Here is a 71,694-nt window from a genome sequence, read left to right as displayed (position 1 = left end):
TAACTGACAGCTGATGTGACTTGAACACCGCTGAGATCTGGGAGATAACTGAACACACACTCCCAATTCCCTCACCTCTGCAGAAACCGTCTCACGCAGTCTTTTCCGCTCCGGGACTGGAAACTGGAGAGTAGTGGTTGGTTCCTCTCCATTTCCACACAAGGAGTATGCAATACCTCTGCAAAATTCAAACAGCAACCATTTCCCATCATGTCAGTAGTTTTAATGTCAGTCACTGTCACTTCTTGCCAGAAAGACGAACAGCCTCTTCAACTGGTTTACATTGTAATGTTAGCCCGCACGTTCCTGCACTGGGCAAACATGCTTCTGATAGTCTCTAAGTGCCTGGGCTTGAGTTGCTGCTTGGCTCCTAATTCCAGCTTCCTGCTAAGGTGCATCCTAGGGGGCAGCGGGTAATAGCTCAGGTGGGCCGGTACCTGCCACCTGCATAGGAGACCTGGATGGAGGTTCTGGATGCCGGTCCGGGCCCTGGTGAAAAAAATTCTTTGAAGTTCTTTCCTCTCCACCCTTCTCCAGCATGGAATGAATTTACTTCTGTTTGTTTTTTATCTCCACTGGAATGCGAGCTCTGTATGAGCTGGCTCTCCTGGGAGTGCAGTGGCATCTGACACGTAACACCCATCCGGTCAACATCTGCTAAAGCATGCAAGGGAGGTTTCCTGTGTGGTGTTGGTCTCCCTGGAGCTTGCATAGATGACAAAGCAGACTCAGTCTACCGAGGCCCTGAGAAGACAGTAGATAGGCCCGCAGCACAGTGCAACAGTGTCGTCTCTGCATTTTCACATCAGTGGACTGTGTTGGTGTTCACACAGCAAGCTCTAGTGCGAGGCGCTGAAGGTATGCCTCTGCTGGATGTGTGTAAAGTTCAGGTGGCACAGCTTCCTGGTCTCTCTTCCATGTGTAGGATTGGGGGATCCCAACTGATGACCTGCTCAGCCCCCAACTGCCCCCAAAAGGTCCTCCCACTTAATCAACACGGGCAGAGGCAGTTTTGACCTTCTTAGTAGTTCGCAACATGGATTAACACGAGTCCTTGGGGGACACGCTCAGATCATGGCAGACACACTGCGAGCATGTATGTACAAATATGGCAACTGACAACCACGTTAATTAGTCTCCTACAGTCTTAACAGGGGTGTCCGAGTAGATTTTCATCCCTGAGGCTCTCTTCCTGGTATGCAGCCTTCCAGATCAGACGCATTCCACTCTGCCACGTGTCCTTGGGATCTGAGGGCGCAGCACATGAGCCCCAGGTCTATTTCACAACCGTCTATCTCGTACCTCGTAGTTCAGTGTATTTAGCTTGTTTCCTCCTAAGTGTGGCTTCCAGATACTGTTTCTTGCTAAAATTCTGCACAGCGATCTATCCTAGCTCAGTAGAAATATTAACTAAGCTGGAAAAAACTTGAAAATCTATTTTTTTAAAGATTTATTTATTTTTTTATTGCAAAGTCAGAAACACAGAGAGGAGGAGAGACAGAGAGGAAGATCTTCTGTCCGATGATTCATTCCCCAAGTGACTGCAACAGCTGGTGCTGTGCCAATCCGAAGCCATGAGCCAGGAACTTCCTCCAGGTCTCCCACATGGGTGCAGGAACCCAAGGCTTTGGACCGTGCTCAACTGCTTTTCCAGGCCACAAGCAGGGAGCTGGATGGGAAACAGGGCTGCCGGGATTAGAACCAGTGCCTAAATGGGATCCTGGTGCGTTCAAGGTGAGGGCTTTAGATGCTAGGCCACTGCGCCGGGCCTGAAAATCTGTTTTTATTGTAATGTTTCTTACTGAACTTTAGATGTGGCTTTAAGATGATTCAGTGAGATGAGAAAAAAGGCAGTTGTTAAACTCAGATTAAAGGAATTTCAAATTTTACAGGCAGTTATTTCTGAGATAGGATTTCGTGGTCTATTCTACAGTGGAACAAGAATGGATCTCCAGAAGGAAAGGAAGAGATGTCACAACTGCTTACCACCCGAACTGTGACTCAGGCTCCCTCACTGCTCCGGCCTGCAGGGTGCCTGGGGAACTCTGGCTACCTTGCCAGGCACCTGCTCTGTCCAGAGCACAGGCCTGCTGTGGCTGACATCCCTCAAGTCCAGTCACTGTCTTCAGCTTGGAGTTCAATCTACTTCATTTCCTGCTGCTTACCTCCTCCCCAGTGCAACTAAGCGTAACTATAGTCCACTAGAAAGTTTGCATTCCTCAAAGTTTACTTCTGGAATGAATGTTCCTTAACCAAAAAAAAATCATCACTGACGCTCCTATCAGCAAAAACATCCTTTCACTTTAATCATGATTGCATTGCCATTATACATTAGGCTTTCTCCTGGGATCAGCTACAGCTTTGCTTTTCAAACTTCTCTGTTCAGTAGAATAGTAGCTCAGCACGCTCACCCTCAGCCAGCACTACCTAAGGGTACTGGTTCGTGTCCTGGGTGCTCCACTTCTGATCAAGCTCCCTCCTTATGGCCTGGGAAAGCAGAGAACGACGGCCCAAATCCTTGGGCTCCTGCACCAGCATGGGAAAACCAGAGGGAACTCCTGGTTTTGGATCAGTTCAGCTTTGGCTGTTGTGGCCCTTTAGGGAGTGAACCAACAGATGTAAGATCTCTTCTCTCTGTGTCTCCTTCTCTCTGTAAATCTGCATTTCAAATAATAAACAAATCTTTAAAAAAGCAACAAAATTTCAACCTGCATACACACCACCTGGGAGTTGCTCCATGGAGATTTTCTGATCTTTCAGGTGTGGAATATGGCCTGAGATCCTATGTTCCCAACCAGCTTACTGCTGACTGCATGGACGACTCGCAGTAAGGAATAAAAAAAACCACTACGAGTTGTCTTGTAAAAGAGTACCATCTTTCTGGGGCCTGTGTGATGGGTCAAAAGGCTAATCCTCCACCCCGTGGTGACAACGTTCCATATGGGAGCTGTTTCTAGTCCCGGCTATACCACTTCCTAGTCAGCTTCCTGCTTGTGGCCTGGGAAAGCAGTAGAGGACAGTCCACAACCTTGGGACCTTGCACCTGCATGGGAAAATAGGAAGAAGCTCCTAGCTTCAGAATGGCTCAGCTCTGCCCTTTGCAGGAATAAACCAGAGCATGGAAGACTTTCTTTCTGTAACTCTGCCTTTCAAATAAAAATAAATATTAGGGACCCGGCATGGTAGCCTAGTGGCTGAAGTCTTTGTCTTGAATGCACCAGGATCCCATATGGGCACCGATTTTAATCCTGGCAGCTCCGTTTCCCATCCAGCTCCCTGCTTGTGGCCTGGGAAAACAGCCGAAGACAGCCCAAAGTTTTGGGACCCTGCACCCGTGTGGGAGACCTGGAGGAAGTTCCTGGCTCCTGGCTTCGGATTGGCGCAGCACCAGCCATTACAGTCACTTGTGGAGTGAATCAATAGGATGGAAGATATTCTCTGTCTCTCGTCCTCTATATATCTGACTTTTCAATACAGTTAAGGCTGGGTCAGGCTGCAGCCAGGAGCCCGACACGGCAGGTCTCCTGTATGCGTGGCATGAACTCAAGTATTTGGGGCACCCTCTGCTGCTTCAAAATAGCAGATGAACTGCATCAGATGTGACATGGTTGGGCACTCTAATATGGCATGCGGGCATTCCAAGCAGTGGCCTAAGTACCCTCTGCCACAACACCCTCCCTAATTCTTTTTTCATGCGTGTTTCATGGTTTTCCTCATTTTTGATTTTGTATTTTGTTACATTTATACTTAAATATTTCATTGGGGGGAATATTAACATAAGTGATGTTGTGTCTTTTTTTTTTTTTAAAGATTTTATTGTTATTGGAAAGCCAGATATACAGAGAGGAGGAGAGACAGAGAGGAAGATCTTCCACCCGATGTTTCACTCCCCAAGTGACCGCAATGGGCCGGTGCGCGCCGATCCGATGCCGGGACCAGGAACCTCTTCCGGGTCTCCCACGCGGGTGCAGGGTCCCAATGCATTGGGCTGTCCTCGACTGCTTTCCCAGGCCACAAGCAGGGAGCTGGATGGGAAGTGGAGCTGCCAGGATTAGAACCGGCGCCCATATGGGATCCCGGGGCTTTCAAGGCGAGGACTTTAGCCACCAGGCCATGCCGCCGGGCCCGATGTTGTGTCTTTAATATCCAGTTCTTCTTGTTCATTGCTGGTGTAAGGGAATTATTTTTTCACAAAACACCTAGTGCGGTCTCTTGAGTAGGAAGAGCTGTCAGTAGTCGCCTACAATTATTTTGAAAATTATTCATCCTTCCCTCCCACACCACTGAGAGAATGGTGATTTGTAACAATGAAGATTTACTATGAACTTTTCATTATAATGTAGACGTTTGCAACAGGAACTCATAAAAAAAAAAAAGAAGAAATTCACTTCCTTTCGGGCAGAGTCTTTCCACATGGGATGAGTTCATTTTAGACAACATGTGTGTAACCATGTGTTAAGAGCTGTAAGGCTACAAACTATGCAACCCACAGCCTGTCAGAGGTGTACCCAGCTTTTCCTGCATTCATGCTGAGCTGAGCTGTGTATGGGAAAAGCTGAGCCAGGCCTGGTACCAGCAGGACGTGCGCGCCCGTCTCCCCCAGACCGACCTTACCTGGGCAACGTCTGATTCTCTCTAGTCAGAGCCCACTGGTTGGTGCTTGGTGGACATAGCTACTGTGAAGATGCCCAGCTTGACTCCCAGATGATCCAGCACTGTCCCACAGCAGGGAACTGGGAACAGGAACAGGGCTCAGGAGTGACCCATCACTTGCAGAGTAACATTTGTTGAACATGAAAAATAGAATAAAAATGCTAAATAAAAGACAATGCGTGTATAGCTTCACGTGGCTCAAAGGGAGACAGAACGGAGGTTGTCTTGCGTTCTTTGTTGGGTAAGAACCAGAGCTGAAAAGTCCGGGAACCGTGACTGGAGAGGTACTCTGCAGAAGCGATGAGTAATTATGTGTTGCTTGTTTGTGACAGTCTCATTCTTAGAAATAAATCTGAGTAGGGCCCGGCGGCGTGGCCTAGCGGCTAAAGTCCTCGCCTTGAAAGCCCCGGGGTCCCATATGGATGCCGGTTCTAATCCCGGCAGCTCCACTTCCCATCCAGCTCCCTGCTTGTGGCCTGGGAAAGCAGTTGAGGACGGCCCAATGCATTGGGACCCTGCACCCGCGTGGGAGACCTGGAGGAGGTTCCTGGTCCCGGCATCGGATTGGCGCGTACCGGCCCGTTGTGGCTCACTTGGGGAGTGAAACATCGGACGGAAGATCTTCCTCTCTGTCTGTCCTCCTCTCTGTATATCCGGCTTTCCAATAATAATGAAATCTTAAAAAAAAAAAAAAAGAAAGAAATCTGAGTGGCCAGATTTTAAATCTTCCCGAACACTTCCACGGGTGGGCAAGGACCCACAGTAACAGTGACATCTGCTCACTGAACAGACAGCATTGCGCGGAGTAAAGGCCCTCAAACAATTCCATTTACTCTTCTGATTAGAGCAAAGGGCAGGAGCATGCAGAGAATGATGCAGGCGGAGGCTGCAGCAGGTGCGTGCCTGCAATGTCAATGCCCAGGCTTGCCAGCCCAGCAAAGCACAGGATCGCTTCCCTAAGAACTGTTTCCTTATACATATTCTTTATTACTCTCCCATTTGTAATATGAAAGGGTCTACCAGATTTAAGGCCTGGCATGCTTTTGAAAAGGTACATGCCAAAACTAGCTGTAAGGCATCTGGGGGAGCAAAACAACTTGATTGCAATAATGATGGCGCCAGGGCAACTGGCATTTTTGGAACAAGGCTCATCCATTACTTGTTCTGATACTCTGTGCCTAAACAAATAACGTGAGCATTTCATTTGAACACTTCAGAACAGTGTATTTTACAGCAACGTCTTTTCATACAGCCAAGTACGTTAACGAAGAATTCAAAATCCGTACGACAAAATGTCAGCGAAAAGTCGGGCTGCAGAGAAGGTTCAGAATGAGGCTTTTTCTTTTTTTAGGATTTATTGATTTTGAATTGGATAGGCAGATTTACAGAGAAGGAGATACAAAGAGACAAAGATTCCATCTGCTGGTTCACTCCCCAAGTGGAGCTGAGTTGACTACACAGCCAGGAGCTTCCTTCAGGTCTCCCACGTGGGTGCAGGGTCCCATGGCTTTGGGCCATGCTCTGCTGCCTTCCCAGGCCACAAGCAGGGTACTGGATGGGAAGTGGAATAGCTGGTATTAAAACAGGCGTCTATATGGGATTCTGGGCATGCAAAGCAAGGATTTAACCACTAGGCTATCCGCTGGGCCTGGATGAGGCGTTTTTAACACTGGGATTGTGGCTAGCCTAGGGGATATGAGAACCCCTTAACATTTCCTTTAACATCCTAAGTGTATGTTCATCTGGATAGAGGGTCTCTCGTTTTAATCTTGACCTAAACAGTTAATCCTTTTTTATAAACATTTGTTAAGACAGGTTAACCAGGGTGTGTGGCAGGGAGAGGGGTTAAAGCATAGCCGGTTAAGCCAACTCCTGTAATGATGGCGTCAGCTCAGCTTCTGATTAGGATTTCCTGCTACATTGCCTGGGAAGACAGGCAGGACCAAGTGTCTGGTGTCCTGGCAGCCATGTGGGAGACCAGGATGGAGTTCCTGGCTCCTAGCTTCAGACTAGCCCAGTTCTGGCTGTTGAGGCCACTTGGGGAGCAAGTCAGCAGGTGTGAGATTATCTCTCCTCCGTCACCCTCCACTCCTTTCAAAGAAGTAATCACCTTAAAAATTGAAAAGAAAAAAGAAAAGATAAACCACATTCCTGAGGTTCATTTAGGACTAACACAATTTATATTTCCAGAAGCACTTCAACTTAATTATTTTCTGGGCCCCATCTATTTCCCAGTGCAAATACGTTGCTTATAGACAGCACTAATGCAATCACCTTTTACAGGTAAGGCAGAGAACGCAAGAGAAAAAGGTGCCTGACAGCGGTAGACATGAAGTTGAGCGGGAACACTGGGCCAGGCAAAGCTGTGAGACGCAGTTCATGGAACATTGGGGCTTCCAGGTGGTCAGAGTGCCAAACAAGGAGCATGTTTGGACAAATATCTGTAAAAACCTTACGGGTCTTACAGTTTTTTTGACATTCATTCAGGCCCTGCTGGGAAACGACGTTGAGATCACAGGATGTTTCCATGCTTTTCTGAATTAATCTCTCATTCATAACTGCTTCATCAATCACTAGCAACAGTTCAAATAAATGACTTCTTGTCTTTCACCGAGATTATGTATTTCTTCATTTAAAAGGTGCTTTTGGAAAAATAAATTTTTTTTGATGTGATGGCTATGATACAAATTAGGATGCCTGCAACATGAAGGAGCAAGAGGTTCTCAAATTCCTGGCTGCAGGAACCCACCTGGGAGGCACCAACCTTGACCTCCAGATGGAACAGTGCATCTACAAAAGGAAAAGCGATGACATCAACATCTGTCTCCAGAGGACCTGGGAGAAGCTCCTGCGGGCTGTGCGGGACATTGCGAGGGCTGTACTCAAGTTCACTGCTGCCACTGGAGCTACGCCATGAGTGGCCACTTCACTCCTGGCACCTTCAATGACCAGATCCAGGCCGCGTTCCTTGAGCAGCAATTCCTGGTGGTGATGGATCCCAGGGCTGAACACCAGCCCCTCACAGAGGTGTCTTACATGAACCTGCCCACCATCGCTGTGCAACATGGACTGTGCTCTGTGCTATGTGGACGTGACACCCCTTGCAACAAGGGAGCCCAGTCTGTGGGTCTGATGTGGCAGATGCTGGCCTGGGAGGTTCTGCACATGCGTAGCCATCTCCTATGAACACCTATGGGAGGTCATGCCTGGTCACTACTACCGCCATCCCGAAGAGACTGAAAAAGAGCAGGCTGCAGCTCCAAAGGCTGTGGACCAAGGACCGCCCCTGCTCCTGAGTTCACGGCTCCCCAGCCTGAGGCTGCAGACTGCTCTGAGGGTGTGGAGGTGCCACCATGCCCATCCAGCAGTTCCCCACTGAAGTCTGAGCACCCAGCTTGCTACTGAAGACTGGTCTGCAATCCCCACGGCTCAGGGGTAGAAACAACCACCGAGTGGTCTTAAGTAATATGCGGTATCTGAAGCAGAAGTGGAGTGAGGTTGATGGAAAATAAACAAGTTTCAGGCCCGGCGGCGTGGCCTAGCGGCTAAGGTCCTCGCCTTCAGCGCCCCGGGGTCCCATATGGACGCCGGTTCTAATCCCGGCAGCTCCACTTCCCATCCAGCTCCCTGCTTGTGGCCTGGGAAAGCAGTCGAGGACGGCCCAAAGCTTTGGGACCCTGCACCCGCGTGGGGGACCCGGAAGAGGTTCCTGGCTCCCGGCATCGGATCGGCGCATACCGGCCCGTTGCGGCTCACTTGGGGAGTGAATCATCGGATGGAAGATCTTCCTCTCTGTCTCTCCTCCTCTCTGTATATCCGGCTTTCCAATAAAAATAAAAAAAAAAAATCTTAAAAAAAAAAAAGATCCGTACACCCTCAATCCTTGTTTAAAAAAAAAAAAAAGGAAATAAACAAGTTTCTAAAGAGGAAAAAAAAAATTAGGGTGCCTGTATCCAGAGCCAGGGTTTGAATCCTGGTTCTGCTCCTAATCCCAGCTTCCTAAATGAACATCCCGGGAGGCAGCAGGCAATGGCTTCAGTTGTTGGGTCCTAGCTGTCACCCATTGGGAATTCATGGGTTGGCTTCCAGGCTCTTGGTTCTGGCATCAGTGGCTGTGGGAATTTGGAGAGTAAATCAGTAGGTGGGAGCTCTCCTTCTCACTTTTTTTTTTTTAAAGATTTATTTATTTTTATTGGAAAGGCAGAGGAGGAGAGACAGAGAGGAAGATCTTCCATCCGATGATTCACTCCCCAACTGAGTGCAACAGCCGGTGCTGCGCCGATCCGAAGCCAGGAGGCAGGAACCTCTTCTGGGTCTCCCATGCGGGTGCAGTGTCCTAAAGCCTTGGGCCGTCCTCGACTGCTTTCCCAGGCCACAAGCAGGGAGCTGGATGGGAAGTGGAGCTGCAGGGATTAGAACCGGCACCCATATGGGATCCCGGTGTGTTCAAGGTGAGGACTTTAGCCGCTAGGTCACTGTGCTGGGCCCTCACTTTCTCTTAAAATTTTTTTAAGTTTATAGTTTGTTCATCACAGATTTATGTGGATATTCTCATTGTGCATCTTCAGACAGAAGTGGGAGGGCCCGGCACAATGGCTCAGAGGCTAAACCTGTGCCTTGTAAGCACTGGGATCCCATATGGGCACCAGTTCATGTCCCGGCTGCTCTACTTCCCGTCCACCTCCCTGCTTATGGCCTGGGAAGGCAGTTGAGGATGGACCAAAGCCTTGGGAACCTACACCTGCACTGGAGACCCAGAAGCTCCTGGCTCTGGATCAGCTCAACTCTAGCTGTTGCAGCCATTTGGGGATGGAAGATCTTTCTGTCTCTCCTTCCTGTAATCTTTTCAAGACAAATTTAAAAAGTTTTTTTAAAAGATACAGCATGGAAGGCTGAATTTGTGGCACAGTGAGTTAACCGGCTACCAGGTGAATTGGCAACCCGTAACAGCACTGGTTTCAAGTCTCAGTGGGAAATTCATTCCTTGTTCATCCAATTGTCATGGCAGAGAACCCAACGGGTTCTTTGTGAAATTTAGTTTTCATACATGATACACAGCAGCCACCTCCTAGTTTTGACTTTGATGTTTTTCCACAGTCTATCTAAAAATATACTGGAAACGGAAAGGTAAATTATTTAGCACAAAACAGTAATAGAAAACATGACACAAGCCACTGTCCAACCAATCATCATGTTTCTTCAACTGAATTCAAAGTGCTGCCATGTTGCCACGAAGGGGAGAGCATCATCACTGGGCCGAGGCTACCTCAGGTCTTAGCAGAGGCTCCTGGAGAGAGAAGCCCATCCATCCACTGGTTGAATCCCCAAATGAGCACAGAAGCTAGGGCAGAGCCAGGCTGAAGCTAGGAGCCAGGAATCTCATCCGGGTCTCCCATATCAGTGGCAGGAAGCCAAGTACTCAGGCCATCTTCCTCTCTCTCCCAAGGGGCACCAGCAAGGAGCAGCTAGGACTCGAACTAGTGCTCCCATACGGGATGTTGGTGCTCTAATTTGTGGCTTAGCCTGTGGCTCCTCATCACCAGCTCTTTTTTCCTTTTCCTGAAAACAAGCTTTATTTGGACGAATAAGCTGTCGAGTGGAACCTGAGATTGTCTCCATAACTGATAGCTTCTTGCAATCTTTCTCCAGTTCTCTAACCACTGGTGTAGAGACATTTGGGGCCTGATAAAGGCATCCAGGCCCAAGATCTGAAGCACAGCCACAGCAGGCACACGCTCGGAAAGCATGTCTCAGGACTAGGGAATCCATTTGAAAGGGGTTACATCACGGCAAAGTTAAGTTTCTGAATGATGTCATTGATTCCTGGGCAGCATGCCCTGATATTCTGAGCATCCAGGAACTTCACATAAATCCAACCACAGAGAATATGACTTTGACGTTTGACCTTCCCCACGGTGCACCTCGAGTCTGAACCGCATCCTTGGTTTTACAGCTGCAATCTCTCACCGTGAGCACACTGCATTTCATTTACCCCTTCTCCAGTGGGTGGACACTTGAGTTCCTTCCACTGGGAGACATTATATAAACATTGCTCATGAACGCTGATGCTCGAGTTTTGGTGCAGATGCGCTTTCCACCCTCTTGGGCTTTCGCCTGTCAACGAGAATATTCTGCCATATGGCAACACTACGGTTAGCTTCAAGGAAGTCTAAAACAACCGCACTACTGCTAGTGACATTCTCATGAGCAACTTCTCGGGGTCTCAATTTTCCCATCTTCACCAACACTTTCATTTTCGCTCAGCCATCTGAGTGAAATGCTACCTCCCTGGTTTGTTCTTTTTCCCTAACAATGGTGCCAAGCATCTTTTCTTACGCTTCCTGGCCATTTGTCCATCTTCAGAGATTCTGTTAAGACTCTTTGCCCATTAAAAAAAGGTTCATTTTTATTGGAAAGTTAAATATACAGAGAGGAGGAGAGAGAGAGAGAGAGGAAGATCTATCCATTGATTAATTCCCCAAGTGGCAGCAATGGCCAGAGTTCAGCCGATCTGAAGCCAGGAGCCAGGAGCTTCTAGGTCTCCCACATGGGTGCAGGGACCCAAGGCTTTGGGCTTTCCCAAGCCACAAGCAGTGAGCTGGAGGGGAAGTGGGGCCGTTGGAATTAGAACTGGCACCCATATGGGATCCCAGCGCGTGCATGGTGAGGACTTTAGCTGTTAGGCTACCATGCTGGGACCTGCCCATTAAAAAAAATATTTTTATTGGAAAGGCAGATATACAAATAGATACAGAAATAAAGATCTTCTGATTGCTGGTTCGGTTCACCCCACAAGTGGCCACAATGGCCGGAGCTGAGCCAATCCAAAGCCAGGAGCCTGGAGCCTCCTCCAGGTCTCCCACATGGATGCAGGGTCCCAAGGCTTTGGGCCATCCTTGACTGCTTTCCCAGGCCACAAGCAGGAAGCTGGATGGGAAGTGGAGCAGCCGGGAACACGAAACAGCGCCCATATGGGATCCTGGTCCGTGCAAGGCGAGGACTTTAGCCACTAGGCTACCATGCTGGGTCCCACTAGGCTACCATGCTGGGTCTCATTGGCCATTTTGAATTTTTTTTAAGTTTCAAGAGTTCTATTCTTCTACATTCTGGCTACCAATCTCTTTTTAGAATCACAATCTGCAAATATTTTCTCACAATCTACAAACTCTTTTGATGTTTCATGATATCCTTTGAAGCACTAAAGTTTTTCCTTTTGTTTGAGTATAACTTGTCTATTGTTGCCTCCTGCTGCTTACCCATTTCATGTCATCCTTCAGGCTACAGAGGACTGCAGAATCTTTTACGCTGGCCCCGCCAAGGAAGCCACAGTCAGTACTTGGAGGTCAGTCAAAACTGTGGCAGGGTTATTTTTTTTTTCATTTAATTTTATTATTGATGATGTTAACCTAGTTGATCAGGGTGGGAAAGGCTGAGGATCGCGGGATAGTGGGTGAGACCCTTGTTTACATATTTTCTTCTTTTTCCTGTATATGGGGGCGAGAGGGATACAAGAGAAACCTCGTCCAGCTTCCCAACTGCCACATCACCCCAGGGATTGGGGAACTGCCGCCTGATGTCATCCTAGGGTCCCCACTGTGGAGCATTTTCTGAGGGTTCTGTACATGTGTTTTGGACAGTTCTGAGATGCTGCTGCTCTCGCCGCTCCACGGATGAGGAAACCTTTCCGCGGTCGACTGGCTGTCATAGTCTGCCTCTGAGTCTCCACTGACCCAGAAATTTGATGTCAAGTTTCGCTGGGGTAGTTGATCCATTTGTTCTGCCCTTTATCCTCAGCAAATCAATGGGTGCTGTGGTCCAGCCCAGCCCTGCCTACCACATGCTCGGCTCTCACAGACCATAGGGGGAGCTGCAGCCGAGTCAGAGTGAGCCCTGACAACCCTCACTGGACCAGGCCCCCAGCTCTGGTTCCTGTGCCTGCCAGCATGTGCAGCGGACTGGTTCGGTCTGCCCCATATCCCATTGAGATCTCACACACATCACTGAGCACTGAAGCTTAACTCAACCTAACCGACTCCACCCTCCAGCCCACACTTATGCCTGTGGGACTTGCAGCCCATCAGAGAGGAACCCACAAGCCCTCCACTGGACTCACTCAACGCTCCAGATCTAGTACTTTCCAGGTGATTTTGCGGTCTAGCTTGACAGGACTTGTCCCCTAGTTCCAGTACTTGCCAGCAGATGTTGAGGCAAAGCCCAACCTGCCTGCCCTTATTCTGGCTCATGCTTGTACCTGCGGATACAATCGGTTACCCGAGCCTGGTTCTCCCCCAACTCAGTTCACAGGTAGGCCAGCAGGTGTTAAAGCCCTGACCCACCTGGTCTGGCTGTAGCTCCAGTTCTCATGCTTGTCAGCGTAAGTGAGGGCCCAGCATTGGAGACTCCACTACTCCCCTACCAGGCTCAACTCCCCAATCCCGGTCTCTCGTGTGTTAGTGGGTAACGTGGTCCAGTCTGGGGTGGCCCATATCACCTTGGCATTTGCAAGCAGCTGTTGTAGCCTGGCCTGCCCCCCAACCCGGTACAGTCAGCCCTCAGTCCTGGCCTTAATATGAACTGGCTGGTGATGCAGCCAGACCCAGCCCGTCTTGCACCCCATCCTGGTTCTCAGATCTTCCAGTGGGTTTTATGAACTAGACCAGAGCAGGCTCATTTTCAAATTGATAATTTTGTATGGTTGAGAAATGATGTTACAGTTATTCAAACAACTCTTGGCAGAAAAAAGGTTCCATACCCCTGGGATCTGAGTGTTTCTTCAAACACTTCTGTGTTTGAAGAGTTTTAGTCTTACCTCATAAAGCATTTAGCTCCATGACCCATTTGAGTTATATGTTAGGGTTACTTTTGTCAGCTATCTGGCTTCCTTGCCATTGTCTGCAAAGGCAGCTGAGATGGACAGCAACTGTATGGAATCAATATCAATCTGAGGGTATTTCTCTTAAACCATCTACACTTGGGCTAATGCATTGCAGGCTAAAACTCTGCATCTTTCAAAGAAAAATACAATTTTTATATATTTGTCCTAAAATGAAACTATATTTTGCCTAAGTTTTTACTGACTCCAATTTATGAAATAAAATTCATTCTCTAATGGTCATTTCATATTATATTTTAGGCAGTAAAAAGTGGGAAGCCACAACAATTTCACCTTATCAGTTACAGCTATTTAGCTCACACCATTGTTCAAACACCAGCATTTTTTTTTTTCAATTTCAAGATCATAAGCTGCAGCTATGGGATCTTATTTTCACAATATTGCACACACACTTACAAACTACTGGACAGAAACTTTTTGGACTAGGACTAAGTCAGTACACACTGTGATCCTTTTAACAGGCAAATGAATTTTTGGATGATCTTTGGTCATTTCTCTGACATATCTATCTGCAATATGTTTATTAAGCAAAAAAAAGCTCAATAAACATACTGTAGATAAGTTGGAGATTTTTCACTTATTGGAGATAAGTGAAAAGCCTTACTAGCTTCAGGAGAAAAGTTCTATATACAAACAGAGAGAAGCTTTTCATGATGAATTGGTAAAAAAAAATGCAAACAGCATGTTAAAATGCTTAACAGAAACTTGACATTTATTGTGCAACTTTATTCCCAACAGAACATGTGGCATTATAGAGGTATATGAGGTAATAAAATCAATACTCCAATTAGAACACCTGAAATAATTGGCTCTAGTAACAAATGTCTCTTATAATTAAAAATATTGAATGTTTAAAAAACTCTTATAACATTTTAGGTTCCTAAAAGAAATGTGCCTAACACTTAAAAAACAACTTACTCTTCTATATAAATTGCTCACAAAAAAATCTTGCTATTCTATATTACACTACACATTTGTAGTTTTATTAACATATCCCCATTGGATATTAATTCTACACAGTACAATCAAATAGAAACTATTAATAAAGAATCAACAAGACTTCAACAGTAAAAATATCAGGACCGATGGATTTGTCACAGTTTCTCCACAAATATTCATCATAGAAAATAGAGTCAAGGCAAGTTGGCCCCAGTGTTCGGCTGCTACATGAAGTTTCAGAGAAGAGAGACACGAAGGCAATGCTCAAAGTGGACACAGTTGTGCTGGGCCAGTAAGCTTCAAAGTTTTATGAACCCCCCCTCTCCCAGCATGCCCTGTTCTCAACAAACAAAAACCAGGGCCCTAATGGTCTTGGTATGCCCTTAAACTTAAACACAGCTAAAGTGATGTTAAAGCCAAAAACCACAAGGGAATCAACAGATCACTGCATTTTCCTAAAAATGTTCACCAACAGCGACATTGTAAAATCCTCCTTACCAAAGCAAATCACCAACTGGGGGGGGGGGGCTACAAAGACAACACAGGTGCAACATGAATGGAGCACTGCCCGATGCCCACGATGACAGAGGCAGCATCGAACCATCAGGACTTCCCAAAGACCACCACTTCACTGAGGTCCAACCTTGGCTTTTGTGTCTCTGCATTTCTGTAGTGGGGAACCCTTCTGCCCCCCAAACATGTGAACAAGCTAGCGACTCATTTACCCACTTCTGAAGTCTTCTCCTAAGTCTTCCTCTCTGGGTGGTCCTCTCCTGATTGAAAAAAAAAAAGTCCTCCGTCTTCATCATAGTCTTAAGCAGGAAGCTGGACATTTCTGAGAGGATGTATGGTTTATACGCTCAAGTATCCTTTACTTCCAGTTATTTTAAATAAGAGAAATACGACCTTTCCTTTGGCGTGCAAATACAGCGCGTACTTCAGAGTGTTCACGGACTCTGAGAACTGTGCTTTTACTACTGGGGAAAGCTGGTCATTCCACTTAGGAAACCCAAAGTGATCTTACTAGTTGAGTACCTACGGCAGCTTCTGTATCAATAAAATATGGACAACAACAGTAACAGCCCAATAGGGTAGTTGTGAAGTTTAGAATGACAGGATATATTAAAACGCGTTAGCAAAGTATCTGGCACATAAAAATTCCACGATGAGGTTTCCTAGCTAGTTGTAGTGACTGCTGTTGTAAGCTGCTTTGGAGGGCAGTTTCCCAACAAGGACAAGATACCTGGCCACCTGTGCTGGTGCTGAATCCTACAAACAGATGTGTCTTTATTATAATCTGAGGAATTCTGATTCAACAAAAACACCATCTGTACATTTGCCAATATGGGTGGCTAACGGGAAAATCAAGCTTTTCATTGTTATTGGTAAATTTAGTGCTGTCAACAGATAAAACTGACCAGGCTAGACATCAGATGAGAGAAGTCAAGTCTTCTCACTCTTTTTCACAATTAAATACATGGTGAAAATTAAAGTAGCCTCAGAAGTGTAAATACTGCAGCTCAAGTTTTGAATCTGACATTTAAAAGGCAAATCCTGACAGGTTTTTATTTTTGCACACTTCATGTTGCCTGATGTCACTTCTTCCATTTATTCTACGAAACAACATGAATAAAGGAGCTGATATCATTGGTTGGCGATACAGAGGGCCATCAGCTGGGTGACATTTTCTTACACTGTTCCAAGTGAGGTGGTTATTTTTATCCAGTACTTACACGACTGAAAGCAGCCATCACTATGTTTACAAAAATATAGCATGATGATACATATTGCTGTTTAGACACATTTACATTAGAGTTCTGACTCCAGCATCCTATTTGACATGTTTTGCCAAGCAGTTCTGGCAAGTATCACCACATTAAACACACACAGCAAGACTTGCACCATATGTGTAAAATCATTTTGTATTACATTCCTAAAAATTTGTATATAAGAATTGTCAAAAATTAAAACAGATCTATATTGTGAAAGGATGTTCAGCGCTGGAGGAGGAAAGTGATACTCATGTTGTTTTTCTTAAAATGAACTTGTCAAAGAATGCAGGTTTGAAAAGTACTAAGAAACTCAGGAGGTAGTCAATGGCTATTCAACTTTCTACAGCTCACACTGAACAACAGAATTCAACTGAAGACAACATTGCTTGTCTACACTCAGTACATTTTTCATCTTTAAAAAAGTTGATTTTCAGAGCCAAAGCAGTCATTACAAGGGGCAGGAAAGTGAATTATGTTCTGAATTTTGGGTAAACACTGGATATAGTAACAGTGACTGAACTTCAAAAAGCCATTCTATCCACATCAGTTACCACTGGCTGATGCCACACCGAGTCAAGTAACAGACCCTAGTGAGATACCTCCTTACAATCCTTAATCTATAAGCAATCTCTTATACCAAGTTCTTTTTTTAAACTAGTGAAGGAATAACCTACGATACAGAACATAAAATCACCCACTTAATTCTATAGTTGTAAATGCGCCGTAAGAGGAGTCTCTTGGGAACTTCATGGAGAATGCCTACCTTGATAAAAAGCTATGCATAAATTTCAAGTTTGCACCAAAATAAACTAAGCTTTTAATGAACCTTTGTGGAGTACCCTCCTAGGCACCCCTAACTTCCACCGTCAGGGGACATGACAGTAGTTTTCTTCTAGCACTCTAATGCTTCTCGGGAAGCGCTACAGCAGCCTAAGTACAGTGGTGCCAACAGGCAACAAGTACTGAGGGTGATGCTGGAGCTGGAGGGATGGAGGAAATATTCAAAAAAGAGGGAAGTTATGTATTTAAGTATTTATAGCTTTTCCTGAAAACTAACATGGAAGTGAAGCCGTGAGTTTGTGAATACTGTATCATCAGAGAGAAGTCGCATTGGTAACTGCCTGTAGATTACCACACCTGCCCTGCAGGGTCCTCACCTGTGTGTCCTCCCTCCCACACCTGTCTATGCCTGGCCTGGTGGACACTGTACAGCAGGCCTAGTCTCTACTGTGAGATTTTAATTTGTAGAACAAAGGACACGCTTGACTACCTCAGTTAGTTCACAGGTGTGGGCTTATGAACTCGCCGAGTCACTGACAGGGCTATGTCTCGTCTTTGTGGTCTGGCAAGCCTTAGCAGAGGACTGGTGTATCCTGAGCTGTTCTCACAGAAACCACTTTAGACCAATGCTAAAATGACTCAAAGTTGGCAAATGACTGAAAGTTTTCTCTCAACAGGAGTTTGCCCAAGTTTCAGAGATGTGGAAAATGAAAACCAGCAACATTCTCAGGTCTGCAAAGCATCGCCTGAAAGGCTGAGGGGCTCGCTGCAGCATCCAGTCTTCTGAGTTGTGAGCCCTAACCCTGCTGCTCACGGGAGTGATGCGGGTGGTGGCAAAAAATAAACAAATCTCTAGTATAAGGCCAGGTGATCACACGGGCACCCTCCATGAACATGGGTGACCTAAAAGCCTCGCAGGTAAAATGAAATGGCAGGATGGCCCCATCCTATGCAGAGGGCTACTATGCGTGAGAGCTGATGTTGTGTTTAAGTGGCTACTAGCACACAGAAGAGGCGGTGCACCAGGCTAATGGAATGTGGCAACTGCACCAGTCAGGGTACTAAGGGCTATGGCACTTGCCTTGGGGTAAGGGGAGTCCAGTTTCCCGAGGCATCAGAACTGGTAAGGCAGTACTTGAGCTCATTGTCTGTGCGGCTTGGTCTCACCACAGGCAGGAGCTGGTCAATGCCTAAGTCCAACATTCTACAATCTGTGCTGCACTGGGAAATGGCTGGTAGAGAAGTCAGCCACCTGGGATGGAAGTACGGTGAACAGACAAGGGTGGGTGGTGCAAACCTGGCATACCCACTTCTTTCATGGCAGTGTCCCCCCACCCACAGAAGACCAGCACTGCATGGGGCTCCAGGATGACACTTAGGTGTGAAAAGAGCAGAACCCAAGATAATGGTAAGGGCTGGAAGTCTGCTTTCTTAAAAGCAGCAGCCATACTGTTGCTACAGAAAAGAGGACAATGAATGCAGCAGTGAGGCTTACTACAGCCCAATGTGCAACAGGAAGACAGGACAGGGAGCCTCCCAGGGCCTTGGGGGGCTCCCTTCAGGCAAAGCTGTCACACAAGTATAAAGACACAGACTTCTTAGATCTCTCCAAACACTTCTAGAATTTTCTTCCTTGGACATCTAGAGACTCATGGTTGCCAAAAGTAGCATCCCATTTATCCCAAGCATTTCTTTTCCAAATTTTGACTAATCGTCCCAAAAGAGGATTGAAATAGTAGTTCTTCTACACTTACTGAATAAAAGTGACAAGTGTACCCTCCTGTAGACATCAAACTCTTCAAGGGCTGAAAGACCTGCTTCTAGCACTCAGTCCACAGTAAACGCAAGGACATGTTTTTTTTTTTTTGCTTGGACTAAAACATGGGCAAAAAAAGCAGCATTCACAAATGGATGCGCCAAACCCTCAGTTATGTTTTGCAGATGACATTAACAGCCTTAAACAAACACTGCTCATGTTTGTTTTCTAAGCAAAAAGCAGCATCTGGACCAGTTCAGTAAAGAAAGTTCTTCTCACCTAAAACACGAGGCTCTCAGAAATCACAACCCTAGCATCTCCTCTACAGCATTTGGTGATCAAGCAACAGGTCCCAAGACACCACTCATTTTCCATATGGAGCTCAACACACCGAACAGCGGAAAGCGTGCGGGGAGGCTTGTGGAATGGGTTCACTTAGCCAAAGTGGTAACTGAGGGAAATGATGCACACTGGGGATGAAATGGTTTCCTCCCTGATCACAGAGGACAGAAACAGAGCACTTTGTGATGATCAATTCAGTGCCTGAAGACCCTGAATGTTCAGAGAAATCACCGACAAGCCCATTGCATAGTTGTTAGACCGCCCTTGCCATGGTGTGTATAGAATTTCAGACATCTGGCCAATTTGGCCAATGTCAACAGTCACACCACTAGTTTGATCACCAAAGAACAAGCTGGTGGGAATTCTCATCATCCACCACATTGCTCTGAGCACCGTGTCCACAAAGCCCAACTGAAGGCTATGAAAATCGCTGGCTCCAGAAAGCTATGAGACAATGTTCAAAATGGTTTTGGACTGCTTGATGTTTCTTGACTGACAATGCAACACTGTTTTCAGTGCAGACTCACTTCACACAGTGCACCTTCCGGATCAGCACAGTGGAATGTCTTCTTTGTAAAGTGACAGAAAAACAGCTAATTACCATCTATGCTGCTGGCCTCTGTTTCTTAACTTCTTTGTCACAGATTTCAATATACAGAGACAGCATATCTTGTCACTGATCCCACACCTTTGCAGATAACTATGAGCTTAAGACTTTGGAAAACATAAAGACATCTTACTAGAACTAAAGTAAGACACTAGGACCTTGGCCCTTAAAATAAATCTACGTCTCTAACCATTTTTCAGGGGGCAGAGGCACTAACTCAGCCCTCCTCCCTCGGGGGCTAGCTCTGCTCTGGAAAGTAGGTACTTCCCAGGGAGATCTGGGGCAGGTGGTAGGAACTCACCCTTTGGCACCTTCACCGTCTAGCTAGCATTCATAAAAAGTCAACTGTAATCTTCTAACATCCCAAAAGTCTGTTCTAGGAGCCACCGTCTTTCCAAATAACCTTAAAATGGATTTCTCCTTGGGAACCGTGACAGTAGGTCAAGAATGTGTCCAGGTTGCAAATGTGCACACAGCAACAGAATGACATGCTTTGGACTCTTGGGTGACAGGAACAGAATGTTCACAACTGGGTCTTTCGAGGACAGGTGGCTCCCGTGGGCAGGTCAAGTCCACTCAGCAATCCCCAGATCCGTCCTGGGAGCTCTTATTGAAGACTTCATCCTGCGAGGCCTGGTGATCCATCCCTTCGTAGAATGAGCCGCCGTTGTGCAGGAAAGTCCCCACGGCCCGCCCCTGCCGGGCGTGACCCACAGCATCGCTGAACACTTTGTTTATCTGCTCCTCCGAAGGCATCCACCAGTCAGGGTTGGAGGTACAATGCATTCTAATGAATTCTGTGGAAATACACATCACAGGAAAAAAAAAGAGAGAGGGAGAGAAAGCTGTTTTTTCTTTTACAGAGATGGCAGGACAGGCTGCTTACACTTTAACAGAAGCTTGGAAGGAGAGCTTTATGAGAAATCCAATGCAATGCCATGATGACGTCAATCATTAGATGCAACTTACTCCAAATTTTCTTCTCATGTACAAAAGCAAAAAAACAAACAAAAAATCACTTAAGTGAGAGGGTGGTTTCTCTTAAAAAAAAAACTCCAACTGTTTTTAAAGAATAAATCTGAGTTGTAAGACAAGAGTGATGCCTGGGTTCAGTGAGGGAAGGCATTTAAAAAGCAGTATCTGTTATCTGCTTACAGTTTTCAGAATGTTAACTACCAACTTAAGCACAGCACATGCCCTTAACATGGGATTCTTGAACAGGCTGCTAACAGGAAGCCTGAGCACAATCGAGAAAGACCCTGTAAGTAAGAAACTACCTAACTGTTGGCCCAGAAAAGGCTTCTCCACTCAAGTTCTCATATGCCAGGCTATTCCTGTTTCCTTTTCTAGTTGTTAATGGCTACACAGGTACACACCAATATTGTGAAAAGTGTGTCTCATCTAAGAATTCTCCACCAGGAAGTAATCAGCATACCTGGGGAAGGAGAGGCTTCAGCTGCCTCTGACACACAGACATCCACCATTTTTTGCCTATGTATTTCCACCCAAGGGCTGGCTGGAGTCCGTGGGTGGGTGGTCCCCAACGGATGAGCTGTAGATTCTGGCCAGGTGCCTGCACTGAATCAGGGCGACAGGGCAGCCAGCAGCATTCTCAGGGCCACATCACCAGCTCCTCGGAAAATACTTCAACCCTCTACTTTGGCCAACTTATTATTAATGTGGAACACGTGGAGTGAGAATTTCCAGAAAGCAATCCCATTCTAAGACCCAAGAACTTGGCTTCTTCTTTGCTAATACCCAAGAGTGCTTCCAGTGGAGTGCTCAGGCTCAGTGAGCCGTCGGAAGTCACCCCATCTCTTGGGACCATGATGTGGAAGCACAAGGGCAAGCCTGGCCAGTTTAGACAGCTCCTGGGCATTTCCAGCACTCAGTTACCAAGTAAATGTCCCACAGGAGAAAGTCTGCCACGTGAGTGCCTGGATCACACTGTCATTTGCACGTCACCTAGCCAAGCAAGGTCTTCTGCGTCTGAATCTCTTATGGCAGCCATGCCCAGAAGCCACCATATCTTTCCCAGCCCCGTGGAATGGGTATGTGGAAGAGGGGATTGGGATTCTGAGCTAACAACATCAATCCACACCCTAGGCCCATCGAAGCAGAGCCTCTGCGGGCATCCCAGGGCATCAGGGTAGCTTTTCCAACAGCCAAGGCCCCACGGGTGAGACTGTTGCGTTATACTTCCTTCTCTCAATTCCGATTCCCAGTGAAACTAATACTAAGTCTTTCCAACTAATGAAACTGTGAGTGAATCCCAGAGCGAAAGCTTGAGCCAGAGGGAGCTGTGGCTGACACTGTGCAGTCTGAGTTTATCTGCTCCACTAACCAGGCGCCTCTCGATTCTTCCTGCCTGCTACCTGGCATGTGGCAGCGCAGCTTAGCAGCCAAGGACTGAGCTGATGAAAGCCATATTAGCCAGGAAAAACTTTTAATGCAGCAACTGAAAAGCTGCATACCTTAGGCACTAAGGAAAATCAACTCTAAATCAAGTTAAGGACCTGGGCCAAGAACTTCTTAGGAAGACAGCTAGATGGGTGCACAGGCTAGAGGTGGAGATAGGATAAAATTTTACCTGTTTTAGGAAAAACAACAAAAAATCCACATCTTCCCTGCCTCTGCGCGCTTCCCTGATGCTCCAGTTTTGCTGGAAGTGGCCCTCACCGGCAACAAAGAAAATCTGAACTTTAAGCGTGAAACATGAGGTGCTATGCAATGCTTATCTACCACTAAGTGAGAACAAGGCTAAAGCAGACGAGGATTTTTCCCCCCTTAAAGAGCTTCTTAATACCGAAGAAATGGGCCACATGAAGCCGACAGGGGCTCAGCGGAAAGAAATCAAAACACAGTAAGGCTGAACACTTGCACGGGGAGCCACAGCCAATGCGGTGAAATGGGAGCACGGATGGCAACACTGACGGGAAGGATGCAGTACCTCGGAGGCATGTGACTTTAACTGGATCCAGAGGGCGTCTCTCAGGACCTGTCTCTCCTGACTGCACTGACCTTTTCCTTTTTCCAAGGCCGCATGAGTACTTAAGCTCATCGGTTGTGAAAACAAATCTGATGAGGTAGCGCAGGAGGCGTCTCCCATCTTTCTTGGAGGAATTTACAGCCTCGTCCCACTGTTTGCTCGTTATGTAGACGGGATAGTTGTTCAACAGCTGCTTGCTTCCCTGGAAAAGCGAGATATTTTCTCATTACCTGTGGAGCCAGCCAGCCAGAAGCCAAAGCAATCTCCATTTCAAAGGCAAACACGCTTTGTAACCAAGTGGCTAGGCTGACAATGAACCCAGCGACTGAAGGGGACTGAAGAGCAGAGTAATTGCTCACACTCACAACAGGCACTTTTCAAATTACATTTGCATTTTCTGTAACAAGAGCCAATAAGCTATAATGAACACCTTTGAAAGAGAAGGCTATTTATAACTCGCATTTTAACAGGTAGGTTAAAGTGTGTCAGGATCCAATGACGGGGAACACCATTTAAATATAACCTGTAACTTTCCTTTTCAATCTATTAAAATATGCAAAAAGGACTTTGAAGAGTGTGATCAAACAGGTCTCTACATCCTGCATCTGCCAGGCAAACACTCCTGAGATGATGTTGCCGGGGGTCTGTTTTAATCAGGGAGCACCCAGGCGGGATGCACCCCAAACCTGATCCCACCACACTTCACGTGCAAGCAGCAATCCAAGGTGAGCCGTCAAAGGGCAAACTGCCCCAACTAGGGGGAGCAATCATTAGTGAGGACGCAGAACAGGTCTCCCGAAATGATGGCTTCTGCAAATGCCACGATGTCAACTCACCATTTTCCCCACTTTTCACCTCCCTAATTTATGTCTACTATAAAAGTCCTGGGCCAAACAGCTGCAGTGGGACTAATTACAGGCATTTCTGTAACATTTATAAGCCATGTTTAGTCAATTGCACCTATACAACCATTACTTTAGTTCTGCTTGCCCATAAAACTCTACAGTCCAGGACAAATTAATTAACCCATGATCTCACTTTTTAATGCACTCCCCTTCCCTAGTAATTAAAGAGGACAAAGTAAAGAAGGGGAAAAAAGCTCCTTCAGTTTTACAACTCTGCAAATTTACTACAGGTTATAAATTTGGCCCTGTTTGGGTACGATAAGGCCTTGCTCCAGCAAGTGCCGCTGGGTTACATGAGCAGTGTGAAGGGCCCAGGCGCCAGCAGGAAGGAGGTTAGGAGAGTCCTGCAGAGGCAATAAGCCTTTCCTGAATTAGCTTGAGGGCGAGTGCATTTCCAAAGTGGGCCAAAGAGGTGTACAGGTTGTGTTTTAAATCCAGATGTGGGCTGGGCTTTACATGGATCTTGGCTCTGTGCTAGCGTAACCCAGATGAAGGACTCAAACTGGTTGGACCCTTGCCTGAAACACCTCTGGTTTGCGATGTGAGCATCAGGAGCATCCTCTGTGCTTTCGGGGGCCTGTCTACAGGTAGCAGGTTGAGACAGACATGTCAGATGTGAGCGAGGCCTAAGGCAGGGCGAGTCAGTGGGGATGAGCTGGGGGTTGGAGAGGAGCTGGCAGCTAAGCTGGTGAGCCAGGAGGCCGAGGATCTGCAAGCTCACTGGCAGTGCCTCAACAAACAAGGAGCAGAGGGTGCGGCCCGGAAGGGAGGCAGGCAGCCAGGAGAGGAATCCTGTTGCTTCCCACACATGCAGGCAGGGCTTCCAAGGGTTCTGTCCAGTCAACCACGTGCTTGGCACACAGGGCAGCCAAGGAGGGCCTGTGGGCGGAACCTGGCACTGGCTGACTCAGCACCACTAGCTGTGTCCAAAGCACTTTTGTTGAGCCCTAATAGGAAGCACTCAGGAGCGTTGCTCCAAGCACTCAGCACCCAGGTCTCCCTTCTCATGCCAGCAGGAGGCACCAGTGCAATCCCAGAGCCAAGCACTGGGCTGGGCCGCAGGCAGGTGTCTGAACTTCAGCTCCTTTCTGCCAAAACAGGGTTAAAAATTGCTAGCTGCTTTCAGTGAGTGCATTTCACTCCACCAGAGGCTCATTTCATCTGCATCTTTAGCCAGTACCCCCCTCCTGAGGCCATGAAGAAGACAGGGCAGGTGTGGAAAGCCGTTGCGTAAGTACTAATGTAGCATAGCCTGAGCCTCTGCTTCCTGTTTCTGGTCTGTCCCTGTGCATATGCTTGTCAGCTGTGGGAAAGGACCCCGCATAACTGCTTTTAAGCTTTTTATTTAGGGGCCAGTGCTGTGCATGGCACAGCACACTAAGCTTCCACCTGCAGCACCAGCCTGCATCCCATATGAACATTGGTTCGGGCCTGGCTGCTCCACTGCTGATCCAGCTCCCTGCAAATGGTCTGTGAAGGCAAAAGCTGGCAGCTCAAATGCTTGGGCCCCTGCACACATGTGAAAGACCCAGAAGAAGTTCCTAGTGCCCAGCCTGGACCGGCCCAGATCTAGCTGTCGTGGTCATTTGTGGAGTGAACCATCATATGGAAGATCTCCCTCTGTCTCCTCTCTATATAAATCTGTCTTTCCAAAAGAAAAAAAAGATCTTGAAACCGTTTAACATTAATTTTTTAAAAAATGATTTCCTTGAGGTGGGTAAGCACACTTGGCAAGCCAGGACTGCTTGCTGTCTCCCAATCCTATTTTTTCTAGATCTTACACTCAAAGGTGCAGGGCTTGGAATCCTGCCCCCCAGTCTAGGGTTCACCCTCTGATGCAATGTTACACCCCTAAAGCCAGACTACTACAAAATGGAAGGAACTTGTAATTACGGAATTGTCAAGGCAAGAAACGAGCTTTCTCCACACCTTAAAAAAATTCACACAAGAATTCAAAAGCTTTCCTAAAATACAGGCGTTCTACATAAAATGTCGGTCCCATAAAATGAAGAAATACCATTTGGAGGTAATTTTCATGAAGAAAAAGGAAAGAAAGAGAAAAATTTACAATCCAAAACACCACTCAGAACGTTTTCTGGCTTATGGATGAGATTTATAATCCTGCTTTAGCAGAGTTAATAGAAATAAAATGTGACAAATAATAAAAATGAGAAAATGCTCATGGGCCTGAGTTGATAATAAAAATAGTAGAGTAATAATGATGACGATGGGTCATAAAAGTTTAAATAGTTCCATCCAGAGGAAATGCAGATTCTCCTTTATTTTCATATTTTTATGGAATTCTGAGCGCATTTTTTTCTTCAGTTAGCCACCAACCAACAGATTATCGCATTCTAATGCAGTGTTGAGTTACTTTGAAGAAATTAAAATAAACTTTTAACTAACGTCTTCCCAGACACACAGCCCAATGGAAGACACAGGTGTACGGTGAGTGGGTGGCTAAGTTCCACATCAGACTTGAGAACAACGTGCTACTTGACCACCGGCAGGAGGGTAGTAACCAGATGTGCTTCCTGGAGGAAGTGGGTTTTTCAGGTATACTTTCGGTATGAGATGTCAAGTTAAGAAATATGGATTTTAATTTGGGGGAAAAGGACCTTGGTGCCAGAAAGTTTGGAAATCCATACCACTGTCTTTTTTTATATCACACATCTCCTATGAATTTCTTGAAGACTCTTTGTGAGTGTTGAAATCATTTTTGCACTAGAATAAACTCATAGTTCAATCCCCTTTCCATGAAACTTCTGAAGTGCCCACCCAGACTAGTCTCACAAGTGTTTACTCATTAGAGACACAAGGACACAAACTGAGCATGTGCGGCCTGCAATATGATCCCCGTTCCCTGACAGGCACTGTGCATGGGATGGGGGGAGGGGACAAGGCTGAGCTCGGAAGGGAGAGCCACAGGCAGGCTTATTTCCAGGGTGGTAAAGATGTGAGCCCTTGACACTTAAGGAAATGCAGCCACGGCTCCATGGCCCAAAAGGCAACGAAGGAAAATGACAGATGGAAAAGCTAGCTTCGATCATCTTGTAAAAATGTGCCCTGTGTACAGAGCTAGGCTGTTCACTCTCCACATAGACCACTTCTACACACGGAGACAACAGTTTCTGGGGGCGCCTATGAGAGCAGAGCGCTCACCAACAGTGGCCCTCTGGAACACTCAGTGCCGCCTGCGCGACCGGAAAGGGTGGTGGCCACCGCCTTGGGCCACTGCTCAGGGTATCGCAATCGAAATCGCTGCTTCTCTCTCATCTGTCCCACATGGAGACCAGAGCGCGACTGGGGTGAGTCAGATACGCATGCCCGCTCTCACAGTACCACAGGCAACACGGCCACAGCACTGTGTCTGCCCAGCAGAGCTGTTTGGGGGCCAGGGGTGTGCAGCCTGGAACTGCACTGATCTTGCCTGGGGCCTACCTCGGTGGGCTGGTCAGCGGGCTGTGGCATCAGCAGTTGGTTGTGGTGCTGCAAAACAGTCTTCAAGTAATCTAGCACGGTTTGGCAGGGCACTGGGGGGAAAGAATCACAAAGCACATGTGAGCTGGACTGCAGCGTGCAAAGCAAACACTGTAAGGTCTAAAAGCATTCTTGATGTTGGCTTCTAAAAAAAAAAATACTTCCTAAAGGAAGTAGAATCTTCTTTCATTTGACATCCGCAGTTATTTCAGTTTATAAACACAGAGCAGATGCTATGGTTTGGGGAGAATGTTCAGGCTCAGCATAATTCAGTGAGAGCTTTCAAGTCAAACTTTCTGCTGGATGAATTTGGGTCACCGATAATGAACGCTCCGCAGAACAAAGACTTTGGGTCTTTTCTGATCCAAGCTGTAGCATTAGTGCCCAATGATGCTTTCTGAAATTAATGTACTAGAAACTATTCTTTCATTGGTTTGTAATCAATAGTTTCATACTTAGTTTTAATGACAGACTCCTTTTTGGTTCTTTCGAAGGCAGGGATTCTACAATTTAATTTCCCTTCCAACATTAACATACCTGGCCACACAGTTTCAGATAAAAGTTGCAATTCTCATTCAGTTATGAACTTCATTAACTCCTACACTCTGTTTTTGGAGACCTGGTCTTAGAGACTTCATTGAATAATTACAATAAAGCTGAATAGATACTAGCCCAATACAGAGCCTGACATTTTTTTGTACTCTTGCATAAATAATGCTGACTTTTTCAGATTTCTAAGAGAGCCCTTTCAGAAGCATTAACTACTTTTTGAAAAGGTCTTGGTAGCTTAGTTAACAACCTAATTTACACAAACTGCTGCCACTCTCTCTCTTAGCTGCGTGCTTTAAGATGTTTTTGTCACATTCATGAAAATAGTAAATATTTAACCCAAGCCCCAACCTTAAAGCATCACTAACTGAGCTTTCTCTCCCCTTTGATTTTCTTACTTTTTTTAAAGACTGCAAACTGAAGTCATCTTCTTTATCCAGTGCTAAAAAACAAGCTTCTCAGGTGACATCACATTGTTAACAATAACAAATCAAACACTTTATCAGCATCCCTCTGAAGAATGTTGAGTGGCAGGCAGCAGGTCAGGAACTGTCTCTCCTTACTATAAACAGTTTTCTCCTGTAGCCATCCTTTGAGACCTGTCTGACCGGTCTGGCCCCAAGGCCTTTCCTGCAGGGCTCAGCGCATGAAGTCAATGAGAAGGCACACCACCTTCAGTGTGCAGCAGTCCGGCTACTTAACACGAAAGCTGACTGAATCTGCTTGACTGAGTCCATAGCAAGAACAAGTTTCGCTGGTGAGAGTGTTTGGTGCTGCAGTTAAGATGCTGCTTGGCGGGCCCAGAGCTGTAGCCTAGCGACCAAAGTCCTCGCCTCCAGCATGCCAGGATCCCATATGGCAACCTCATTACCCATCCAGCTCCCTGCTTGTGGCCTGGGAAAGCCCAAAGCCTTGGGACCCTGCACCCGCATGGGGGACCTGGAAAGAAGGCTCCTGGCTCCTGACTCCTTGCTTCGGATTGGCGCAGCACCAGCCATTGTGCTCACTTGGGGAGTGAATCGTCGGACGGAAGATCTTCTCTCTGTCTCTCCTCCTTTCTGTACAACTGCCTTTCCAATAAAAAAAAAAAAGTTGGTTTTCCAGTATGTAGTCTATTGAATTAATACAATTGAGCCTCACTAGTGAATTCTCTATCTGCAAATGTGTTCAGTTGCTAAAATGTATTTGTAACTCCAACATGAGTGCTAGGCAGGCTTCTCTGAGCAGGCATGGAGACAACCAGCGATGCGACAGGCCTGTTCCCAGCTAAGGTTGAGCAGTCACCTTCTCTGGTGGTTAAGCTCTGACTCGCAGTGTCCTCACCTAGTCTCTTTGGTACCAGGCTTTTCTGTTTGGGGTTTGTTTTTATTGTGACATCCGTTGAAAATGGCCCCTGTTATGGTGCTGAAGTGCTGTCCTAATGTTGCTAACATGGAGGCAGTGAGGTGCTTTACAGAGAAAACAGGCGTGTCAGAGCAGCTTCACAGTGTGGCTAGTCACGAGTTCGGTGCAGGTCAACCAAGAATAAATATTAAATAAGATCTCTTTAAACACAGATACACTCAAACAAGGTCATGCACTGACCAGCTGACGAAAATGTGCAGACACACAGCAACCTAGCCCTATGTTTCCCAAGGCACTAATAGTTTAATATCTATGAAGTCAGGGCTTAACAAAGCCTTCACAGAACACAGCTATCACAAATAAGCAGAACTGACTGTACGCCCTGGACGCGAGGGGGACCAACTAGACACAGAGTGAGATGGCGTACAGCACTGGCCCAGGTCTGCAGCTGACATCAGTGATGCAGATATGAAGTTCTTTGTCAGAACATGGGATTATTAACTGCTGCCCTGGACAGCTGTAAGAACTGGAGCTGATCATAAATGTACTTTCTGAAAACCAGATTGCACATTCAAAAGAATGCAACCAGACCCTAATAGCATAAAAAAAAAGATCAACTTCTAATACCTAAAAGACCAAAAAGCAAGACGAAAAAGAGGACGACAGTTGGCCTGAAGGTTAAGATGCCCACATCCCACATCTGAGTTCCTGGGCCCAACATGCAGCTCCTGACCCAGGCCTGCCACTAGTGCTGACCCTCAGGGACAGCAGTGATGGCTCCAGGCATGAGATTCCTGCCGCCCAGATGGCAAACGCAGACTGGGTTTCTCAGTCAGCCTCAGCCCCTGCAGGCCACGGGTGAGTGAACCAACAGGTAGGAACGCTGCACGTCTTCTGTGTCTCAGATAAGCAAGAAACAAAAAGAACATCTCTAAAGGAACATAAACACCCCTGAATATGAGCACCGAGAATGTTGTTTTTGGAATATTACACCAAGCTCAGGCCACAAGAGCAAAAATAAACAAATGAAATCACATCAAAATAAAAAGCTTCTGCACAATAAAGCAGTCACCAAAATGAAACAGTGTGCAGTACTGCTAACTAGCCTATGACATGGGAAGGATATTAGCACACTACGTGACGAGGTTAATATCCAAAACACGTGAAGAACTGTACAAAAGACAGCAAACAAGCAGCTCAATTAAAAACACTATAGATGATCTAAACAAACTTATCTACAAATAAGACATAAATAGTCCTTCTCTCCTATGCCCCCACCTCTAGCTGGCATCTCCCTAATCCTGGGAAGTGCACCAACCAGAAGTGGAAGAAAGGTCGTACAGACAACAGTGCAGCCGTAACATGGGATCACAGGAGGTGGAGACTGGTGAGCCAGGAGCTGGGGCTATGGAGAACATGGTGGAAATCTCTGTACTAGCAAACTTGCGCAAGAATCAGGCCTGGGATCATCTCAGACGAAGTTTCTTTGGAGATCCCTCCAACTGAACTGCTGATCTTAGAACCCCAACCATGAAGAGACTGTCAACCATGAAGAGACTGTCAGCCAGTGGATTCTGAATAGGGTTCATTGCGATTGGAACTGAGAGACTGGCAGCAATCCAGAACTGATGAACTATCAAAACTGTATGAGCAGGACCCTCAGAGCACGCCTCCCGTTGGGGATTTGGGATGGGTGGGAGGTTGGGTGGGGCTTTTCCCTTTGTTTTTTTCCCTCACCCCAGATACAGGGAAAATGATATTGGTGTGGAAACAATGGCATTACCCACTTTCACCCTGTAGCCCTTGACCCTTTGTTCCCTAATCAACTAAGTAAGATTATTAAAAAATAATTAAAAAAAAAAAAAGAACCTAGACCTGGAACTCGCTGGAGGGAGTGACTTCAAAGAGCCATATGCCAACCACAATAAGTAAAATTGAATTGTGACCTGTAGGTGACACAGCTTAGAAACCTGGCCCAAAGAGAAGAATCTGATTACCAGAAGTACAATGACCAAGAGCAAAAGAGACAAAGGCAAAATGAATATTACTGAAGACTCCCCCGCAAAGGAGCAAAACCCTTTGCCAGCCTCAGAGTTCACTGAGGAATACATCACGAAAATGGCAGATACAGAACTCAAAACTTGTTATAAAGCTTCTTATCAACAACGAGAAGCATGTAATACAAGAGTTTAAGAAATTTAAGGAACATGTCACACAGGAAATGAACCAAATGAAAGCTGATGTATCAAAAATGAACAATACAGTGGAGCAAATTAAAAGTACACTGGAGTCTCCTAAATAGAGTGAATGAAGCAGAAGAAAGAATCTCAGAATTGGAAGATATTTCCTGTCACCAGGAGGAAACAAACAAAAAGCTAGAAGCAGAGCTGGTTCAAGCTAAAAAAAGGTATTTAAGAATAGAAAGACACTACTAAAAGGCTAAATTTAAGAGTTACGGAGGGCCTGGAGCTGTGGCCTAGTGGCTAAAGTCCTCGCCTTCAGCATGCCAGGATCCCATTCGGAGGCCAGTTCTAATCCCGGCAGCCCTGCTTCCCATCCAGCTCCCTGCTTGTGGCCTCGAAGGATGGTCCAAAGCCTTGGGACCCTGCACCCACGTGGGAGACCCGGAAAAGGATCGGGTTCCTGGCTTCAGATCAGCATAGCACCGGCCGTTGCGGCTCACTTGGGGAGTGAATCAGTGGACGGAAGATCTTCCTCTCTGTCTCTCCTCCTCTCTGTATATCTGACTTTGCAATAAAAATAAACAAAATCTTTAAAACAAAAAGTTATGGGACTCCCAGAAGGTGCAGAAAGAGAAACTGGGTTTACAAATGTATTTAATGAAACAATAAGGGAAAACTTCCCTAATCTAGAGAAAGAATTGGGAAACAACATCCAGCAGGGGCACAGAACTTCCAACAGGGTTAACCAAAAGTCATCTTCACCATGACACATGATAACCTAGTTCTCTTCAATTGAACATAAGATCCTCAAATGTGCATGTGAATAAAACCAACTGACATATAAAGGAATGCCAGTTAAATTCACAGGCGACCTCTCACAGGAAACTCTACAGACCAGAAGAGAATGGAGCAACATATTCCAGATTCTAAAAGAAAAAAATTGTCAGCCCAGAATACATATCCAGCAAAGCTTTCCTTTGTCTTTGAGAAATGAAATAAAATTCTTCCACAGTAAAGAAAAGTTAAAAAGAATATGCCTTCCAAACCTGCACTACAAATGATGCTTAAAGATGTTCTTTTTTTATTATTATTATTTTTCATTCATTAATTACATTGTATTATGTAACACAGTTTCATAGGTACTTGGATTCTCCCCACCCCTCCCCAAACCCTCCCACCATGGTGGATTCCTCCAACTTGTTGCATAACCAAGATGTTCTCTTGACCGAGAAGAGGAATAGCACCCCAAAACCAAAGGTAAATGTGAAGAACAGCCCAGCAAAATAACAGAAGATTAAATCAATGACCAACCGATTGCTAAAATGACAGGACCAAATTACCAGCCATACATGTTAACCCTGAATGTAAATGGCTTAAACTCATCAATAAAATGTCATAGATTTGTAGACTGGATTAAAATAACAAAACCCGGGCCCAGCGGTGTGGCCTAGCGGCTAAAGTCCTCGCCTTGAAAGCCCCAGGATCCCATATGGGCACCGGTTCTAATCCCGACAGCTCCACTTCCCATCCAGCTCCCTGCTTGTGGCCTGGGAAAGCAGTCGAGGACGGCCCAATGCATTGGGACCCTGCACCCGTGTGGGAGACCTGGAAGAGTTTTCTGGTTACCGGCTTCGGATCGGCACGCATCGGCCCGCTGCGGCTCACTTGGGGAGTGAAACATCGGATGGAAGATCTTCCTCTCTGTCTCTCCTCCTCTCTGTATATCTGACTTTGTAATAAAATAAATCTTTAAAAAAATAAATAAAAAAAAATAACAAAACCCATCTATTTGTTGCCTACAGAAGATATATCTCACCCACAAAGATAAGCAGAAACTATTATCTCATGCATTTTGATTTTTTTTGTTTCTTCTCTTCAAAACCCTTTCTCGTTAAATTCTTCACTGACTCATAGATCATACAGCAGCATCATTTTCAAGAAGATTCTTGATTTTTTTCATTTCTTCAGTGACATATTAGTCATTCAGTAGCATGTTATTTAACTTAATGGTGTTGTAAATTTCTATTTTTCTTCCTGTTGTTGATTTTGTATCATGGCTTTTCATTTTAGGGAATGTATAGTAACTGTGTAATGGAGACTGTCACATCCAGATGTGAGGCTACAAGGCACTATGCATCTTTACTTCCAGACTAAGATGGACTCCCAATGAAACTGTTTATTATGTCTTGACAATAGGATGCTGGACTCTCTGCCATTGTCTATGTCCACAACGATGGACATATGACTGTGTATGAAGAACTAGACTGTATTAATAATATGGGGGACTCACTAGCAAGGAGGGAACTCGGGGCAGAGGTAAGGGAAATTCCAGGGCCTATGGAACTTCAGCATAAAATAATAATAATTTAAAAAAAGAAATAAAATAAATAAATAAGTTAAATTTTTAAAAAGATGTCAAGATATTTTCAATCTGCTGAAATTAAATAATTTGGAAAAATGTTTAAAATTAACATTCTAAGACAAAAATGTTCATATTTTGACATCTATGAATGTTTTTGAAAAAGATTATAGTAATATACAAATATGAATTGCAATCTTTTTTCTATTCTTTAAGATTTGTTTTTTTTTTTTTTTAAAGATTTATTATTATTGGAAAGCCAGATATACAGAGAGGAGGAGAGACAGAGAGGAAGATCTTCCATCTGATGGTTCACTCCCCAAGTGAGCCACAACGGGTCGGTGCGTGCCGATCCGATGCCGGGAACCAGGAACCTCTTCCGGGTCTCCAACGCGGGTGCAGGGTCCCAATGCATTGGGCTGTCCTCGACTGCCTTCCCAGGCCACAAGCAGGGAGCTGGATGGGAAGTGGAGCTGCCAGGATTAGAACCGGCGCCCATATGGGATCCCGGCACGTTCAAGGTGAGGACTTTAGCCGCTAGGCCACGCCGCCGGGCCCAAGATTTGCTTTTGTTGGAAAGGCAGAGATAGAGTAAAAAAGAGATACTGAACGATTTTCCGCCGTCTGCTACACTGCCCTAGTGAATGCAATGGCCAGAGCTGCACTGATCCAAAGCTAGGAGCCAGGAGCCTCTTTTCTATGTCTCCCACGTGGGTGCAGGGTCCCAAGACTTTGGGCCGTCCTTTATTGTTTTCCCAGTAAAGGAAAGGAGCTGGATGGGAAGTAGAGCAGTTGGGACAAAATGGCATCCATGAGATCCCAAGTTTTCAAGGCTAGGATTTAGCCACTAGGCTATCACACCAGGCCCAATTTTTTCTCTATTCTTAGTGTGTGAAGATTAGTGTGTCTCACACATTCATTGCTGTATTAGATGATATGCTTCTTTTATTAAGATTTATTTTATTTATTGAAAGGCAGAGTTAGAGAGAAGAGGAAACAGAGATCATCTATGTACTGGTTCACTCCCCAAGTGGCTGTAATGCCAGGGCTAGGCCAGGCTGCAGCAAGTAGCCAGGAGCTTCTTTTGGTCTCCCATATGGATGCAGGGGCCCAAAAATTTGGGTCAACTTCTGCTTTGCCAGCCACAGCAGCACAGAGTGGGTACAGCACTGGCTCTGAAGCATGGTCCTTTGTGCCCAGTGTGCCCTGCATCCTCGGCTACTCAGTGTGGGCTGCAAGCTCTCTCACAAAATGTGGCCATGTTAACTTGACACTTGGTGTGGTTAGCTCATTTGCATTTTCCTTTTCAAAAGCTTTAACCTTTTAACAGGCTTCTTAATTTCTAGTGTGAAGAGCTAATACCAAAGAAAATGTGCCAGTGCCCCTTCTTGAAGGTTCCATATTGACTCGCTCATGGCTTCAGGTGGTGGTGCCCAAGACTGTTGAGTATTTCAGAATATTCAACACCCAGGGCTTCTCGGGTGGTGCCAGCACTGGTGACTTGGCATGGGGTCAGGTAAGAAGTGGCGGATGGCACCCTCAATTGCTTAGGATATGCCAAGGGCATACAGCTCATCAAAGAAAGGATAAAAACAGGGAACTACATAACAAGACTCTGGACATTTGTCTCCTGTCCTCAAATTCTGCAACTCAGCAAGGCCAAGGGCTTCAATAAGTTGCCTTCCGGTGGCAGTGAATCCGGACAATGGCCCGAGTCTCTTCAGCTGACTGACCTCCAGACACTTACCACCCTGAGAAACAGATCCTGTAGGGAGACCCCAGAGAACTGCTCAGGACCTCCCCAGCCGCACGAAGTTCTTACAGCTGTTAGCTGCAACCTTCCTTACTTGGGAAATCAAGAGTTTGCAGGTTCTAGCATGTACTTCCACACGCTACCAGCGCCCCTCCTGCAGTTAGCATCCACCTGGCATGGAAAGGCACCCTGCCTCAGCATCTAATCCCCAGCTCCAATGCAAAAACATAGATTGGACTCGATACCTTCCTGGGGCAAATTCTTTCAAATGAAAAGGTAGGTGGGGAAGTGGCTGAAGACCCCAGTAGGGATGCTCACATCCCAAATTAGTTCTGGCTCTGCTCCCAATGAATACCCCGGGGAGGCAGCAGGTGGTGGCTTGAGTAACTTGTTTCCCTCAAGATTCAAACTGAATGTTGGGTTCCCAGCTTTAGCAGCAGATAGCAAATGTGTCTTTCTGCCTTTCAAATAAATACAAATTTCACAATTGAAAACAGATGAGTAGTGGGAGTTGTGCTGTACCCTGTTAAGCTGCTATTTGGATGCCCTTACCCCAAATTAGATGAAAGGATTCAGAGGTTGTGTTACAGGGCTATTTCATTTTATTTGGAAAGTAGACACACACAAAGGTTGGAAGAGAGAGACAGACAGACTGATACAGGAGAGATCTTCCATCTCCTGGCTCATTCCTTAAATGCTTGCAATAGCTGGAGCTGGGCCAGGCCAAAGTAGGAGCAGGAAATTCAGTCAAGGTCTACCTATGAGTGGCAGGAACCCAAGTAGCTGAGCTCTCACACCTGATGCCTACCCAGGGAGTGCATCAGCAGGAAGCTGGATCCAGGGGAGGCTTGCACTTGAACCAGGCCTTCCTATGCAGGCTGCAGGTGTCCTAACAGGTGTGTGAGTCTTAACTCTGTGTCAAATGTTTGCCCCAAGATTAACTTCTGAGCTGACAAATCTTCACATTTTTTCCCTCCTCCTGTGTACTAATAAAGAAGTGACTTTTTAAAAATTAATTACTAAAGTTTTACTTACTTTAAAGGCAGAGTGAAACAGAGACAAAAATTTTCCATCAGCTAGCTCACTCCCGAAATGCCTACAACAGAACTTTACCTGGGTCTCTTCCTATGGATGGCAGAACCCCAAGTCCTTGGGCCTCATCTGTTGCCTCCCAGGCGCCTTAGCTTCCTAGCTAGAAATGGGAGCAGCCAGGAATAGAACTAGTAGTCAATATGGGATCCAGCAGCCCAAGTGGCAGCTTAATGTGCTATACTCTAAAGCCTGCCTTACAAGCAACTTTCTTCAATATTTTTTCTTCTAGATTGGTTGCCAAACTGGGTGAAGCAAAGATACTCGAGCTAAGAACAAAACTTCCATTTATATGTATTTAAAAATTTCTGAACACAATATATGTAGAGTACCACATTTGTAATTAACCAATAACTGTGTGATTCAAGGGTTTGAAGATACTGCTGTAGCTTATCTGAAAGTCAGAGTGATACAGGGTAAAGACAGAGACGGAGCTCTTCCATTTGTTGGCTCACTCTCCAAACGCCCACAGAGACCTGGACGTGGTCCGGCCACAACCAGAACTCCATCCAAACACTTGGACCACCATCTTCTGCCTCCCAGAAACACTAGCAGGAAAACTGAATAGGAAGCATGGGCCAGCCACAACTCCAACCAGCCACTCAGATATGAGATGCAGGCATCCCTAATGGTGGCTTCATTCACTGCACCAGAATGCTCACCCCCAGCTGATGATGGCCTATGTCTCACAAAGCCATAAACCTGAATTTAAACAGAAAACCAGTAATTTTCCAAAAAGTAAAAGACAACAATTCTGCAGCCTACAAGACTGGCAGTAGAGCTGACTTTACAGCTGTGAAAACCTAGTCTTCTGCTAAGAGGCAGGAAATGCCTCCGTTTTAGCCAGAGGCAAGAGCTTGGGGTCAGCTTAAGGACCAGTCTGTCTTTGACTAACAAGTTTCAGTTTCCAGTTTCTTATTAACTTTGAGTGGGAGTTTTCATGCTAAAAGAGAGCCTGCTGAAAGGATGGATCTTGACCGAACAGCAGGTGGGAATCAGTGGGACCAAGAGGCCATTTCCTCTGCTCAGAACTACTAGAGTCCTGCTTGAGAATCCTGCAATGTTTCCATTTCTCAGTGACCAAGCCTTTAAAAACAGCCATTTGAAAAGACAAGAACACTTTTTTTAAAAAAAGAAATTAGGCTTCCAGTCCTTGATCAAGATGCCACATTTAGAATGAACTTTTATGTCACCAAAGGAGACATCTTTTACCCAAGACCTCTAGCTGAGACAGGATACTTCGTGCAGGCCTATTTTTTTCCACTTTACACTGTTGACCAGAACAAACCCAAACCAACCAAAAACTCTACGTTATATATACGCATATATATAGATGGATGAGACAACTGATGTAAGAACTGCAGCTGTCTTGCCAGTATTACAGCAGGATACCTGGGATGCTCTCAAGCTTCCTTCTGAGTTCCTCATTTTCTTGCTGTAGTGAAATCACCTCCTGCTCCAGCTCCTGGCATCGAGGACAGTAGCCTTCCTCCTCCTCCTCTTCCTCTTCCTCCTCTGGCAGTGTAGAAGAGGATGGGTGACCGTGGGATTCGGATGTTGCTGGAGATGCCCAGCCACCTAGTGTGTGCACCGGGGAGGTTGACAGAGGATCCACGTCAGCCAAGTGGCCGTACTCACTGACCGCCGAGGTGCTGGGAGTCAGGAAGCTTCCGGAGAGCAGGTAATTCTGGAGGGAGTCAGTGAAAACCCTCAGAAAGGCAGAAGTCTGTTGCTTCCTTTGCATATATTGCATCTCTATATCTACATTGTCTGAGGTCTGACTGTGGACCCCTTTGCCAACATGACACTGCTCCGATCTCTCATTGTAATTTGAGCCTTCTTGCTTTACACAAGAAATCATGGATTGAGAATGGTTGGAGTCCAGAAGTTTTCCTCCACAATTTAATAAGCTAAGAACTCGACTGCACTGCTGGGCAAAGGCATCCAGGATCATCCGGCTCTCTGCAACAAACAAAAGACACACCAGTGAGCAACAGGCAAGGGTGGGGGGTGAGGAATGTGTTCTCAATGCTAACCCACAGAATCATGGTATGAAAGCCTGCCCTCATACACCGAGATGACCCAGGAAAGCCACTGCTAACAGGACAGTGTCCTTGGTCCGGCAACTGGTGGGGTACCTGGAGAGTTACCTTCAATTTCCTTATGCTGGGAATTGACTGGACTGTGCCTTTGGGTACCTTTATAGGTACCACCCCTTTAGGGCATCCACAGGCCCACACAGTTCTGAAACTGACACATTTGGCGTGGTAAATACCCTTTCTCTGATGAATTGAAGCCAGCCACTACAGTCTCACTTCCTCATTGATAGCAGGGCTTATAGCAATCATTACTGCTATTTCTGGAGTGCCCTTATGCCCTTGCCATTAATCAGCTGATACAATCCCTGCCGACAGTATGTAGCTCCCTGACGCACACTGGCGAAGAAAGGAAGTCTTTTTGAAGAGCTCACTAAGTAAAGCAAAGAGTGATCCTACAGGCAATGGATGAACACAAAACCATACTGTGGTACCGCGCCTGCCGCCCAACAGGAGCGTTCCCCTTTCCACTAACCCGTCACTGCATTTCTTGTCAAAGCCAGTGTTCTGGCTGAATAAGATCAGGAGCACCTGAAAACCAGTAGCGTTTCTTGGAGTCTCTTTCACTAGATGGCCACATGTCAGGAAACAGCACAGGCTTGGGGTGCAGACACCTCACATGCATGAATTTTAAAGTCTACCAATGGTCAAGTGGGGAAAAAAAAAGCAAAGGACAAAAACCCTTGCAAACGGACCCTTACCTCCTCTCCTCTTCTCCTACAACAAGGGCAACAAAACAAAATACTGGAGATTTTAGATGTCAATTGTTTATAACACGTCACTAGCTCTTTGCTGCCTAAAAATGCTGATCTGTTGCATTTTTCCCCAATGGGGAGGGTGGAGAGTGAGAACAATTTTAAAAATACTAGTGAGATGCTCAAAGGTTACTATGAGGGTACAAACAGAAATCCTCTAGAAAATCAGCATGTCGCTACCCATAAAATCCCACTCCAGAGACTTCGCAGCCTGGTTGGCACCGGTCTAGCCATTCAGAACTCATGAGATACCCGGGTCCCGGTCTCAGTCCTGTTCGAATGCCAGCTTCCTGTTATAGACACCCTGGGAAACAGCAAGATGGCTCTAGTCGCTGGGTCCCTGCCACCCACAGAGGGGTTCCAGAGTGAACTCCCGCCTCCAGAGCTTTTGGAAACTGAACCAATGGGTCTCTCCTTGTCTCTCAAATGTTTATTTTCCTTTAAAAGACATGTCCATGCAACACATGGACATCCCAGTGTATGCTCCCCCTCCTTTTTAAAAGATTTTATTTTTTATTGAAAAATCAGATATACAGAGAGGAGGAGAGACAGAGAGGAAGATCTTCTGTCCGTTGATTCACTCCCCAAGCGGCTGCAACAGCTGGAGCTGAGCCAATCTGAAGCCAGGAGCCTGGAGCCCCTTCTGGGTTTCCCACACGGGTGCAGGATCCCAAAGCATTGGGTTGTCCTTGACTGCTTTCCCAGGCCACAGGCAGGGAGCTGGATGAGAGTGGAGCAGCCAGGTTTAGAGCTGGGGCCCCTATGGAATCCCAGCAAAGCTTGAAGGGGGAGGATCAGCCACTGAGCCATTGTGCCAGTTCCTCCCTGAACTTTAAAAACACTCTGTGTATAAGATGCTATCATTCCAGGATCTCTGTGAATAATCCCCAGGCAAATCACAGATCAGACCTGCCCCATTCAGAAGATCCCAGTCTGTGCTGGGCTACCAGAGCCTTAAGAAATGTTTCCTGAACACATGGCAGGGATGCGTGTAAACAGACTCTGTCTACACACAGCATTTCCAGATTTTCCTGGTTGGGCGGAGGGCGGTAAAATCAGTTCACAAGGCTGAGAGTCCACAAGATTCTCTTCCACTCTGGACAGCACTTGCTCACACTCAGGGGCAGTGCTACCTTGGACCCAGACAGGAGGACCCCCGCCTGAGGCGAAGTAGCCATGATCCAAGAATTCTCTACTAGAACTGCTCTCAGTGCCCGTTCTGGCCTCTCCCCTGAGCCACCGGTCCAGGCAAGACCATGGTGCTCAAGCTTGGGACTCTGTGGACACTCATCTACATTCTTGGGAAGTTCAGCTGGGAGTGGGCAGAGCAGGCTGCCAACTGGTTGTAAATTCCAAAGTCAAACCTGGGCGCTGTGAACATGTAATTGTCAGGGTGTTTTAGTTTGGTAGCATGGAAAAATGGTACTGTGGGCCTGTATATATACTTTCATATCAGGTCTCATAAATATTTGGGTGCCACTTCTTTACAACGAAAAGTCAACAGAAACCAGGTTTCTGAACCATATAAACCAGATTTAAGGTGCTGCTCTCTTCCCCCTCTGTTTTTTTCTTGTTGTTCTTTTATTAGTAAAATCAAAGGCAGATATTGATTGGGAATTTTCAATTCTAGCACAACAGCCGTTTTCATTCATTTTAATCCTATAATCCTATTCTAGACCTGAAGTTGTATTTACTGTTTGCATTTTAATCAGCATGGTTCCAATTGATTTACAGCCTATACACTTTAAACATAACCTTGATGAAAGGGACAAAATGGGAAAGGAAAGGCTAAAATAGAACTGTCTTGAAAGAACTGCTCCAATATATTTATTCAATACCCTACAAAGCATGGCAGTAGTTTTAATCATATTGATGAATCACATTATGGCATAGATTTTAAGGGAAAAAAAACCTGACTTAGGGACAAGTGTGATTTGTTTTCTTAATTGAAGGATAAACGCATAACCTGCTGAGAAAAAATCATTATGTAATATGCTACATTATGAAGATAATCTATTAAAGTGTACTCAGAATATCAGAGAATAGCTACAACCATAAAATAGTTCTTGCCAGCAGTTTTTAAAATGCTTCACTCTGAATTGGTTCTCAGAATTGATATATACGAAAATAGCAGTTGCAATCCTTAAAGTTGAATTTTTCCTGTTTCCCATACCTTGAAATATCTGAACAGCCATTTAACACAGAAACAAGGATGAGTGTGATGAAAAGTACTGCTACTACACTGGTGGATAACAGATCTGTTCACTTAATACACGCTCCAGCCAGCAACACTTCACCTTTCCAGACAGGATATAATTAGAAATGCGAGAACTATATGTAGTCCATGATCACTAAGAAACAGAGAAAAATTCTGTTTTCATACAAATACAACTGAGCAGCTATTGCTCCGTGATTCTTAACTGAGCCAAGTGTGAACATGTACTTCGAGCTTTTTAAACTGTTTTGTTCTTTTCTTAGTCATAGAATGCTCCATTCAAGAGATGGGAGGAAAAGTACAAAGTCAACAGTTGACAAAGGGGATCTGAAGTTGCCTACTTTAACTTCCCCAAATTAAACACCATCAAACGTCAATCAATCATAAAGTGCTCTAAAATGATCACTTCTGATTTGCTTTTTCTTACTATGCAGTCTACTGGAAGACAGAATCAGGCTGCAAGCTGTACCTAGTCTGGTTCTAAAATCTACCTATCAGTTCTTTTTCATTTAAAAAAATGTATTTCTTGCATTTCCTCCAATCTGAAGTGGTTTAATCCATCCAAAATCTGATAAGCGAGTAAGAGGCAGGATGGGAAGGAGGCAATCAAACAGTCTCCCTTCTTTGTAAAGCCTTGAATGGAATTCGCCCATCACGGCACGGCCCCTGGAGAATCCTGTTTCTATGAGGGAGATCACAGTAGTCAAGATGAGTGGTAACCTTTTGATTTTAGCCCAGCGAAGGGTGAAATACATTAATATTAAAAACGTAGACGCACAGATTTTACCTTAGTGACCCACTATCCAATACCCACATATATACCACAAGGATTTCCAACGACTTCAAAATAGGTGATTTTCTTAGAACCACCGTGCAACTTCTTGTTAAGAGAGGGCTCCACGGCCTCCAGAATGTAAGTCAGAAAATAAAGTATCTTTGGAAGCAGCAACCTGTCTTAAATCAATGAATCATGTCTCAAAAAAAAAAAAATCCAATTTTTTTCATAATGGCAAACATCAACACAGAAAAACAGGATGCAATTTTTCTAAATAAATAAATCAATGATGTGTCAAAAATTAACAGATGAGTTAATATACTCGGTGCTATCCAAACCAGATGGTGCTTCCTAATATTCATCCTGCTCAGTCAATCCCTGAATATTTTCTGGACCATCGGTATATAAAATAGGATGCTGCTATTTGTGATGGCAAACAAAAGCAATCATGCCTGCCAAGCACATACTATAACAGGCAGCATTTCAGCTCTGCTAGACAGAAAGTAATTAGAATGCTTTTAATGTCCAAAAGAATGATGCTGATAGGCTGCCACAGATGTGTAGATTTATGAATATTTATATGGTGGTTTATAGCTGACACTTTTATCAGTTGAAGAAGATAAAATATCTGCCTGACTCAAAAGCTTGACAGTCAGGTTAATAAAATCTCATTAAAGAGAATGACCTATGCAATTATATAGGATTTATTGTAATTCATTTTTGATTGTACTCTGCTTAAAGATGCAATTTTCCATTTCCTGATGCCAAATTTAGGTTGCATATCAAGATCTACGTGGGTTTTAACTCTAAGCCTCCCACAGAGGAAAAATATGCTTTCAAAACTGCAGCATCTTACCCCTTTTAAGGAAAATTACACTCTTCATGAGGTTTTACAAGAATGTTGAAAAAAATCTATTTTTAATCACATATTTCTCTTCCCAGTGGCTTACGGCTGCTCAAGGCAAGCATGCCTCTAACCATCTCATCTCTTCCCTGTACTGACTGGACACTCAGTTACGCCTCTTCCATCTTGACTCATTTCATCACACTCCATGCGCTGAGTTAGCTTGGCTGGAGACAGTGCAATTACACTTCTGGAAGGGTGCAACTGGCAAACACCCCCACCCCCACACAGCAGGCGTCAATGGCCATGGTGTGCCACATCCTCATTGGCTCAAAGTGGAACCACTGGCTCCTCAAACAACCAATCAGCTCTTGAGGTGGCTCTCCCTCTGATGGTCACTCACATCACTGTGCTGGTCAAGAGATGACTTTGTCCATCCACCATGTACATTCTGAGGATTCCTCTCCAGGCCCACAGCTTCCTTCCCAACCCCCAGATAATTTTTCTCACCGTGTGGAGGAAACCTGACATTTAATTCCCATCTTTCCAAAAAGCACCTGGCACCCAGCGCCCCTACCCCACGTGACCAAGCTTATCCCACTCCTTAGAATGGAACCTTTTTAAAAAAACACGACACAAAAACCTCACAAAGGAAAGGGCACAAAGTTTGGAGAGCATCGAATGCCACTTGTTCCTTAGATGTTGTGATATTATGGGATCTGGGGGCCCAAAACAGCTAAAGTGAGACAATCACAAGCCGTGGTTAAAATAATCCTGCCACACTCCACATGGAGAAACTGCCCCAGAAGAGAGAGCAGGGAACAGGTGCAAGAAACACTGTGGGCAAAAGTAAGGTGAAGGTTACGCATGTGAATGGAAACAAGAGGCAGACCCACAGTGTATGCAGGGATGAAAGGAGGAAAACTGAAGACCACAGACTAAACAGGGCAGACAGAGGGGAGCGAACCCCAAAGAACAAGGTGAACCCGAGTTCCCAAAGGCGTGAATAAACACAGAAAATAGGAAAATAACGTAAGTGGAAGGAAACTATGCCACAAGCAAGAAAACATGGGCCTGGGGAAATAAAAGGGGGCATTGCCAAGAAGCAGCAAAAGAGAAAATAAAAATCTTAACAAGCAGAAAGAACGAACGCCAAGGGCAAGCAACCCGAAAAGGAACGGGAACACACAATGGCTGTGGGGCCAAGAGCGACACAACACACAAACACAGCCCACCAACGAGGAAGCAGCCCATGAAGAAGCCCACAGAAACCCAGCCAGGGCTCCAGAGCAAGTGCGCCCCAGAAACTGCGATTTGCTTTTCTTTTTCTAAGCCCATCCTTCACATGTCATAATATTGACAAACAACAGAACAGCTAGTGTGGGCACCTATAACTCATTTACAGACAGCACGCTTCCATTTTCAGTAGAAAAAAAACCAACAAAAAACCCAAACCAAACAGGTTGGCTAGCCCCACACAATGTGTAGCGGGGCAGATCTGAAGGGCCACAAGGGACAAGAGAAACAGCCCCAGGAGGTCAGGGCGCTGGCCCCAGGCTCTCCAGCCCTTCAGGCCGCCGGGCAGGGCGCTGGCCCTGCCCGAGGGGGCCGTCTGCTAGCTGTCCATTATTTTCTGCAGGGTTGGGGTGACGACGTGGGCGGCAGGATGGAAGTACCCAGGGCTCTTGGGGTTGACCCGCATGCAAGAGACAGGTGTCCGACACCAGTGGCCGGGTGAGGAAAGACCAGCAAATACAGAGACTGACCGAAAAGCGGCCACCGGGGCGACCGCCAAAGCGTGAACGTGCTTCAGAAGGGAGCGAGGGGGAAACCGGGCAAAACCCAAGCCCGGCAGGGAAAAGGGAAGGAGGCGGAAAAAAGTGAAGCAGCGGAGGGTCCTGGGAAGGCGCGGGGCCTCCAGCGCAGCGACGGCGCACCCTCTCCTCCGAGCCCGAGGGGCCGCGGCAGTCGCCCCAGCGCGTCCACCCGTCTGCCACACGCCCACCCCTCCGAGCGACCACGGTCGCCGCCGCCGCCACGCTTCTGGGCGCGGGATCCGAGCGGCGAAGCCACCTGTTCAGCGCGCGCGCGCCGTCGGAAGCCCGGGACGCGGCGGCGCGGGGGGCAGAAGGAAGCCTCCAGAAGTTGTGTCCGCGCCTGAGGACGCACCGCGAGGCCTCCGGGGTGAGCTCCCGGGGCTGCTCCGCCGCCGTCGGGCGCGCCGCTCCCCCCCAAGACCCCAGGCGAGCGCCTCCCACCCGGTAGGGGAAGAGGCCCTGTCCCCACCGCCCATCCCGGAGCCGAGGCGGGAAAGCAAAGTTGCGCCCGACGCTCACCTGCGCTGAGCTCCAGGCTGGCGCCGTCGCTACCCGCGTGGCTGCTGCCCGCGGCGGCTGCCGAGCCGGAGCCGTACCTGACGACGGCGGCGAAGGAAGACGACGAGGAGGCGGCGGGGGCCGGGGGCGGCGGCGGCGGCGGCGGCGCCGGAGTCCTCAGGTGGCCCTGGGGCGCGGCGGGCGTGCAGGACGGCGACGACGACGAGGCGGCGGCGGCGGCCCGGCCGGGCCCGGGGGGGTAGGGGCTCTGGGCCGGGAACGGCGGCGGCGGCGGCTCGCTGCTGCTGATGGAGCCCGCGGCGAGGGGCGCGAAGGGCGGCGGGGGCGCCCGCACGTGCGGCAGCTCCACCAGGGTGGGTCTCTCGTAGCGCTTGGCCAGCGCCGGTCTCTTGCTCGGGAACGTCTTGAGGACGCTGTAGGGGCCGCGCTGCTTGTAGATTTTGGGGACGCTGGGCCCCTCCTCCGCTGGCTGCATCTCCTCCTCCATGCTGCGCCCCGGGGCCGCTCCCGCGTTGCCCGTCCCCTCCCCGCCCGGCGTCCGGCTCCGAGGGTGCCTCCGCCTGCCGCCCGCCGGCTCTGCCCCTGTGCGCGCGTGTGGGCGGGCGTGTGGCTGTGCCGTGGTCGCCGCCACCGCCGCCTGTCGCTGAGGCTGGCATCGCCGAGCCCCCGCGCGGGGGGCTGCCGCCCGAGCGCTGATTGACAGGCCGCCTCGCCAATGCCTGGAGGGAGAAAGGAGGTAAAGAGCAAGTGTTTAGGGTAATATCTGCTAATGATAATGGGGGCGGAGGCGGGGCCTGGCGCTGCAGCCGCCGCCGCCGCTGCTGCTGCCGCCCGCGGGCTCGGCCCGCCGGCCCCGAGCCTTGGACTAGAAGGGTAGAAGGGGTGAGGGGGAGCGGGAAGGGGAAAAAGAGGAAGGGAGCGGGGACCCTCCGAGGGCGCCCCTGTAACAGGTGGAAAAAAAAAGATGGGTACCGGGGTCCCGGCTCGGGCGAGTGTCTGGAAGCCCCAGAAATGGACTTGAGGCTTCTGCTCCTGCTGCTGCCGCCTCTGCCGCCGGCGAGATCCAGCTGCGGAAACGAGCTCCTGGCGCCCCCTGCGTGACCCTAAACTCTCTGGTTGCACTGAAGGGGTGGGACGGAGTGGTCGGGGCGGGGTCGCCCGGGCGCGTTTAGGAACGCGGAGTTCTGCCGGCCGGGAGTGACTCCTCCGCTCCGCCCCGCGGAAGAGAACGTTTGGAACAAGTCGGCCCCGGGAGGTCGCGGCGTGGTGTTGGCGCGGCCTTGAGGGGCAGTTTGGGTCCGGTTGGCTGGCGTCCTGCTCGGGCCCGCGCAGCTCACGCCCATTCGAGCTGCGTCCGCGGCGTCGGACTTTCGCGTTGTTTTGCTGGAATTTCCTCTTGGAAATCCCGCGAAAGTGCGTGAGACCGTGATTTCCCCCCCCCCATAACACAGATGAGAATAACAGAGGCCCTGGAAGGTTGAAGGGCATGGGCCAAAGTCAGGCCCCGAGGAGTATGTATGCCTGGATTGCACTGATGCATCCTGGTCATTGTGGTTCGAATCTCACTTCTGCCTGTAAATTGACTATGGAACTGAGTGGAAGCCATGCCCTCCCTGTGGGACGGGGCTTCCTGTCAACTCTGCCGTTCCGTGTATTTGTGCACTTGTAAGTGTGTGTGCACTTGGGTGTGAAGACCGTCCTGGCGCCTCCCAGTCACCGCGGAGCAGAAAGCCTATACCTCCTTATTTCGGATCGCCCCTTTTTGGGCCAGCTCCTAAGATTTGCTTTTCAGCCTTCATTCCTCCTGGCGGCTGGCGTCCTGGATGCCCCTTCATGTGGGAGCCTTATTTCTCTTCTCAGAAGTGAGTTTGTCTCACAGAGTTTTCCTTTTAGTCTTGGGATGCACCCCATTTTCCTCTCCTGGGGTTGGGGTCTTGGGCCTCTCGGTTTCCGGGGTCTCCCCCCACAGTGTAAGTCTCTTGTGTGCGGGTTCGGCTGCTGCGCCCTCCACCCTCAATTGTCTCCCTTTCTGCCGCAGCCTCCTGGGGGGGGGGCTTCCATTTATTAGAGATGAAATAAATAATGCCATAAATAAAAGTATTTGGGAGTCCAGGAACTGTCAGGGCTGATTAGGGCATAGAGGACATTTTCTTTCTCATTATGCAAAAGCATTTCATGGGGAAATAAAAGAGGTTTCATTGTAACTCATGCATGTCATATTTCAAGGAATTCAAGATATTAATCATATTTAACATTATTTGCAACGTTTCTCCCTGGCTTCTGAAAACTGTTAAATGAGGACACGTGGATCCCTAGGAAAGGGGCAGACAAGCATGAGAGGGGCAGTTCAGGAATAATGAAATGCTGCTGAAAGCCAGAGGAAGAGGATGAGATGCCAGGGAGATGTGTCCTAGACAGCTCCGTGAGAAATGGGGGAGCTGCTTCTGAGACGGAAGACAGCTGAAGCTGAATGATAACGAGCCTCTCCACACCTTTCTATAAAGCTGTTCTGAATTTTGCATTGCTGTGTTCACCTCCCACTTTACTCCCAGGTAATTTGCTACAAGCCGTGGCTTTTGAAGAGAAATTGGAGACGGCGGTGGTGGTAGTATGGGGGGGGCGGTTAGAGGGGATGAGTCCTTGCATCCTTCTGCGGAAGATGCGATGGGCGCTGAGTCTTCTGTATTTTTCATTTGGGTCATCCTCACCAAAAGACTGGGAATGGAACTTTCATTGTTAGATTTTGGGGACTATGAGAACCCGCTCTCCTTTGCATCAGAGAGAGGCCATTGCTATAAGGTGGAGTGCTTGAATTAGTGGTTGTTGTCATTTGAAGGTGGTGCCAGTGTGAGGATGTTGGACGTGGGGCCCGATGGGAGACGCCGTCTGGCGACTGGATTAGTGCTGATGATAGAAGGCTTGGGGCTCTATTTGATGCTTGTGGTTCTGCCTACCTAGTGACAACACAGTAAACAGGTTATCTCACACATGTGGGCCCTCTGCCTCAGATTCCCCAGTCTCCAGAGCTGTGAGGCTGAAATCACCGTGCTCTACTCATTGCCCTATCAAAGGTGTTTGTTATAGCAACACACAAGATTAAGTCAAACGTTGATACAGAGAAACAGAGCTGCTGTTCTAACAGGTCCCTGGAAATGCGGAAGCAGCTGTGGCCCTGGGCAGTTGGTAGAGGACGGAAGGGTTTGGAGGAACAAGGGAGAAATAACTCAGTGACTGTAAGTGAGGTATCCTAGGCGCTTCTGATGAGGGCTAGGATGAGCTGTAGTGAACGCTGGAACTTTCTAGAGATGATGTAAGTGATGATGAAAAAGTTAGTGTGGGGCCTGGTGTGGTAGCCTAGTGGCTAAAGTACTTGCCTTGAATGCGCCAGGATCCCATATGGGCGCCAGTTCTAATCCCAGCCGCCCTGCTTCCCATCTAGTTCCCTGCTTGTGGTTTGAGGAAGCTGTTGAGGACGGCCCAAAGCTTTGGGACCTGAGTGGCAGACCCGGAAGAAGCTCCTGGCTCCTGGCCGCTTGGAGAGTTAATCATCAGATGGGAGACCTTCCGTTCTGTCTCTCCTCCTGTCTATATATCTGCCTTTCCAATAAAAATAAAATAAATTTAAAAAAAATTAGTGGGAATATGAGCTGGAAGGACCATTTTGAGAAGGTCTCAGATGAACGTGATGATCCAAGGTCTTGGACCCTGGAATAAGAGTCATGTTTGTTATACACTTGCTGAGAACTTGGTGACATTGTGGCCGTATTCTAGAACTTTGTACAGGCACATTTTTGAGAGTAAAGCATTCGGTGTCTGGCAGAAGAAATGACTGAGCAACAAGGCCTTCAAGATACTGCCTGGCTTCTTTGGGCCTCCTTATGGGAAAGTGAAAGAAGAGATGAAATTTATAATCAGAAGAGGAAGAAAGATTTGGAACATTTGTACTGGTTTATTTGTAAGGTTTATTTAGGAAAACACACTAGGCATGTGGCCAAGTGACTATTTGCTAGAGATTAATAGGGATAGGTTAGGGGGCAGCCAGGAGATGGGCAGTTGTGGTTCAGCAAGTTAAGCTGCCACTTGGAACTTCATGTCTTGTATCAGAGTGAGAGTTTGAGTCCTGGCTCCTCCACTTGCAGTGTAGCTTCCTGTTAACCTACCTGATGGTTTGGAGACCCAACACTGCCAGTGTGTCCAGGATGCAGCACATGGAGTGGAAATTTATCCTGGAGCCTGAAGATAGATTTTTTTTTCCTTTGGCTCTGTTGGGTGTTGGATTTGGGATCACTTACTGCTTGTTCAGTTACTCCTATTTCTCCCCGTCAGAAGCAGAGTGTCTGTTCTACACCTGTTCTGATATCGAGATTTGGGAAGTAAATATACTATTTGATTTCCAAAGCCCCCAACGGGAAAAAAATTCATCTCAGGATGAATCATGCTTTGAGTTTCACCCATATCTGATTTAGATGCAACGTTGAGCTTATTTGAAAGGCAGAGATGGAGGGAGGAGCCGAATCTTCATCTCCAGTTTTCATGCCCCAAGTACCTGACACAACAGAGGTGTGAAGCCAAGAACCTGGACTTCAATCCAGGCCTCGCATGCAGGTGGCAGGGAACCAAACACTTAAGCTCTCATCGGCCTGCCTCTGAGGGTGCATGATAGCAGAAAGTTGGGGTTGGAAGTGGAGGCAGGGCTCAATGCCTGGCACTGCAATATGGGATGAGGATGTCTCAAGCAACGTTCTTACGTCTGCCATCAAGTGCCCCCATCCAGGACTTTGGATCTTTGAGTTGCTGCTGTGAATAAGTTAAGACTCTGGGGGTTATTGGGCTGGAATAATGTGTTTTCTGTGTAAGGATGAATATGTGTGAGTAGGGACGGGGCAGAATGCAATGGTTTGAATTTCTCCTTCCAAAAGCGAATGTTGGAAACTCAACCCCCAATGAAATAGTGTTGGAAAGTGGGACCTAACAGCACATGTGTAGGCGGGGAGGGCTTCACCTCACGGATGGGTGAATGCTGAGTATGTAAGGGCTGGAAGAACAGGTGTGCTTGACTGCCCCCAACTGATCAAATAGTGCCTGGCTTTGCCTCCCTGCCGGGATTGCCTCCCTGCACCCAGGGAAGGCAGCAGTCAGTGGCTCATGCCCTTGGATCCCTGCCACCCGTGTGGCAGACCTGGACAGATTTCCCAGCTCCAAGATTTAGCCTTGCTCAGCCCCAGCTCTTGGAGGCATTTGGGGTGTGGATCAACAGATGCGAAAGCTGTCTCTGTTTTTTCTCTCTGCCCTTATAGAAATAAATAAGTAAATATTTTTTTTTTAAAGATTTATTCATTTTATTACAGCCAGATATATACAGAGGAGAGACAGAGAGGAAGATCTTCCGTCTGACGATGCACTCCCCAAGTGAGCCGCAACGGGCCGATGCGCGCCGATCCGAAGCCGGGAACCAGGAACCTCTTCTGGGTCTCCCACGCGGGTGCAGTGTCCCAATGCATTGGGCCGTCCTCAACTGCTTTCCCAGGCCACAAGCAGGGAGCTGGATGGGAAGTGGAGCTGCCGGGATTAGAACCGGCGCCCATATGGGATCCCGGGGCTTTCAAGGTGAGGACTTTAGCCGCCAGGCCACGCCGCCGGGCCCAATAAGTAAATATTTTTAAGGCTTTTTTTTTGAAGGCTTTAGAAAGAAAAATGAAAGAAATGAAAGGGCTTGAGTCTGCAGGTTTGGTCTCTGACTCTGCAGCCCAGTAGTGCTGTTAGGATGCACCAGAAGCCTAAGCCTGAATGAAATAAGCTAGTGCTGTTTGTAAATCACCCTGTCTGTAGCATTTTGTTCTAGAAGCACAGAATAGACTAAAATAGTAGTTTGGCTAAATAAATAAATAATAGAAGAAAAGAAAACGAAAGAATAAAGACGAGGCCTCCCAGAGGGAAAATGTTAGAAATCTTAGCGTGATCAGCTTTCAGTTCCTCATGTGGGCCGTAGCCTAGGTCTGGGTCCATAGAAAAATGAAATTCTTTATCACTCTTTAGAAAATAAAGTGGGCATCCATTGCAAGTGTGGAGTTGAATGTAATTTCTGAATTTTACCTGACCATGATTCCCTGGCTACGATTATGTTTAACTGAATATTGCACATATATGTAATGTACTGTAGTGTTTATAAAATCTCCAATAGCACTCAATCCGCAGCTTGGTCTAAATTGTCATCTAAATTATCAGATGGTGACTTTACTGATATCTTCTCTCGGGGATCTCCTAGGAGCAGATATGATGGTTATTATATCTATGCTTTAAATCTTTTTAGATATTTACTCTTATCTCAAAAAAGGGGGGATGGTGAATTTTAAAAGCCAAGTAGCTATATGTGGACAGGGTGATTTTTTTGATTGACAGCACATCAACTCCTTAAGCCATACAGAATATAGCTTTTAAATAACTCAGCCATGGGAAATGCTTTTTATTGCACCAATTTCAATGATATTTAATGAGCTTCTGATTGACTGTTTGATCTCCCAATGTTTTGTGCTACTTTTAATTCATTTTGTATAATAGGAAAAAAAAGTAATTGGAATAAAATTTTGTGACAAGATAATGACCTTCCACTTTGAAATTAAATGTCTGATTAGCTTCAACATTTTAATGCTGAGATGATATTGCAGCAGGAACAGGAGTGTGCATACTATCATCCAGTGGAAAATGACTAGGAATACATCGTTGCTTGTTTTACTGCGGTGCAAAAGAGGGTATGGTGGTCGTAGAATCGTAGTACAAAAGACTAGAAGAGACTTCAGCCATCTTTCATTCCTAAAACTGAGCCTATGTTCATAGCTTTTCTAATCAACAAATCTTTACTGAGTGTCTACTATGTGTTGCTTGGTACCAAGGTATGTAATGGTGAACCAGATTCCAAAGTCCTACTGTTTTGGAATTAGGGAAATAGAAAGAAGTAGTGACCAACTTAAAACTTATTGCTTAAGGAGCATGTAGCCTGGTGAGTAAGATAGTTGGCTGGGTGGCCCACAGCTCTGAACAGAGTGCCTGGGTTCTCTTGCTGCTGCCTCTATGCGCCTGCTAACGCTCACTCTTGGAGGCAACAGATGACGGCTCAAATGGTTGGGTCCCTGTCCCCACCTGCATCAAGTTCTCAGTAACCAAATTTGATGTGATGCAACCGTGGCCACTCAGATATTGTAGGTGTGAACCAGTAACTTTCTCTCGCTCAGTATCTCTGTCTCTCAAATCAATTCAAATTAAAGTAAATTAATTTTAAAAGTTGTACTTCATATGGACATAGCTGTAATGAAAACGATAGGGTGAGGAGATTACTTTGGATAAAGTGACTGAGATGACCTCTAAGGTTGAGTTGGGAATTCATTTACTGGTAGAAAAGCCGTGCATGAAAACAGCAGGTGTGACAAAGAGACCGGAACCACGGGAATAAACTTGATGTTCTCAGGGAGCTGAGAGAAGGAAAGGTAGAAGCTAGTGCCCTGGCCAGGGGCTGAGTGAAGAAATGCAACCCACGAGACGGCTTGGGTCCAGGCTGGCTGGGCCCCTGAAGCCAGGGAGCTTGTTTGGAAATCATTCCGAGTGCAGGGGGAGCTGTGGAGGTGCTTAAATGAGGGTTTGACATGATTAGATTTATGTTCTTAAAAGATGATTTGCAGAAAAGGTAAAATTGTGACTTATACATACACATAAATGGACATATGTTAAAGATTTTATTCAGCATGCTCAGTGTCCTCATGGTATTTAAAGCAAACCACAAATAAAGGAATGCTGAACGTGTAGATAGCTTTTGGAGGCTGGGGCAAGTTGAAGGAAGGGGACTTCTATTCAATAGGATTTATTGCATGTCTATCAGCTATCTAAACTTGCAAAGTTGCAGGTATAGTTCATACAGTGAAAGAGTGCAATCAGGTAGCTGGGAAGAGTGTGTTGCTTACAGACAGAGCCTTGTTTTCTGTTGAACACAACTTATTTTCCATAGTGCTTTGTATTTTTTGTTAAATGTTGAAATCATTGCAGATTCACAGAAAGTTCAACAATCGTGCCCTAAGGTACCTATCCTCCATTGCCTCCCATGGGTGCTTAGGGGAGCTGTACTTTAGTCAGTGCAAGTGAGCACAGGTGATCTGTTGAGATTTTTCTGTTGAATGCCTTTTGAGATCCATCTGTGTTGTTGCAAGTGTCAGTAGTTCATTGCTTTTTCTGACTGAGTAGTACTCTATGGTATATCTGCTTAATCATGTACCTGTTATAAAACATTTGGGTGTTTCTAGTTTAGGACTCTGACAAAGAAAGCTTTTCTGAACAATCATGTCAGGCATTTGTGTGGGTATAAATCTTATTTGTATAACAATAAATGTCCAAAAAAGAAAGAAAGAGAGAGCGAAAGAGGGAGAGGTAGGGAGGGAGGAAAGAAGGAAAGAAAGAGAGAGGTAGGGAGGGTCAGAAAGAGAGAGAGAACGAAATTAAGAAAGAATGAGAGAAATTAAGAAAGAAAGAGAGAAAGAAGGAAAGAAAGATCCACAAGTAGGTTGCTGGGTCATTTCACTGTGTTCTGAATGGCTGGGAGACGAAACGGAGTACTTCTGGAGCAGTGGTGGTTAAGATGTCGTCTTAGACACCTGAGCCCCAGCTTTGCTCCTTCTCCCGACTGCCTGCTGAGGTGCCCTGCCCCCCAGGAGTTAGCAGGTGGTGCTCAGGTGGCCCTGCCTCCCATGTTGGGAGACCTGGATTGAGAGCCTGGGCCTCTGCCTCACACTGCCCCAGCCGCAGCCAGGTTGAGCACTTGGGGAGTAAAGTCAGGGATGGAAGTTCTACCTCAGCCTCTCAAAATAAATAAATATTCATTCTGCTTAGTGGACAGTAAACTGTAGGGAACAGATTGGCAGCAGAGAGATCATTTATTTTCTAAACTGCAGCTGAGTGATGCTGTGAAAGTGCTAGCATGGAGCCAATGCTTGGCACAGCAAGCACTTGGGACTTTCTCATATAGGAATTCTGATGCCAACTTCTTGCTGGTGAGCACGCTGGGAGGCAGCTGGTGACTCACGCAGCTGGCTCCTGCCCCTAACGTGCGGTAGTCTGGATTAGTTCTGGGCTCCTGGTTTCAGCTTAGCCCAGTCCCAGCTGTTGTGGCCATCTGGGGAGTGAACCAGCAAAGAGAAGATCTCTTTCCTTCCTCTGACTGTTTTTGGCAAATTTTTTAAAAGATAAACTTTATTTGAAAGGCTTGAGCTATAGAGAGAAGGGGAGAGAGACAGGCGCGAGCGTGCGTGCGCACACACACGCACACACGCGCACACACACACACACGCGCACACACACACACACACACACACAGAGACTGACTCTTCATCCATTGGTTTATTTCCCAAATGGCCACAATGGTCCAGGCCAAAGTCAGGAGCCAGCATCTGCTTCCAGGGGCCTTAGTTTGACTTTCAGCTCTAGCCCTTGATTCCAGATGTTTACTAATATGCACCCTGGTAAGAGTAATGGTAATTTAAGTGGCTGCCTCCTTACCACCCAAGTGGGAGACCTGGCTTGAGTTCTAGGTCAGGGTTTTAGCCACTAGGCCCTGGCTATTGTGGACGTTTCTGGAGTGAACCAACATATACTTAAACAAACAAAAACTCTCTTTTTTAAATAAAAAAAATTTAGGAGTTATTAAAAACTAAAATAGGGCCTGGTAATATAGCCTAGTGGCTAAAGTCTTCACCTCGCATGCACCAGGATCCCATATGGGCGCCAGTTCCAGTCTTAGAGGCCCCCGTTTCCCATCCAGCTCCCTGCCTGTGGCCTGGGAAAGCAGTCAAGGATGGACTAAAGCCTTGGGACCCTGCACCCACGTGGGAGACCTGGAAGAGGCTCCTGGCTCCTGGCTTTGGATTGGCTCAGCTCTGGCCATTGATGCCACTTGGGGAGTGAACCAGCAGATGGAAGATTTCCCTCTCTGTAAATCAGACTTTTTAATAAAGATAAATAAATCTTTAAAAAAAAAGTAAAAATAAATGAATGAAAGTATCATCATGTTTCTGCTCTGCAATAATTGCTTTCTTGTTAGACTAGAATATAGCATTCTTACAATTGCTGGCTGAGGGTCCCGAAGCGATCTGCAGCTCTGCCTCCCCTTGGGGACCCCATTCCTTCTCTCTTCTCACTTGCTGCACTCCAGTCCCACTAGTGTCCTTGAACAGACCTGCTCAGGACTCTTGCTGACCATATCCCCTCCACTTGAAATGCAGTTCTTGGAACTGTGACTGTATCTCCTGGACTCAGTGCTGTAATGTCTATCAGTGAGGCAGTCCCTGATCCCTTATTATCTTGTATCCAGGAAGATAATCTAAGTGGAGTACTGTCGGTTCTTGGCACTTAATGTAGGCAGTTCAAACCTTTTAAACTGGGGCACATTCATTGCTGAACTTTCAAACCAAGTTGTCTGCATATACCCCAGTGGGTACACACTGCCCTTAGGAACTGGGCCAAACTGCAGTTTCGGGGATGAGATTCATTAGAATTTGTAACAGTTCTTGAGGGCCTTCCTGGATCCCTGGGTCTGTGCTCAACCCCGTCTTTGGAGAGTCTTACTGTGCCAATGTAATATATGATAGTCAGGAGTTGTAATTGACAACTCCCTTTCATTGTTTTGTTTTTAGTTTGAAAGGTGGAGAGGTAGAAGCAGAGGGAGGGTTTCCATTTTCTGGTTCACTCCCCCAAAAGTTTACAACAGGTTTGCTGGGACAGTCATAGTGGGGAACTGGGAACGCAGTCTTGTAAAATTTAGCATTTTCAAAACTGCTTGAATTTCGTGTCTCCTGGATTGCAAGCCTAATAATCTCTCAATAAAATTAATTCTTGGTTCTCCACAAGGGCCGTGGGGAGAGGAGTGGGTGGAGAAAGAGAAGGAGAGATCTGCTCACTGGTTTACTGCACAAACATCACAACAGCCAGGACTGGATCAGGCTGGGACTCAGGCTAGACCTCTCACATGGAATATCGGCATTGCATGCGACAGTTTAACCTGTGTGTGGTAATGGCTGCCCTGGACAGGGGTTTGTATCAGACGGGGAGGCTAAGCAGCTCTCTCTTAACAGTGACAGCTTAATTTACACCCAGCCTGCGAACAGGTGCTGTTGTTGTCTTTGCTCAAAAAGATCATGTGTGAGTTACACTGGGGCCCCTGGGTCTTTGTGCAGGCAGTAGGAGGTCATTTGTTGTTGAAATGTGGAGGCTGCTTGCTCCCTATTGGTTTAGAGCAGGGTGGAGTGCCTGGGAGATAGATACATTTTCGATAGATACATTTTCCAGGAGATTGAATGCACAATAGGGTGGGAAATGGATACATGTCAGATGGGAAGGGGCTTGATTTTGTTGCCTTCTGCTTCTATCCTGTCTCAAAGATGCAGGGTTCCTCCGACAGTGAAGGTTGAGGTCTATCTGGGGGTTGAGCAGGTGATATGCATTTGATGTTCTTAGCAATGGACCCCTTTCATTTTTTTGGACCCCTTTCTTTTTTACCTCCCAATTTCTTGTGTTGATTCACATTTTCAGTCTTTTGTTTGCTGTGCTGCTGTGGCCACCAGCAATTGTCAGTCACGTGGAAAAAAATATCACTTTCACATCAGTTCTAGTATCAGAATTCACCACCGTTGTGTAAATGGGCCTTTTTAAGTGTGATTTTATTTCTATTGGAAAGGCAGAGTTACAGAGAGAGAGAGAGAGAGAGAGAGAGAGAGAGAGAGAGATCTTTTGCTCACTGGTGCATTCTCCAAGTGGCTGCAGTGGCTGGAGCTGGGCTGTGCTAAAGCTAAGGGTCTAGCGCCTCTTAGGGGGCTCCCACATGGGTGCAGGAGCCTAAGGCCTCAGGCCATCTGCTGCTGCTTTCCCAGGCCATAAGCAGGGAGCTGGATGGGAAGGGGAGCAACCATTTTAAAGACAGAGACGATCACTGAAGGATTTAGTTGAGGTTATTGGTATACCTCATCAGATTTTGTAACCTGAACTTTTTATTGTCTACTTTTTTAATTTTCCTCCAAGTCCAAAAAGAGTGTATTCTAAAGAGATGACAGCACTGTGGACAGAAGCATGAGCTTTCCATACTTGAGAGAATAAAGGTGGTTTTTAAGGTTAGCAGGGAAGAAGAAAAGGAAAAAAAAACATGAAGAAAACGTCGAGGAGGTCTGGTACTAGGAAGTCAAGCCTACTGATTTCATTGCTAAGAAGAGTTTGCAGTCTTCACCAGCAAGATTAGTTTCCATTCTCTTTCAATTTCTCTCTCTGAGAACAGTATTTCAGCAGGAAAAGCTTATTCGTAGTGTTAGTTACTGTTTAAGCAGAGGTTTTTTCCTGTAATACCATGGGAGGACTTACTTCCATAGAGAACTCTCTGAAATGAGCCAGTGAAACAGTTTTAAATATTGACAAACTTGTGGTTTTGTAGTAATACATACTGTATGCTTTCTTAGAACTTTCACGGATGATTGCACGCTGTTTGTCCTCAGCCAGAAATGCCACTGAATTTGTCTGGTATTCTGGTTATCTGGAGTGTGCTATAGTTTGTAACAGGCTTCTGTAAACACGCACTTTTGAAAACTGGTAGAAAAATGTTTTACTGCAAACATTGTGATAACTTTCTCATTTGTCAGGTTTCTGTAATTTCTAGGCAGGTGGAATCCATTGTCTGCCCTTGGAAAGAAGCTTCCTGTTTTATTTTTAAAGCCTCTTCTTTTATCTCCCATGAGAGGCTGGTACTAAACTTTACGTATTGCATGAAGACCCACAGTGACCCTTTAAAACTTACTGTTTTCTAGTTATTCAGACCTCGGAGTCTTTACCTCATGCAAGATGTTAGCATCAAAAGTGAGTGATTGCAGAGTCACAGGCTTTCTTTTCCTGGGGCTGCCAAAATAACTCACCACAAACTGGATGACATAAGCAGAAGGTTATTGTCTTGTGGTTCTGCAAGCTAGATGGCCAGGTTCCTCACCCAAGAACCAACCGGAAACATTGGCAAAGGTGGTTGTGAGGAAGCTTGCACTTGACTTGTTGTGGTTGGTTTGCAGGCTCTCCTTGGTGTTCCTGGGTTTACAGAAGCAATGACCTCAATCTCCACCTTCGTCTTCATATGGTGTTCTCCCTGTGTGCCTGTCTTTGTGTCCAAATTTATGTTAAGTCATCAGTGTGTGGTATTTTCATACCACAACCATAGCCACCAATGTAGGTTATATGATCATTTCTATTTACCCCAATGGATTGTGTAAAAGGGCAAGTATTGATTCTTGTAGTAAGTCTTCTAGAAGTTGTTTGATTTAAAAATTTAAATACATATACACATAAACCTTAAATACATACAAGAGATTCACATTTGGGCATAAACAACAGATTCTCAGCAGTCCACAGAACACAGTCTTAGCATGTAAGACTGTTAAGAATTGGCAGCTTTGTTCGTTGCCGTCTCAACTTTGGAAATGCCCAGTACTTTATTGAATTCAAGCACATCTCAGGACTCAAAGACAGGACTGATTCCACCATGCTTTTCCCAACCCACCACCAAAATCATGCGCAGAGAATAATGTATTGAAGAAACGGAAGAACCTTCATGTTTTCAGTCAGCCAATTACAATCTTGGCTGGGAGAATATTGAAAAATACTTGTCGGGACACATCCAACCAGATAGCTGGGACAACAGAAGCCTGTGGGATCTTGTTGAGAAGAAGCCCCAGGAAAGAGGAGGAGGAGGGCCTCTCGCCCAGAGTGCACTCTTGCCCCCAGTGAGTCCTTGGGTGTGCTTTTTTGTGCTTCCCTGATATATAGCGAACATCTGTGCTCGACTTAGTCAATTATCCTAGATCAAAGCAGCGCTCCTTATCAATATCTCACACCAATGGTGCTTTGATCCTGGTGCCTTGTTGGCTCTCCTGGATCTCCCTGTGACACGAGTTGTATATCAAACCTGATCATTGTAACCAATGTCTGAGCTGAACTATGTGTGAAGTGTTGCTTTGCTGAATGTATATAAACTGGAACCCTGGAAATATACTTTGTCAGTTGCCCAAAAGAGCACTGTCCCCCCATTTCTTTTGTATCTCATTTCCTCCCCAGGAACCCGCAAGGTAAACTTGTAATACTCAGGTCCCTGTCTAAGGCAATTAAAGCAGATTGTATTGTTGTAAGGTATTAACATTGATATTGCAAAAGTGTCCTCAAGAGGGGCTGGAAAGGTGGCATATCAGACTGATCCTCTGCCTGCGTGTCAGCATCCCATATGGGCACTACTTCTAGTAGGCAGCTGCTCCACTTCTGATGCAGCTCTATACTTATGGCCTGCAAAAGCAGCAGAAGATGGCCCAAGTCCTTGGGCCCCTGCATCCATGTGGGGGACATGGAAAAACTGGCTGTGGAGTGGCCCAGCTCTGGACGTTGCGGCCATTTGGGGAGTGAACCAGCAGGTGGGAATCTCTCTCTTTTCTGTCTCCCTGTCTTTCTCTAAAACTCTTTCAAGTAAAAAAAAAAAACTTTTTAAAAAGTGTCTTCAAGAGATTTTAATATACTGCTACTTGAGAACTGTCTGAAGCCTTGTCACTAGGATCAAGCTATCACGATAACAAGGTAGCCACGTGGAAGTCACATTGGGATGCCAGAGCTTTCTGCCACCGATGAACAAACAGGTTATCTCTGTGTTTCCCCAAAGACAGGCCAGGCCAGGTTACTGCTGTTAGAGATCCATCATATCTTGCTAAAGTGAGAAAGAAAGAAATGGATTTAACACAAAGAGAATTGAGGCTAGCCAGACAACAGCCTGATTGGCTACACAGAAACTCGGCCCCTTCTCAGTGCAGGAAATGCATTCAGTCCAGGAAGAGACCTTCTGTCAGAGGTCAAGGCAGTGTTTTAAACTTTCAGTCTTTTACATTATGATTCTTGGTTGGAAGAGACAGAAATCCAACTCTAACCAGATTTAGTGCAAAGAAAAATTTATTGGCTCTTTCAGCTCAGAAGGATGCTAAGGTACCTCACAGGAAGGAAAAAAAGACTGCAGGAATTATAGTCCTGGCACAGTAGCCTAGTGGCTGGAGTCCTTGCATGCGCCCGGGTCCCATATGGGTGCCGGTTCCTATCCCGGTTGCTCCACTTCCCATCCAGCTCCCTGCTTGTGGCCTGGGAAGGCAGTTGAGGACTGCCCAGATCCTTCGGACCCTGCACCCACATGAGAGACTGGGAAGGAGCTCCTGGCTACTGGTTTCACATAGACTCAGCACTGCCCATTGCAGCCGCTTGGGGAGTGAGCCAGCAGACAGAAGATCTTTCTGCTGTCTTTCCTCTCTGTAAATCAGACTTTCCAATAAAAATAAATAGATCTAAAATAACAACAAAATGAACAACAACAGCAACAACAAAAAGCCAGACGTCAGAAATTAAAGCTTTGGGATTTGAATTAGCCTCACTGATCCCACAGATCTGTCTACTTCTTACCTCTTCATGTCGCAGGAAAAATGTCCTCCAGCAGCCACAGAGTGTCATTTTCCCAACTTAAAATTCACCATGGAAAGACAACTGTCACATTGCTGTCCTGGACCAGTCATTACTGCCTGGCCAGAAAGTTTCCTCATGGGCATGGCCACTAAGCACCCTGAGAATTGCATGTTGGGAAGACTGTCCATGGAAGGGATCTGGGTGGACAAAAGCAACTGCTGTCTGCTGCATCTGTGAATGTGTGTAAACTAGCAGCTCCTCTCTCCTCCTTTAATAAAAGCCATATCTGTGGATAAAAATGTTCCCTGAATCAAGTGAAAAAACCTGCAGTGGAATTGTAAGGGGAAAATGAAAGGACAAAGGTAGACACTCTTGAATGTCAAAAGTGATAGTCGGATGAGTTTATGCTTTGCTGTCTTGTCTAGTTGGTGAAATTCAGGAGGATTGATCTGGACTTGTTTATTCATGGACAGATACACCTGTGCAAACAGCGACTTGACTGGCTTGCCACACACTCCACTGCTGTAAAGCACGTCATGTGTTTTCTGTAACATGCGTGACAATGGTTTTGCTTAGGTTCTCTTCCATTTAATAAAAGAGCTTGGTTTTCCATTTTTTTTTTCCCAAGTGAGCCTGCAGACTGCTGATAGAAGAATATGTACACATTTGAAGGTGAGGACAGATCCCTGGGTGCAGCCTCTGCCTTGGGGAACCAATCCCTTGAACGTGTGAGATGTGTATTTTCAGCCCGTCGAGCTATTGTAGGCTGTTTGGATGGCCTAAAACATAGATCTGGATGTAGATTTTCTATGGGCTCAGGGTGAGTGAGATTCCATTTTTTCGCCACTTAGAAACTTGTAAGCTCTCCATATCCCAGGAAACTTGTATTTGCCCATTAAAAGGGTGACATGAGTGCTGTTCTCCATAAAAGTCTGGGTGGTGTAGTCTAGAATTATGGGGTTGTGGGCATGTTGACTGCCCATGATACACTGGTCTAAGATGCAGGTGGCACAGAGGGTGGGAACATGGGCTCTGGACCAGTTCTTGAGTTGCACCAGTTCCTTCCCTTCCCAGTTGTGTCTCTTTGTGTCAGTGATTTGGCTTCCTCATCTTTATTTTTTTTTAAGGATTTATTTATTTTTATTGGAAAGCCAGATTATACTGAGAGAAGGAGAAATAAAGATCTTCCTTTGGCTGGTTCACTCCCCATATGGCCACAGTGGCTGGAGCCCAGCTGATCCAAACTCAGGAGCCAGGAACTTCTTCTGGGTCTCCCATGTGGGTGCAGGGTCTCAAGGCTTTGGACCATCCTCGACTGCTTGCCCAGGCCTCAAGCAGGGAGCTGGATGGGAAGTAGAGCAGCCGAAACATGAACAGGCACCCACATGGGATCCTGGTGGATACAAGGCGAGGATGTAGCCACTAGGTTGTCACGCCGGGCTGGCTTTCTCATCTTTCAAATTAGTTAATTGGACCTAGCACAGTGGCCTAGCAGCTTAAGTTCTCACCTTGAATGTGCCGGGATCCCATATGGGCACTGGTTCTAATCCTGGCTCCTGGCTTTGGATTGGCTCAGCTCCAGCCGTTGCGGTCACCTGGGGAGTGAATCATTGCATGGAAGATCTTCCTCTCTGTCTCTTCTCCTCTTTCTATACATGTATATCTGACTTTGCAATAAAAATAAATAAACCTTAAAAAAATAAAATGGATTAATTATAGTCCTTATTGAACAGCAGTTTCCTGAGAGTTCCTACATGACACATAGATAGTGCCTAGACAGAGAAAACACTTGATACAACTTGACTTTTAGACTCATCATCATCATCAGATAGAATCAAATTAAGCTCTCTATGTATCTTTTAATTCCAAATAAACCTCTTGGCATTAGAGGACCTTCGAAGCATAGGCTATTCTGTTGACCTCTCTTTAAGCCATGTGAAAAGTTAGACTTCGAAACAGTGTTCCTGGACTCGGATTCTCCTTTCAGAGGCTAGCAGCAGTGGGCAGCACAGGGAGGGGAGATCAGCTGCGGGCGCGTCAGTGAGCGCCAGCCTCCCCTGGCCTCCTTCTGTTTTTGAACAAATAGAAGACATCCTATGCTGTACTCGTTTTTATTTCACCATTTCAAAATGTATTTATTTTTACTTTATTTAAAACGCCAGAGAGACAGAACAAGTTCTCCCACCTGTTGATTTGAATCTCCCAGAATGCCTGCAACAGCTGGGATTGAATCAGGTTGTTCCAGGAGCCTGAAACTCAATCCAGATGTGCCCCATGAGTGGCAGAGACCAGAGTACCTCAGACAGCCCTGACTGCCTCCCAGGATGTGCGTTAGCAGGAAGCCAGCTGGGCAGTAGAGTAGCTTGAACCAGTGGGTGTCTCAAGTGGTGTCCTAACCACTCTGACAAATGCCTGTCTCCATGACTTACTCCCAAGTCTTTCATTTTTGTCCCAGTGTGACCCTCAAGTTTTGCTTTTCTTTATTCCAGGAAATAGCTCAATTGCTAAAACTGTTAGAATGAGCTACTTTTAAATGCAATCAAGTGACATGCAGTATGACTTCACAGAGGGGTTCTGCCAATTCCTGTTCATAGGCCCATCCTGTAAGAGAGTGTTTTGACAAAAGGGGAGGTTTTACAATCTTCCCATTGTAACTCCTTTTACTTTACACTAAGGAAAGCCTTACTGTGTGTAAATTTCCTCCCTTCCTAGGTCAAAATACCAAGATAAGCCAAGTGCCTCATCACCAAACAATGTCATGTGGAGATACCCGAAGATTGACATTTTGAATTTATTATTACTCACATCAACAGCAGTGTACTCTTTGGGCTGTCTGGGTCCTATGTGGATGGCCTCAGGTTTTAACCTTAGCTATTTAATTTAAAGTTGGTTCAGTAGCTCATGTTTATGGATAAAAGAACAAAACAGCAAAGATCAAAAGCAAAAAAAAAAATTACTAAGGAATCCAATTCAGAAGCTGGAGCTGGGTAAATGTTTGTGAAGTGTGTTGTTCAGAAGGAAAGGCCCCCACCGCCGATAATGGGCCTAACAAGGAAATGAGATTGACACAGCAATTCGCTGTTTTTGTTGTCCCCTGAGGTTAGAGATTATGCGGTGCATGTTTCTGTTTTTAGCTTCTTTGGTAATTCCGATGGTGAGAGACTACACTCTGCATATTTGTCACAGTTGCACTTCTGTCAGCTGCTGGGCTCTTTGAGGTAGTGCAGGAAATACTGTTCTCTCTCCAGCCCCGAGCTCTCTCCTCCACCTCTCCCCAGCCCAGTCAACCCTGGATGCCCAGGACCCCCCACCCGTTGTCAGGGAATCCCTCTGGGAAAACTTGAGTCTATCTCACCAACAGTTGTTGCTGTGAGAAATGCTGAAGTGGTGGGATCCAGTGACAAAATGTTTACATTCTGTCTCTGATGTTCCGTTGTAATGCTGTTTAGCCAATTACAGGTAAATTAAGAATCAGAAGCTGTGGCAGATCAACATGAGTTGAATGGAAGGTTAACTACTTAGGCTTCTTTTACAACAGGGGATAGATACTTGGGTTTGGACCCGTTATCTCTTTGATAATGGTTATTATAATTGAATTCTTGGGTACATGTTGTTTATAAGTATATCTGTAGAGTTCTCCAGAGAAACAGGACACTTCCAGGTCGATAGATTTGTGATCAGGAATTGGCTCACAGCAGATGGAAACTAAGAGACCTCACAAACTGGAGAACCAGGAGAGCTGCAGTGGAGTACTGGTTGGAGTCCTGAGGCCTGAGAACCAAGAGACAAGGGTACAAGCCCCTGTCCAGGTCCAAAGGCCCGTGCGCTAGAGGAGCTGATGGTGTGAATTCTGGTTCCAGACCAACATCCCAGGTCGAAAACAGGCAGAGAGTGAATAGTTCCCCAGCCCTGTTTTTGTCCCACTGTTCGTGCCTGCATGGGTAAGGTCTTTCACAAGGAGGCGATTTCATTTATTTATATTTATTATTATTTATTATTAAATGCAATCACATTCAATTTGTGAATGTCTGTAACAAATCTTAAAGTGCCAAAAACAAAACCCAAGCAGGTGAGCTGTCTGTTTAAGTCACATGCTAACCTCCTTTTCAAGCAGCCTCACAGACACACCCAGAATAATGTTTAACTGGGTATCTGGGTACTCTGTAGACCAGTCAGGCTGACCCATTGCAAGAACTGTTACATCATCACAGACCAGCTGAAGGAGAAAAGGAATGTACTGATTGCTGTTGCTGGGAACGATACATGGGCAACAGAATCACTGTGGCAGTCCTGGCTAAAGCCAGTGGAACCGAAGGCTGGCAGGGCTCTTTCCCTCCTCAGCCACTCCTTCCTGCTTGGCTCAGTTTCTCTCTGAGAATCAATTTCAACTCCACTTTTACACATTGACCCTGTCTACCACTATAACCACCCTCAACTTGAGCTTAGTAGTCCAGCGTTAGAGTTCTTTTATGCAGGTCTTGTATGTAAAGACCAGAGAGAACACTGATTGATTTGACTTGGACATTTGCCCACATCTTGGACTAATCAGTCTCTATTGCCAAGGGTGGATATTGTGATTGCTTGACCCAGGGCTTATCACAGCAGGCAGGAGTGGAGCATTCATTTCCCTAAGAGGAATGCTATGGTTGTCATTGAAGGGCAGGCCAGTGCACCTGCTGGCTGCTTGAGATACATACATACACCTTCACAAGAATACATTTGTTTTATCATGACTGCCACTTACAACAAAAATACACTCATACACTCTGTGTGAGAGAAATCACTTCATGTCACATCCAAGGGTAAGGATAGTATTTTCCTCTTGATCAGATAAAAGTGTGGTTCTTTGTGGTCTGTCAATCTATACCTGATCAACTTCAGAAAACCTAGTGTATTACCATGTAGGCAAAGGAAGATAATACAGTTAAATTCTTAGTTAAAATAGAGAAAATGGAAAGTAAGAATATAGCAATCACTGCTGCTTAGCAAGGAATCTCTTCCTGGCAGTGAAACCCCTCTGAAAGTGGAGTCCTTCAATTTGAAGTTGATCTGCTGCCAAGTGCGCAGTGAGGCAACAGGAGAACCAAGTTCTCAGGAGATAGGGAAGACACACTGTGATTCCCTACAACCATGCCATTCTCTACAGGTTATTGGAATTGGATAACGTGCTCACCATCTATTCTAAAGCCCAAACCAGGCTTCCAGTTTGTCAGTGATTCAGAAACTACCTTCAAGAATGTCCAAGCAGATGTAGTTAGATGACAAAGCATTAGACTTCTGGGGACTTTCTTCATGTGAACCATTCATATTGGAAACCTGTCTAGAGTGTAATACATCTTCTCTGCCTGTTAGAAACAGTGAGGTATCTCTGTTCATTGTAGAAAAGGAGAAACAATGAACAATAACAACATACACCAGGCCAGAGCTGGTGATGTCAACCCTTTATCTTCCATTCTTGTTTAGTCTGTGTGTGTGTGTTTAGCCACAGTGGAATTATGTTGCACATCTTATCTACAGCCTGCTTTTCTCCTCTTGTTTTCCTAAGAGATGATAATGAATGTTCAGAGGTGGGGGCAAGAAATGGAGTGTTTTGGGCACAGTGCTGAATTAGCACACATTGTCCGGCTTGCTAAGGTTATAAACCCAGCATCCTAGGAATGGTGGTCCTCGTATATGACTCGAATCCCCTGCTCTGCCCAAATCTTCCCATTGTCTTCCTCTTATCACTCCTAACATTTGAGCCCTGATGACAGAAGCTGTTTTCTCATTCAATCTGTAACAGAAACCCTTGATGTTTTCTGTTTGCAGTTTTGGAAGAAGTTCTTCATGGATATTCTGATGATTTGTGGGGCCGATGGGCTACGGTATGAGAGCACTCCAAAAAATTCATGGAAAAGTCAAATTAAAAATTTGGAGGCAGACATTTGGTGAAGTGGTTGAGACATCACTTGGGACACCCATGTCCTGTATTAGAGGGCAGTGGTTCCAGTCCTGCCTTCACTTCCTATTGCAGATTCCTGCGAATGCAACAGCACTTCAGGTCCTAGTAGCTAGGGCGCCCTCCACTCTGGGTGCAGTCGTCTCTAGTTTGTTTATATACACTGCATTTTAGGATTTGGGTCAGGCCTATTCTTTTTGTTTCTTCCTTTCTTTTCTCCTTATGGTTCCACCAGCCACTATACTCACGAACTCCTGACTGCCTGAAACTAAATTCTGAGCATGGCCCAGAAGCTATAGATTGGACACATGTAAAATCTGGAGGGGCAAGTCTTGATTCCATCCTGGTGTGTCTGTGTAGTGCATTTAGAAGGACAGAGATGCTATTTGGTGAATTTTTTGCGAAATGACCTCGCAGCTTTTTTTCGAATGTTTCAGTGGGAAAGCCTAGTTGCTTGGTAAGTTGGAACTCTGGAAGGTGAAGTCTTAATCTCGTTTCGTGGCTTCAGGTCAGCTATAACCAGTTCCCTGAAGTGCTGTCACTGATGTAAGTCAGGACATGTCACCGCTCTGATTTGTGCTTTCACTCAGGCCAAAGGCAACAAAATGCCTGTAAGGTCCCCGATGGCCTGCGTGCCTGCCCTCACCTGAGGCCAACCTCCTGTACTCACCCCACTCCAACCACACCAGTCTGTCATTCAGAATTTTGCTTTTCCCCTCGCTTCCAACATTTTCCCGCGAAAGCCATGAAATCCCTGCTTTAAGCAGCCTTGCAGGATAGAGCACACTGTCACCTTTCCAATTTCCAATCCTCCCCGTTTTCTACATTGCCTTCTCCACTTGTTGTTGTTTCTACTAGTTTCCTTTATGTCCCACCTCTCTCCATAGAATGTAAACAGAGTTTTGCTCACTGGGCACATTCCAGGCAGAGGAAGCAAAGTTTTTTGAGATCAAGAGTTTCCATTAATGTATCAATAGCAATATGGCAGATTCCAGTAGGTAAGCCTTGATTCAAACATGGGTTGTAATAATGTCCAAAATAACCCACGTGGATGCAGGGGCTCGAGGACTTGGGCCATCCTGTACTGCTTTCCCAGGCCATAAGCAGGGAGCTGGATGGGAAGTAGAGTAACCAGCAGTTGAAATGGTGCCCATATGGGGTACTGGCGCCAAAGGGAGAGGTTTATCATGCAATGCCACTGCATCGGCCCCAGATTTTTCTTTTTCTAAAGAAAGATTTCAATTGCTTTAAAAATTTGTTAAAAAAAAAAAAAAAAAAAAAAAAAAAGGCCTGGCATGATAGTGAAGCAGCTAAAGTCCTCGCCTTGAACACACCGGGATTCCATATGGGCGGCAGCCTCACTTCCCATCCAGCTCCCTGCTTGTGGCTTAGGAAAGCAGTCGAGGATGGCCCAAAGCCTTGGGATTCTGCACCCACGTGGAAAACCTGGAAGAGGCTTCTGGCTCCTGGCTTTGGATCGGCGCAGCTCTGGCCATTGCAGCCACTTGGTGAGTAAACCATCAGACGAAAGATCTTCCTTTCTGTCTCTCCTTCTCCTTGCATATCTGCCTTTCCAATAAAAATAAATTTAAAAATTTTAAAAAATTATAAAAATACTTTTTTATATTGCTTGTGATATTTGTAAAAAATAAACGAAAACTGGAAACATTAAAAAAACTGAAAGGCATAGGAAATGAAATGTTATAAATAATTTTATTCCACTGAGGGGGCAAGAAATGGTTAAGCTAGCTATGTTATTCTTGTGTATTAACCTCAAAGGCAAAGGGCAAACTGGAGGAAAGGGATTATATAGGGAATTGTAATACTCTACAGTTGTATGGGGCTGGAAGTGTATTCAAAGGGGGGGTTTATTGTTTATGCTCTTCTAAAAATTTGTAGCATGGTTAAGGCAGAGATTGCCTATACATTACAAAACTAAGGATTTAACAATATAGATTATAGCTGGAACTTTCGCTTCTCTTTGTGTTAAATTGATGAATGAAGAAAAAAAATTTAGTGTTTGAACTTTAAAGAATTTGTCTTGTAAGATGTCCTCATGAATTTTTAAATTTTCTATTCTAGAGGGGCACTGCTATGTTAAGCTGTTGCCTGATGTTTACTGAGTGCCAGCAGTGTACCAGGCCCTTTGTTTTAAGTAGGTGTTATTTAAATAGGGTTTATTTAAAAAGGCATCTTTGATAAGGTTAAGCAGCTGTAACCCATATCAGATGGAGTGCTAGTTTAAGTTGCACTGTCTCTGCTTCCCAGCCAGCTTCCTGCTAATATATCTGGGGAAGCAGCAGATGATGGCCAAGTACTCAGGACCCTTCCACTCAGGTGAGATCCAGCTGGAGTTTCTGGTGCCTTGCTTTAGGTGCGTCTGGGCCAGGCTATTCGTTGTGGGCATTGGCAAAGTGTACCAAAAGATGGAAGATTTCTGTCTCTCCCTTTATGTCCCTCTCTTTCCCTTTCCACATGCGTCCCCATCTCGCTCCTTCTTAATCACTTTGCATTTCAAATAAATAGATAAATCTTCAATGAAAAAACAGTCATTATTTGAAGGAGACTGCCTCCTGCTAGTAACTTTGCTCTCATTTCAATCTACACAACTGAAACTTGGCATTGTTTATCCATTTCATCAGTAGGGAAGCAGAACCAAGGAATGGAAGGCAGTTGGTCAAACATCCCAAAGGAAAGTAGTAGAGCTGGGCTCCAAAGATGGATCGGTCAGCTCCCATGCTGATCCTTCTTTGGGATCTTTAATTTCAGAGGGAAAAAGGGAGATAGAGACTGACTCTAATTGGCTGGTCTACTCTCCAAATACCTGCAACTAGATGAAGCTGAAAGTCCAGAATTCAACCCAGATCCCTCACTGTCTCCCAGAGCCTGCGTTAGCAGGAGGCTGGAACCAGGTGCCAGAGCCTGGAATCAAACTCAGGCATTCTCATTTTCGAATGCCACTGCCAAAGCCTGCCCTGTTCTTTGGGTGCTGCAGGGAGCTGTCTCTGAGGATGGACAAGTGGCTTATCTGGAGTGACCTAGCAGGAAATGTTGGTCTAGATGGCAAAGAGAAACTTGACATGTTTTGCCCCTTCTGAGCCATGCAAGGCTACTTCAAAGACTTTGTGGGAAAATCAAATGTTGATTAGAACACAAAAATTGTGAAGCCTGTAGATGATTTTCTTACAGCATTCCTTCTTCATAAACTTTGTGAAGACCTGTCATACGCATGGATTTGAAACATTTTTTTTTGCACTAAAGTATACTTTTCTTTTAATTACATCTCATGCAAACTTTTTAAAATTCCCCAGTATCTGCTTGAGTTTATCATTGGATGACCACATAGAAGCTATTGCTAATGCTATGAATTATGGAACTTGAACTTCAGAGCATTTTTAAAAAAGGGATATTCTTTTAACGATTTTTAGTTTTATGTAAAGGACAGAGTTTACACACAGAGAGGGAGAGATAGAGATACAGAAATTTTCCATCTACTGGCACACCAAAGCCAGGGACCTGGAATTCCATCTGGGTCTCCCACGTGGGGGGCAGGGACCCAATAACTTGGTCCATTTTCTGCTGCTTTCCCAGGCTACTGACAGGAAGCTGATCACAGTGGAGCAGCAGGTGCTCATAAGAGAAGCCAGCATCACAGGCAGCAGCTTAAACAAGTGCATCTGAGAGCCATTCCTACTTATTAGCATTTTTTGTGTTTTTATGGGGATAGATTTACTGCTTGAAATATGTTTTTAAGAAATTACACAGTAAGGGGTGGGCTTGTTGCCTAATGGTTAAGATGCTGAGACACCCACATTGCATCTTGGAGTGCTTGGGTTCAAATCTTGTTTTGGCTTCTAGTCGTCAGCCTAGCTTAAGTAATGAAGTTCCTGCGTTGAGTTCCTGGCTTCCTGTTTCTTGCAGTTGGTGAGTGACCCAGCAGATGGTCGGTCTCTCTCTCTCCCTCTCTCTCTCTCTCTGTATTTCAACTAAAATAAATAAAAACATTAAAAAGTTACATAGTAAAAGTACGGAACTTTGACACCCATAAAATTATGTGAATGACGTCTGTCTGCAGGGTGCATCCTTGGGGGCCAGCATTGTGGCACAGTAGGAGAAGCCACCACCTGCAATGTCGGCGTTCCATGTGGGCTTCAGTTGGTGTTCGAGCTGCTCCAGTTCTGATCCAGCTGCTTGCTAATGGCTTAAGAAAAGCAGTAGAGGATGGCTTGCACACTCGGTCCCCAGCCATACACGTGGGTCATGTGGACTCAGGTCCTGGCTCCTTACTTTGGCATGGTTCAGCATTGACTTGCAGCCATTTGGGGAGTGAAACAGTGGATGGAAGATCCCTCTCTCCCTCTCCTCTCTCTCTGTAACTCAAATAAACAAATGAAAAAATACTTTTTTTAAAAAAAATGAGTGCATCTCTGGATGTGAATTCCTGATAGTAAGATACATTTGTTGGAGTCTTTTTTCCTTCTCAAGAACTGGAACTCAGGGAATATTATTAGAACCTAGGATGTTCTAGGATGTTGTATCTATTTTCTGGTAGACCTTAAAGTGTAAGAGATTTGTAACTTATTAAAATTTGGAGTGATTCTGGGCCCGGCGTGGTGGCCTAGCAGCTAAAGTGGTCGCCTTGAATGTGTCGGGATCCCATGTGGCACTGGTTCTTGTCCCTGGCCCCGCCTCCCATCCAGCTCCCTTTTTGTGGCCTGGGAGGGCAGTCGAGGACGGCCCAAAGCGTTGGGACCCTGCACCTGCGTGGGAGACCTGGAGGAAGTTCCTGGATCCTGGCTTCAGATTGGCTCAGCTCCAGCCATTGTGGTCATTGGGGGAGTGAATCATCAGATGGA

The 71,694-nt window shown here is 46.1% G+C and overlaps 1 protein-coding gene across 2 annotated transcripts; it reads right to left on the bottom strand.

The window, feature by feature from the left end:
• Positions 1 to 18,897: 18,897 nt before the first annotated feature.
• On the bottom strand, positions 18,898 to 46,033 carry BEND4 (BEN domain containing 4). 2 transcript variants are annotated; one of them, XM_058670154.1, is made up of 5 exons: positions 45,415 to 46,033; positions 37,786 to 38,355; positions 27,078 to 27,169; positions 22,693 to 22,933; positions 18,898 to 20,539 (listed from the first exon to the last, which is right to left on the bottom strand). In XM_058670154.1, exons 1-5 carry the CDS (start codon positions 45,899 to 45,901, stop codon positions 20,319 to 20,321), a joined length of 1,611 nt encoding a protein of 536 aa, XP_058526137.1. In that variant the 5' UTR covers positions 45,902 to 46,033; the 3' UTR covers positions 18,898 to 20,318. The 2 variants fall into 2 exon arrangements, with proteins under 2 accessions (XP_058526137.1, XP_058526138.1); XM_058670155.1 differs by having other exon boundaries at positions 20,397 to 20,539; positions 22,764 to 22,933.
• Between the last annotated feature and the right edge of the window lie 25,661 nt (positions 46,034 to 71,694).

The sequence above is a fragment of the Ochotona princeps genome, chromosome 11, assembly GCF_030435755.1.
Source record: "Ochotona princeps isolate mOchPri1 chromosome 11, mOchPri1.hap1, whole genome shotgun sequence".
NCBI lineage: Eukaryota > Metazoa > Chordata > Mammalia > Lagomorpha > Ochotonidae > Ochotona > Ochotona princeps.
Note: the sequence above shows the minus strand (reverse complement) of the source record. Positions and strands in the feature narration are given on the sequence as shown.

Bases quoted from the DNA above. Each gene is read 5' to 3' on its own strand.
- BEND4 (XM_058670154.1), bottom strand. From the start codon at position 45,901: ATGGAGGAGGAGATGCAGCCAGCGGAGGAGGGGCCCAGCGTCCCCAAA. The intron at 22,934-27,077 runs GTAGGCCCCAGG...TCGCTTTTCCAG, and splicing joins CCGCTGACCAGCCCACCGAG to GGAAGCAAGCAGCTGTTGAA. The intron at 20,540-22,692 runs GTACTGCATCCT...GTATTTCCACAG, and splicing joins TAAAGTCACATGCCTCCGAG to AATTCATTAGAATGCATTGT.